This window comes from Zingiber officinale, chromosome 1A, assembly GCF_018446385.1.
Source record: "Zingiber officinale cultivar Zhangliang chromosome 1A, Zo_v1.1, whole genome shotgun sequence".
In the NCBI taxonomy this organism is placed as follows: domain Eukaryota; kingdom Viridiplantae; phylum Streptophyta; class Magnoliopsida; order Zingiberales; family Zingiberaceae; genus Zingiber; species Zingiber officinale.
The window spans coordinates 174,775,412-174,847,500 of NC_055987.1; the positions used below are offsets into that span (position 1 = coordinate 174,775,412).

The 72,089-nt window shown below is 37.2% G+C and overlaps 4 protein-coding genes across 5 annotated transcripts in view; all 4 read left to right on the top strand.

The window, feature by feature from the left end:
• LOC122038464 overlaps positions 1 to 2,175 on the top strand; it is a 2,232-nt gene extending 57 nt beyond the window's left edge. Inside the window, exons 1-5 of one of the 2 annotated variants that reach the window (XM_042598226.1) lie at positions 1 to 203; positions 304 to 426; positions 743 to 1,006; positions 1,103 to 1,267; positions 1,797 to 2,175. The exon at positions 1 to 203 is cut by the window's left edge and continues 57 nt beyond it. In XM_042598226.1, the coding sequence (XP_042454160.1) occupies positions 75 to 203; positions 304 to 426; positions 743 to 1,006; positions 1,103 to 1,267; positions 1,797 to 2,054 (939 nt within the window). In that variant the 5' untranslated portion in view covers positions 1 to 74 and the 3' untranslated portion in view covers positions 2,055 to 2,175. The remainder of the gene's footprint in view (positions 204 to 303; positions 427 to 742; positions 1,007 to 1,102; positions 1,268 to 1,796) is intronic. The other variant, XM_042598227.1, reaches the window with a different exon arrangement.
• Positions 2,176 to 11,557: 9,382 nt separating this feature from the next.
• LOC122012554 (nucleolar protein 56-like) lies at positions 11,558 to 16,193 on the top strand. Its single transcript, XM_042569131.1, has 8 exons — positions 11,558 to 11,750; positions 11,830 to 12,044; positions 12,136 to 12,293; positions 14,691 to 14,878; positions 14,932 to 15,184; positions 15,253 to 15,401; positions 15,488 to 15,637; positions 15,818 to 16,193. The coding sequence occupies exons 1-8, from the start codon at positions 11,558 to 11,560 to the stop codon at positions 15,901 to 15,903; spliced, it is 1,392 nt and encodes a 463-aa protein (XP_042425065.1). The 3' UTR covers positions 15,904 to 16,193.
• Positions 16,194 to 30,191: 13,998 nt separating this feature from the next.
• On the top strand, positions 30,192 to 30,765 carry LOC122012560. Its single transcript, XM_042569142.1, has one exon. The coding sequence runs from the start codon at positions 30,252 to 30,254 to the stop codon at positions 30,639 to 30,641; it is 390 nt and encodes a 129-aa protein (XP_042425076.1). The 5' UTR covers positions 30,192 to 30,251; the 3' UTR covers positions 30,642 to 30,765.
• Positions 30,766 to 53,591: 22,826 nt separating this feature from the next.
• Positions 53,592 to 55,534, top strand: LOC122012568 (pentatricopeptide repeat-containing protein At4g21065-like). Its single transcript, XM_042569152.1, has one exon. The coding sequence runs from the start codon at positions 53,633 to 53,635 to the stop codon at positions 55,121 to 55,123; it is 1,491 nt and encodes a 496-aa protein (XP_042425086.1). The 5' UTR covers positions 53,592 to 53,632; the 3' UTR covers positions 55,124 to 55,534.
• The last annotated feature ends 16,555 nt before the right edge of the window (positions 55,535 to 72,089 follow it).

A 72,089-nucleotide genomic window follows, 5' to 3' on the forward strand; every position in this document is an offset into this window, starting at 1 on the left:
TCCACTAGCCGTTGCACTCGCATCACGCCGCTCTCTCCATCTCCGTCTCTTCTCCTATCGTCGTCTGGCTCCTGATGGAGGCCTCCGCAGCTCCGGCGACCAGCCCTTCGTCCGACGAGCGCCTGTGGGCAGGCCTCCGAGATCGCGTCGACTCCATCCTCCAGAATCGGGATCCCAAGATCCAGCTTTCGATTTCGTCTTGCGTATGCCATTTCATCTTTCTCACGCTCGATTCATTTCCTTTCGATTGAATCTTTGGAGCTGAGAGGCGATTAAAGTGTTTTTTTTTTCCTTCTCGGGCAGTGTAAGATGGAATCGGAGTGCGGCAAGAGGTTAAGGGAAGGATCCGAGCTTCTGATGAGAGGATTCGATTCGGTGTCTTCCAGTTTGACGCATCTTTCCAGCACCCTGAACTCCACCCGGCAGGTAAATTATTTAATTAATTGCTTTTGCCGATGAGTCATTTAGCAGTAATAAGGGTCCGTGAAATTTTTCTGTCAGATGCACACATCCATGTTAGACATTAGATTTCAAATATTGCTAACTTTCACCTTAAATTCCCAACGATTTAGTGAAGTTTCCTTTCCGAGCATTTATAACTAAACATCATAATCTTATATTGCTAGTATTGTCCGGTTTCCCCTAATTTTATTATTTGCCCTTAATAGTAGATCTATCAACACACTTCCACTCAAACATAAACTCTTGCAATTGCTGACTGCTTAATTTTTCTGCTTGACAGAGAGTGATTGATCTAACTAAGTATTCAGCACCAGATGTCCTACACGAAGAAAGTAATAATGCAGATGAAGAAGTGCCAAAACCCAAGAGACATTGTGTTTCTGAGGAGACCCGAAACAAGGATGAAGTTGGTTCCTGTGATGAACATGATTCACCTGTAACTAAAACTTCTACAGAAAGTGACAAGGTGGCAGATTCGAGTAAGGGAGATGAAAAGATTGCTGTTGCTGCATCACCAAGTGAAGTGCTGAAAAAAAATAAAACTGTCAGTGGAAAACTATTTTCGTTTAGCTTGTCTTCATGTGGCCATGTTTTTTTTTCCACAAAGGTTCAAATGCTTTTTGATTGTGCAAATTTGCAGCTTGCCGTTATGATGGCTACCAAAGCATCATACCTGTCAAGGGAACTCAAAAGCATAAAATCAGAGTTCGGTTTCATGCAGGAAAGATGCAATCTACTTGAAGAAGAGAATAGGAGGCTTCATGATGTTATTGATAAAGGTGATAGAGCAGAAGAAGATGACTTGGTACTTTTTCTGTATAACCTTTTTAGATGCCTAAATCCTTTGCTTACTTCCACACTAGATCATCTCGTGTTGCAATTTTTATAGTGCCAATGCTTAGGATCCTAAGTTCAGGTTAAGGTTAATTGATCTCTATTGTAATGTTTTTGGATATAGTTTCCTTAAATTCTTTCATATTGGCTTGGACATTGTTGCACTAAGACAAAGCCAAGTTAGAGTTTGTATTATTTAGCAACAAAAACCATGCCCATTTGTTGTACCTCTTGTTCCTATGTTTACGGATAGGATTTAGCTACTAGAAAGCATAAGTAAAAATTTACTCCATTTGTGAAAAGAAAATATTTTCTCTGATAATACATGATCCATAAGTTTTCATTACGATTTCCTCCTCGATCACACTGCTCTTTTTTAAAAATTGTCTATAATTTGCTTTAAGATCTAACTTTGATGTGGTAGTTTTACTCATCTTTTTTTGTCCATTCCAGAATGGAAAAAAAAACTGATTAATTCTGCATTGCAAATTATTCTGTAGGTGAGACTTCAACTGGAAGCTCTGTTGGCTGAGAAGTCCAGATTAGCAAACGAAAATGCCTGTCTAATGAGAGAGAACCAGTGCCTTCATGAGCTTGTGGAGTATCACCAATTAACATATGATCTATCAGCATCATATGAACAAGCTATCAATGGGATGTGTCTAGATTTTGGTTACTTGGATGATGAGCATGACTGTGATGAAAGTGAAGTTCTGGCTACACCATCAACCAGCAAATTAGGACTAACTTCACCATAATTATTACCATACTGCGTGGAAATTGTTATTTCCATCACAATTATGTCATGATGGTTGCTTATCTTCAAATGCCTGTCGTCGATAGAACATGAAATTATGTTAACGCAAATGCTTGATACCAGATTTTCTCTGTTGATATTTTTTATTTGGCTGCAGAAACTAAACCATATAATCCAATGCTGACGATTTAGAATACTCAGTTAAAGAATAGAGAATTCAGGCACGACTATATATATACAGGCCATTGTTAGTAAATTTAGAAGTGCGAGGAGCTCCTTGCCCAACAATCAAGATCTCAAATTTTTCATCTCATCAAAGGAAAATATCTTATAGTGCGTTGTAGTTGAGAATCAAATCATGAATGCTTGGTTAATCTGTTAAACGCTTTGTCACTGTACCATTGTTCAGGAGTAGCATAATTGATTTACACAAACAATTAAAATGTCATCTAAGATTTGGAAATATTTTTATTGCTTTGATATGAGGAACAAAATTAAGGATTATTGAAGTTTACTTCCCCAACTATTTAGAATCATTTGCCTAGTTGATTTACTGGGAATAAAAATATTTTATTCATTAATAATCTAGAATGAGTTGATTACTCAGAACTTTAGATCACTCGCCTAAGTCAAGTGTACTTCAATCCAAACTTTAGATCACTTATAAGCTCTTATCTTCCAATCGAGAGGGCTATGTGTCTCTTGAATGTCCTCACATTACCAAGAGGCCTTGTCTCTAGAATTTTCTATGCGTATAAAGCATGTTATTGGTACTTCTTCATTTGTCTAATATCAATTGACCTCGATTTATCAGTACTTTCACACTTATTCTCTTGGGCTTCTTGTATAATGGTGGCAAAAAGGTGACTACGCTCACCCCAGCGGCCCCGTCAATCCGTCCCAAGGCCAATACAGAGGAGATAAATCACAGGTGGCTACTAGCCTTTGGATTTCTTGAATAATAAGTCACCTAATGGTGACACTTTGATGTTTGCATGTAGCTTTTTCTATGCTAGTTGTAATTTGGATAATTGTAGATCATCATATAACTGTTTTGGATATACTAGTCGATTGATGTACGATAGTTAACTTCCTTGACTATCTCTAATTTTGAGCGAATGAAGCGTCTTCAGTTGATTTCTTTAGTTGATTTATCTCCAATTGACTATTTTTATTTAGCCAATTGACATAATCTTTCCAATTATTTCACTTTGAGTTGACATTTTTTCTTCATTCTTGAAGGTCCAAGTCTCAACTTCCCTTGGTGGCAGGTGTTAAGAAGCTCATTACTTCCGGGACTTCTTTCTGATACAAGGTCCAAGTCACTTTTCTTGTTGACCTATTGGAATTTCTTTTACGCCCGATCTTCGACTTATTGGAACTTCCTTTACCTAACTTCTAATCCTTTATGTTGAATTTTGTTTTAAATTCAAAGCATTTTTTGTAGTGTTTTTAGTCCCACATTGCTAAGTGGAGAAGCTTGGAAGGACTTATATAGGAAGTCCTTCCATCCTTGCTTAGCAATGATAAGAGGACCTACACGCATGCGCGGGCCAAGCCCAAATCGAGTGGATTTGGGGGGTTCGAGCCGGAAATCCATAAACCGGACATCACGTGCGCGATTAACGCGCGCAGGGGGGTGCAAATCCCCAGCCCGTGGGCCTTGCGCTCACGGGCGGCCCGGTCTATTTTTGCTGGTTTGGTTCAGTCTGAACCAAACCAGTTTGGTTCAGTCTGAACCAAACCAGTTTGGTTTCCGGTTCTCGTTCGGTCTGAACCAAAACCAAACCAGAGTTTGGTTCCGCGCGTGAGGAAGGGACGCGGACGCGACACTGAGGCGCGTTTCCTTGCTAGCGAAGCAGTGCTTCGTACCTTCTCAGAGTGAATAAAAGGGGACTTGCAGCACCTCTATTCTTCACTCAAGCCTCGAGCTTTCTCCCTTCTCTGTGTGATTCTTTCTGCTTTCTTCTCGTCTTTCTTGTCCTGAGGCTTGGTCTTACGGCGATCTGAGGTTGGGTCCGAGTGTCGCGTCCGTTTTGGAGTGCACCTACGGACGAGACGAGCGGTTGTCGGATCTTGGGGGAATTTTGCCGGAGAGCCTTTGCACTGTGAGGCGGCAATAAATTCTCTAAGGACAGTTGGCGTGCCGACGCTTCAACCGGATAACTATACTCTAAACCTTACTCTTTTATTTATCTGTCTATTGCATGCTTATTTTTGTGCAAAAATAATACTGCTTGATATTGCTTTATTATTTTACAACATTCTTAGAGAATTTATTGACTGTATCAATAGACATAATGAATGATAGGGTATTAGGATCTGATGAGGCTAGTGCTAGACCCGAGAAATTTTACGGGCAAAACTTCAGACGTTGGCAACAACGGATGAAATTTTGGCTTACTACGCTAGGGCTATTCTCCGTTATAGAAACAGACCCTCCTTCACCTAATGAAGAGGAACCTGCCCGTAGTGTTGCCTTAGAGAGGTTTAAGCAAAGGGATTATCTCTGCCATGGGAGAATCCTGTCTGCCCTCTTAGACGCACTATTTGATGTGTACTGCTCAACCTCTTCAGCTAAAGAGCTGTGGAAATCTTTGGATAAAAAATATAACTCCGAAGATTCTGGTTTAGAAAAGTATACTGTGGCAAAATTCCTGAACTTCAAAATGGTTGAAGGCAAATCTGTGGTTGAGCAGACACATGAATTCCAAGTTCAAATTCATGGTCTTGCTGAAGGAGATATGCCATTACCTGAAAAATTTCAGGTCTTGTCTATCATCGAAAAATTGCCTTCGAGTTGGGAAGATTTTGGCATGACTCTTAAACATCGGAGAGGTAAAATCTCTCTAGAAGATTTGATGATTGCCTTAAATATCGAAGAAGAACATCGGAAGCAACATAAAAATGATGATACAAGAATTCCTATGGATTTTATTCCAAAGGCAAATGTAGTAGTCTCATCTGACAAGAAGAAATTCAAAAATCAGAAAATGAAGAACAAGATGAAACCCAACCCAAAGGTTCAAAAGAAAACTGGAACCAAACCTAAGCCTTGCTGGGCATGTGGACAGGTTGGACATTATGCCAAATTCTGCCCAAAGCGAAAAGACAAGAACCAAAGCAATACGTCCAACACCAAGGTACAAGTAAATGTCGTGACTGCTAGTGACGACACCAGCGATAGGTTTGTTACCTTCAAACCCGAACTAAACTTGATCTATCAACCCAATGAATGGTTAGTTAATACAGGTGCTAATGTACACTGTTGTGCTGATCACTCTGCCTTCCTTACTTATCAGGTAATTGAAGGCACTTCCGTGACCATGGGGAACCATTCTGCAGCCAGGGTGTTTGGGATAGGACAAGTTGACCTGAGGTTCACCTCTGGAAAAGTCCTGTCACTGCATGAGGTGCATCATGTTCCAGCGGTCCGTCGGAATTTGATTAGCGGATCAAAGTTAGTCCGTGCTGGTTATGAGTTGAACTTCAAATGTAATAAAGTTGTAATATTACATTTAGGAACCTTTATTGGAAAAGGTTACCTTAATGAAGGTTTATTTAAACTCAATGTAGAAAATGTTACTTTAAATAAAACTTCTGATATTGGTTGTTCATATAACATTGAGTCTTATGATCTGTGGCATGACAGATTAGGACATGTCAATTTTAATACCGTAAAAAGGATGATGAATCTTGACATGATCCCTAAGCATGCTATAAATGATAAGAAAAAATGTGAAATTTATGTGCAATATAAACAACCCCGTAGACCCTTCAAATCAGTTGATAGAAATTCTGATATTTTAGAATTGATTCATATTGACTGTTGTGAGTTTAACGGTGTAATAACGAGAGACCATAAAAGGTATTTCATTACCTTCATTGATGATCACTCTCGTTATTGTTATGTTTATTTGCTAAAAACCAAGGATGAAGCTTTAGATAAATTTATGGTTTTTAAATCTGAAGCTGAGAATCAAACCGATAAAACTATTAAGAGGTTAAGGTCTGATAGGGGTGGAGAATTTACCTCGAACCTGTTTCAAAATTTTTGTCAAGATACAGGTATAATCCATGAGGTAACTGCTCCATATAGTTCTCAATCCAACGGTATAGCAGAACGAAAAAATCGAACCCTTGAAGATATGATTAATTCCATGTTAGGCAGTTCTGGGTTACCCAACTTTATGTGGGAGGAGGCTCTATACACTGCATGCCATGTGCTAAATAGAGTCCCAATGAAGTCAAGGGATAAAACCCCATATGAACTTTGGAAAGGCCGAAGGACAAGTTTGAAATACCTTAAAGTGTGGGGGTGCCTGGCAAAGATACTAGTACCTGAACACAGAAGGAAAAAACTTGGTCCAAAGACCGTAGATGATATCTTCTTGGGATATGCTCAAAATAGTATTGCATATAGGTTCCTGGTTATTAAATCAGAAATTCCTGGAATAGATGCAAATACTATTGTAGAACTTCGCGATGCTACATTTTTTGAGGATATATTTCCTATGAAGATGAGAACACCTCAATCTAGTATTCCTACTAGAAATGAGCCTTCTTTCGTAGAGGTCCCATTATCCGTAGTGGGTACACCTTCCTCAAGTCACTCTAGACTAGATGAATCTAGTGAGTATATAGAACCGAGAAGGAGCAAGAGCCAACGTGTGTCTACGGATTTAGGCCAGGACTTTATCACCTATAATATAGAAGGTGATCCTGTGACATATAAAGATGCCATGGCTTCTCCTGAAGCTAAATACTGGAAAGAGGCTATTAAAAGTGAAATGGACTCTATTATCTCTAATGCCACTTGGGAGTTGGTAGATTTACCTCCTGGGTGTACCACTATAGGATGTAAATGGGTGTTTAAGAGAAAACTAAAACTTGATGGGTCAGTAGATAAATTTAAAGCCCGCCTAGTTGCTAAGGGATTCAAACAAAAAGAAGGGATTGACTATTTTGACACTTATTCTCCTGTTACCAGAATTACTACAATCCGAGTGTTAATCGCATTAGCATCCATATATCATCTTGAGGTCCATCAAATGGATGTCAAAACGGCATTCCTAAATAGAGATCTAGAAGAAGAGATATATATAGATCAGCCTGAGGGATATGTAGTCTCTGGAAATGAGAATAAAGTCTGTAGGTTAGTCAAATCTCTTTATGGTTTGAAGCAAGCCCCAAAGCAGTGGTACGAAAAATTTGATAGAGCTATGCTATCGTTTGGCTTTGAAGTAAATGACTCTAATAAATGTGTGTATGCTAAAATGAAAGGTGATAATTATATTATCCTATGTTTATATGTAGATGATATTCTACTATTTGGAACTAACCTTTCTATTATTAATGAGACTAAGGCCCTCTTAAGTGGTAAGTTTGATATGAAGGATATGGGTTATGCTGATATGATTTTAGGGCTGAAGTTGACTCGTTCAACTGATGGAATAACAATTTCTCAATCACTCTATGTTGAGAGAGTATTAGAGAAATATGGTTATAGCCAAGTTAAATCTGTTGTCACACCATATGACCCTTCAAAAACTCTCCACAAGAATAATAGTGGTGTGGCAGTGTCTCAATTAAGATACTCACAAATAATAGATAGTCTAATATATTTAGCTAATTGTTCTAGACCTGATATTTCTTTTGCTATAACGAAATTGAGCAGGTTTACCAGCTGTCCGGACAGAATGCATTGGGATGCATTAGACAGAGTACTCAGATACCTAAAAGGTACTATATCCTTGGGCTTGTGGTATGGGAGATTCCCTGCAGTCCTGAAGGGATATAATGATGCTAGTTGGATAGCAGACATTGCTGAGTGTAAAGGCGTTACTGGTTATGTCTTTACACTTGGAGGCGGTGCAGTTGCTTGGAGGTCTGTTAAACAGACGATTATATCCCGTTCTACATCTGAGGCAGAATTGTGTGTTTTAGATACCACAGTAACTGAAGCTGATTGGCTTAAGGGTCTTTTTTCTGAAATTTCCTTGATGGTAAAGCCAATACCTTCTATTTCAGTACACTGTGATAATCAAACAACAATAGCTCAGATTAGAAACTCCAAGTATAACCAGAAATAGAAGAGACATGTACGAATAAGATTGAAGTCTATTCGTGAGCTAGTGTCTCTTGGAGTGGTGTCATTGGACTTCGTAAGTTCAAAAGACAATATTGCTGATCCACTCACAAAAGGACTTGATTCCGAGAAAATCAAGAGATCCAGTAAGGGAATGGGACTGAGGCCTATCCTGGTTTCATCTATAACGGTAACTCAACCTATCTGATTGGAGATCCCAAGAAGTAGATTCAATGTGGTATAAACAAGTTATAAGGGTGAACCGTAAGCATCAAATTGATTGAGATGTAATCTCATAGTCTCTTCCCTGGATAGATGCTTGACTGCTAGTAAGGATGAGCTTGGAGGTTCTTAATGAGTTCAAGGTCTTATTGACAGGATGCTCGCAGTACATCCTTGGAGAACTCACCTATGTAAGTGTAACTGTGTGGACGCAGTGTGGGGGGTCTAGGCAACTCCCCTTAGCACTTATGAAACAAGATTCGGTGGCATGGCCGTAATGCACCAACCCAGAAGGATTCAACCGTCGCCCGTGATGAGTTGTTACCATTTGACTTCACATATAAAAAGGTTTAAGTTCAAGACCTAGTTCACTTCAAACCTATGTGAATAAGATTGGTGTACTTAGGTGAAAATTCAAACCGGAAGGTATTTTCACTAAAAGCTCATTGCAACCTAGCCTCAGGACATATTTTTTTTTGTTTTTTGTTTATAACCGAAATGATTTGAATTTGTGGGGGATTGTTGAATTTTGTTTTAAATTCAAAGCATTTTTTGTAGTGTTTTTAGTCCCATATTGCTAAGTGGAGAAGCTTGGAAGGGCTTATATAGGAAGTCCTTCCATCCTTGCTTAGCAATGATAAGAGGACCTACACGCATGCGCGGGCCAAGCCCAAATCGAGTGGATTTGGGGGGTTCGAGCCGGAAATCCATAAACCGGGCGTCACGTGCGCGTTAAATTAACGCGCGCAGGGGGGGTGCAAATCCCCAGCCCGTGGGCCTTGCGCTCACGGGCGGCCCGGTATGTTTTTGTTGGTTTGGTTCAGTCTGAACCAAACAAGTTTGGTTTCCGGTTCTCGTTCTGGTTCCACGCGTGAGGAAGGGACGCGGACTTCGGTTTTGTTCCGCGCGTGAGGAAGGGATGCGGACGCGACACTGAGGCGCGTTTCCTCGCTAGCGAAGCAGTGCTTCGTACCTTCTCAGAGTGAATAAAAGGGGACTTGCAGCACCTCTATTCTTCACTCAAGCCTCGAGCTTTCTCCCTTCTCTGTGCGATTCTTTCTGCTTTCTTCTCGTCTTTCTTGTCCTGAGGCTTGGTCTTACGGCGATCTGAGGTTGGGTCTGAGTGTCACGTCCGTTTTGGAGTGCACCTACGGACGAGACGAACGGTTGTCGGATCTTGGGGGAATTTTGCCGGAGAGTCTTTGCACTGTGAGGCGGCAATAAATTCTCTAAGGACAGTCGGCGTGCCGACGCTTCAACCGGATAACTATATTCTAAACCCTACTCCTTTATTTATCTGTCTATTACATGTTTATTTTTGTGCAAAAATAATACTGCTTGATATTGCTTTATTATTTTACAACACTTTACTTGTTAGAACTTTCTTTACCTAGTGTCCAGTCCTTAATTTATTAGGACTTTTTATGCCTATATCCATTTAGACTTTTCTTTGCTAAGAACTTTTTGAACTTTCTTTGTTGTACCCACAACTCATGTCCAATTTACTTATACCTAATACTTGACATCTACATGAGATGCACAACAATGTTTAATTTTAACATTGATCAAACATCAAAATCACATGCACATATATTAGGACATGATTGCACCAACATTACATTACTTAACACACTAAAAACACAAACAAATCAGACGTCAAAATGATATGATTATACACGACTACTTAGGGCATGATTATACTAACATCTATTTGATTTCATTTCTTTTTTTTTTTTCTAACTTTGAATCCTGAAGGGTCATCAAACACTTTAGGCCAAAGATACTTGACAATTAATCGAAATAACAATTAGTTGGCTAAATCATATCCAATTTCTTGCTATTTGTCAAATCTGTTGACCAAAAATGCTTGATAATGCTAGTTAGAGGTTTCAAATGTGTGCCAAATAAATGGGTTGTGCCCACAACTAGACTCGTTGCATGCTTGCAACTTGGCTTGGTTGTTGTGAGTCGACAACCTTATTTGAACACAATGTGAGTGGATTGTGGTTCACTCAAGGCGAGTTAGTTGGTGGCTATGAGTTATTGGGTTTGGGCACATGGAAAAAGAAGATTGGGATGGAACATAAGACTTTCAAAATTGATAAGATAAAAGGAAAAAAATTCTTCTCCATTGGAATGGATTTAAAAAAAAAATCCATAAATGAATTTAAAATCCATCTTTTTTTAAAATAAGGTCAAATAATAGGAACAAGTGACTCATTCTTATACAATGATTCTTTCATCTCTCATTTATCCATCATTTTAAATTAATAGGATATTAGTCCTAAAAGTACTAGATAACTAGCCATCCAAAGGGACACGCAGACAGTATGAGAGGAATTACTCTAAAATTGTGCTTCAATTTTCTATTAAGACATGCATGGGTTGAAGTATCCGTGTGAGGAAAAAGTCCACGAATTTATCTTCACAATAGAACACTCAGTTTAATATTGGAATGATTGTGACATTTTTAAATTTATTGAAAATTTTTTATAAGACTAAGTAGTATATAGTTAACAAATGGATACTAAGTTATTTAAAAATAATAATAAATTATGTGAGGTTGTACTTTAAAAAATTTACTCTCTCTCTCTAATGGATCCTAAATATGTCTTTTCATGCCCCCACGGGTTTAGTTGGAGTGGTTAGTACATAGAAACTTACCACTTGAGAGCATGAGTTTAAACCTTGGAATAGTCAGGACGCAATTCCTTGGTTCTTGTGTATCTCTTCCCACTGCACATTAGCTTCTTCAGTTATCATGATTTATCTCCTTTGTGTTGGTCTTGGGATAAACTGACGGAGGCGTTGAGACGAACGAATCATCTTTTGCCACCTAAATATGCCTTTTCACTCAAATACAAGTTCAAATCAACCGACTCAATCCATCATCTTCAAAAACCCTAATCCCACCGTCTCCTAAAAACTCGAACACCTGCTAAAGTCTCCACTTTCCACTCGCTGACGCCTTCTCCTCGTCGCTCCTTGAGGAGTTCGGATCCTTTGTCCTCAAATTTCTCTGTCTCCGTGTCTCCTTGCCGATCGGATGGACCAGATTATATCTTAAGGATGCCTACACATCATGAGGATACTATACACATCTTAAGGATATCAAGATACTTTGAGATGTAATCTGATCCGTCCGATCGGTAGGGGACACGGGACAGAGAAATTTGATGACAGCTCGTTCCTGCATGGCGCTCCACCTCCTCTTCGAGTCAGCCTCCGGCTACTCGCTATTCCACGCTTACGGTCTCGACGAGATCGGCCAGAACACCGAGGCCGTCCTCGATCTCACTCGCTTCAGCAAGGTCATCAAGCTCACCTCTTTTCATCCTTTCTCCTCCGCGCTCGACGCCCTCAACCAGTGCAACGCCATATCTGAAGGCTTCAAACACTGTCCTCTTCGACTTTTGATTCTTATGATGTGTGCTAGTGATTTTTCGTGGGTTTCGTGTGAATATAGGGATTATGACCGAGGAGTTGAGGAATTTCTTGGAGATGAATCTTCCCAAAGTGAAAGACGGCAAGAAGGCAAAGTTCAGCCTTGGTGTCGCGGAGCCCAAGGTTGGGTCGCAAGTATTCGAGGTGACTAAGATTCCTTGCCAGAGCAACGAATTTGTGCTTGAGCTCCTTCGCGGTGTGCGATTGCACTTTGATAGGTTTATCAAAGACTTAAAGGTCAAAATTTGACTATGATTTTGACATGTGTTCCTGTTGCAGTTGGATGAGTGGTTGAATCTGATCTGATATTTATTTTTACTTGTTCTAGCCTTCCGACTTAGAAAAGGCTCAGCTTGGCCTGGGGCATAGTTATAGCAGAGCCAAGGTAAAATTCAATGTTAATCGGGTCGATAACATGGTCATCCAGGCCATTTTCCTCCTTGATACCTTGGATAAGGATATTAACTCATTCTCAATGAGAGTCAGGTTTGTTTATTTATCCCTTTCGATCTTGGTGACATTGAATCTTTAGTAGTCGTAGATTTACATCAATATCTAACACAATGAACCTTTGATATTTTAGTAACAATGTTTTTATGAGGTTGGGGTGGTGCGTATGCTGGGATCTAAATATGAAACATTATAAATGTGCTTGTTTCTTTTGGTGATGGACATATTATTTTTTTTACTCCTATTAACCCTAAGTTAGGCCATGATTCCAATTAAAGTTGGATTACTAGAATGGTAACCAACTAGGAAGAACAGTCAGCAATTTCAGTTTTATTATCTCATGTTGAGATTTTAAGGCAAATGCTTGTGTAATTTTGATTTGCCTAGTCTAGGGACTAGGGTACCCAAAATGCTACTCCTGGCAGGCCTTAGTATATATTGCCATTTGTTTAATCACTTAACTTAACCATGTGAACTTTCTGAAGATGAAAGCCAGGCGTGATCAGTGTGGGAATTGAGCATGTTTGAACCATACAGATTTTGTTTTATCTTCAGAAATAAATCTTTACAACTTATTTTTGAACAAAATGTGTTTGTTTCCATCCTTATTATTGTTGAATATTGTCTCACTTTTGCAATTTTTCTCTTCAGTGAACTGCATCTTTGTCAGTATTACTGATTGTTTTTTTTTTCGTTTTTTAACAAAAAGTATTTGTTGTTTCTCCATGCCTGGTTTTTCATACATATGATCTTTAAGGGTATATGTATTTCATCCTAAACTTCAAATATTGCTTTTTTGATTCCAAAATTGAGGTTACTTGGCTTCTATCATTATTAATGATTCTAATGGTTGTGTAATAAAAACCATAAACTTGGTATTTGCTCTCGTGGCATGATTTGACCTAGTATTATTTATTATTTTGAAATCCCATATATATGGATGGACTTTCATCATCTTTATTTTTCATTCTATTCAATTAAATTATTTTATTACTTTCTAATTTGGTAACAAAGTGACTGAATAATTGGGTTTTTTTTCTTGGATCTACCATTTAAGGGGGAGGCATTGGATTTGATTTGGTATAACATTCTAAAGTGTATGCAAATGGTTTAGGCAACACTCTACATAGCCAACATGCTGTATACAATATGCATCTATATATGTGAGCTGTATTAAAGTATAGTAAAAATTTGTTTATATTGATGATAAGTATAACAAAATTTACAGACATATTATATATCTGATTGATTTAAAACTAAACAGACCACATTATAAACAAAGACAAAAGAAGAATCACTTAACATGTCACATGCTAATTCATGATTTCTAAAAGCTGATAACAAACAAACATTCTTATAATATGATCTATTCAGACTAATCCATGTGGTTGACTTGCTTTGATTTGGAGTTAAAATCATATGTGAATCATATATTTGAGCTACATTTTAAAATATGCAATCCAATTTTGAGTTTTCACATTACATAAGCTACAAAATCACATTTAGAGAATCATATATATAAAAGGCAATCTCTCATTTGCAAAACTCCTATGGTGAACTAACTGACCCATTTTTTATAACACTGATATAGATATATTTTCAATATACTTCATGCAGGAACACCTTATCTTGCAGATCTTTCATGTTGTTGTGACATCCACTTCAAGTGATCTCCATGTAGCCTTCACAAAGTTCCTACTTCCTAACTGCTACAATGAACCTCTTGCAAGTGTGACCTTGATATACCCTAAGGCTCTGTTTGGTAGGGATGATAGAATTAGAATTGGGTTATTAGGATAGGATTGGGGGTAGGATTATTAATCACTCCTCATGCCTAGGGATTGTGAATCCCACTCTTAATCAACCGTAATCCTACCCCTAATCAATCCTACCAAACGGCATATTAATAACTTTTTGAAAACATAATCCTAATCCTATCACCCCTACCAAACGCAACCTAAGTTCACAATTTTCCCATAATTTTTTCACGTGTCTCAAAATCTTTATTCTAATCAACTGGATGCTACCTCATGAACTCTCTCGCTGATAAAGATGCTCTTCCCAACCCACTACACTCATTTGGTATGTATCTTCTTGACAAGACCTCCAGTGTGATCTTCCCCGCTGTTTTTGAGAGGGAATGCTGAAATATATAGTTTAGTCCAAATTGTTTTTTTTTTCTAATTGATTAGTTATTTTGCTGATGTTTTTGGTATGTGCTTATAAATTATAGATGTACTTTTCTCCATCTGTATAGCCGTATTATTTTGTTACTTTAATTATCAAAACTTCTTTATCCCATTTCTCTCCTTGGTCATTCTTTGAGTTTAAACATAGAGGCACAAACCTTCAAGGAACTTTTCAGCAGTTGGCTGCCTAATGTTCCTATCTACGTGAGTTTACAAATTTGCTTTTAATTCCACATTGTTGCAGAGAGTGGTACTCGTGGCATTTTCCAGAGCTAGCCAAGATCGTCAATGACAATTATCTGTATGCCAAAATTGCAAAGTTTGCGGAGAATAAATCTGACCTGTCTGAGAATCATATTCCTGAATTGTCAGAATTAGTTGGAGATGAGGAGAAAGCCAAAGAAATTGTAGAAGCAGCTAAAGCATCCATGGGTAATAGTCTTTTTATTTACTCACATGATATTTTTATGGCTTAACTTTTTCAGGACAAGATCTGTCTCCAATTGACTTGATTAATGTTCAGCAATTTGCTCAGAGGGTTATTAATCTTTCTGAATATCGGAAGAAGCTCTATGAGTATCTTGTTACAAAAATGAATGATATTGCTCCTAATCTGGCTTCTCTTATCGGTGAAGTAGTTGGGGCTCGTTTGATATCTCATGCAGGGAGTCTTTCCAATCTGGCCAAGTGCCCTTCATCTACACTCCAGATACTTGGCACAGAGAAAGCCCTTTTCAGGTTCACATTGTCTTCTATTACCCTCGATGTGAATGCTTTATTTATTTATTTCTCCTTTCTTACCACAGGGCCCTTAAAACTCAAGGAAATACTCCAAAATATGGACTTATCTTTCATTCTTCCTTTATTGGCCGAGCATCTGCTCGGAACAAGGGTCGTATAGCACGTTATCTTGCAAACAGGTGCTCTATCGTATCCCGTATTGACTGCTTCTCTGGTAAGTCTTTTTTCAGAGTGCAAATTATTGCCTCCTTCAGTTAGATTTGGGTATACATTAGGCTTATCATAAGCATTCCCTTCTAGAGGGGAATACTTCTGTATTTGGACAGAAGCTTCGTGAGCAGGTTGAGGAGAGACTTGATTTCTATGACAAAGGTGTTGCACCTCGGAAGAATGTTGATGTGATGAAAGATGCCATAGAGAGTGTACTGAATGTCGCCGAGAAGGATGCTGGTGAGTAGTAACCTTCATTAATTCATTGCAATTTTCTGCACCCTATCAACCATTTGCTCAATTTTGTAAAAGGAGTATTTACTCTGTAAAATAATTGTTTTTATACATTGAAAAAAAATGAGGCATAGTTTTTATTTTTATTTTTGTATGCATCTGATAATTTCAATCTTGACTTTGAAGGTTTTAGAACCATTCCATTTTTAGTATATACCTTAGACGTCGTTTGCTTTAGAAGAAGAAAAAGCAGAAGTTGGAGGCACAACTAGAGAATGCTGTCCTGGATGAGTTGAATGGTCATGACATAGAACAGAATGGAAACACTAAGAAAAAGAAAAAAAAGAAATGACGAGCTAGCTAAGGATGCTGAGGTGCAGAATGGGACAGAAGGAAAGAAGAAGAAGAAAAAGAACAAATTACAAGATTAGAACATATTGAACGCCTATGAACTCCTCATGTTTAATTATCGCCTCGTGCATTCTTTATCACCAATATCATTTTAGAAAGGACTCCTCTATTCGACTCTACAAGATTCGTCAATCTTGGGTCGTTCATACTGAGCTGCTCAACATAGTGTTCAGGTGCCAATGCAATTTCAATTTTTGATTCATGGTGTTTTCATGTATCGGTTGCATCGATTGCGTTGTGAGTATAATTACATATTAATTTATCAATTGTTTGGTCATGACATGCAATAAGAACAAAATAGGCAATTGAGGTAGCTTAATTGGTGTGTTTGGAGATCTACTCTAGATTGTCACATGGACGTGCTTATGTAGTTATAATACCTTAATTTACCAATCATTTGATCTATGAACCATAGTGGAAAAGAACAAAATAAACAATTGATGAGAACTTAATTGGTCTGTTAGAATAACCTCTGCTAGTTTGTCATATGGAGTTTGCTATTCAATTTGTGGCAAAGTGAATTGTAAGATCAGAGCCCAAACACGTCTAAGTGCTAAGTGAATTGTTGGAGTTTCTTTTAAGAGACTGTAAACTGAACACTTAAGGCCTATGAAGGGGACCAAGTGTAAAGTTATTAATGTAGTTGTAGTACCAACTGATGGCGACTATCAAGGCAATTTTGAGGTGTTGTAGGATCTCATCTAGTATCATTGACTTTGACAGAGTATTCTGGTTCGTTAATTTTTTTTTTAGAATATTAATCCTATTAGATATCACTTTGGCTAGACTTAGTTAAATTCTTGGTTGTTATTTTTTCCTATGTTATCTCTAGTTTTAGACTGTCAAGTTGGTTGCACTAGATTCTCATGGGTAGTTGTTGCTTCTTGATCAGGCTATATTTCTTCCTTCGACATTGTTAGGGAATAGATGTATTACACCTGCAAATGAATTCTTAAATTACTCTGGCTAATGTCTAGTAAGGTTACAAAAAAAAAAATAGTAGTGGAATAAAAAGTATACATAACATTTCAAAAAAAAGGATAGCCCGGTGCACGAAGTTCCTACTATGCAGGGTCCTGGGGAAGGATTCGTTGTACACAACCTTACCCTGTTTTTTACAAGAGGCTGTTTTCAGGATTCAAACATGCTAATGGGACTCAATTCCCAACCACTAGAACCTCACTACGATTATCTAATCATTAAGTCTCTTAAATTGAGATCTATTTTTGCCCAAGGGTACTGATCTCCCAACTCTCATAGCTCACCATCGTAACTTAATGCAGCTTGACTTTGTTACCATGTCTCATCTTTTGGATGCACTAGAACTCTCGGCTTGCTCCATTTGTTATCCTCAACATTCCATCTCTATAGCACCTTCTCTATAGTTATTGTCAACGTTGTGCCTCGATGCTCCTTGTCATGCTTACCACTTGATTTTATATACTATCCCTTCTTCGGTCTCTATGGAGTATTTTGAGCCATTGAGCTACAAACTTGGTCGCGCGCAATGTCATGCTCCATGAGTTGCTTTAACACTACCTAAGCGCTTCTCATCCCATTGTCCCTCAGCTGCCTCATGGAACTTCTTCGATATCCATAGACCTCCAAGTCACTTAGCTTGTTGCCTTGGCCGTAAGTCATTATCAATTGTCCAACCATCAATCGATTATGTCATTCTAGCTGATTTTAGTTGATAAGATCCTGTCAATAGTATAAATATTTCGAATATATATTAATTTAGTCGCCTATCCAATTGCTTAACCTACTATCAATTTACCGATCCAAGGTCTACTGGTCCTATCATTTATCAAATGTCCAATCGGTCTCAATCCACTTGGACTTCTGCCATTGATTATTGAACTTATCTGTCAATGTTTGGTTATCCTCGATCTATTTGAACTTCCATCTACAATGTCAATAAGCTTACATCTACACATTTGATGCACATCATGAGTAACACAGTATAAATCTAACTTTAAACCTTTTTCAAGCCCATCAAAATGATATAGTCGGACTCAATCACTTGGAATATGATTGGACTAATAGGATTGATATCTTGCATCCTAAGTTTATGCACTTTATTTTGAGAAGTCATTGGCTAAAGGGGGCTATATCACAACCAACTTAGTTGCTATCATAATGTCATTGGCTATGGCAAAACAATGTGCCCTACCAATAATCACTGCATAGTTCCTCAAGAAATTTTCAGACAGGAAATGTGGGTATCTTGGGGGGCTTGATGGAAAAATTAAAAACAGTTATGAGGAAGTTAGAGATAAAATTGTCTACTTGCTATCCGATATCGAAGAATCTTGCAATAAACTCAAATAGTTGTTCATTAGCTTTTGCCTTAAGGTTAAAAATAGTTATTTGTATTGCGAACCACCCAATGACTACCGACAAAGTAATGTGAACCACCCGAGAGCAACCTAAAGGAACCACTAATGTGTGATCGATCTCCTTGAGGGCCGTGTTCGAAATATCACCCTAGGCGGCCGCCTAGGCATTGTGCGGCGGCAAACCACGTCGAAAATTAGCCAGGTGGGTGACCTAGGCGGCTGGGCCGCCTAGGCGATCCTCGACGGTCCTCACTGGGCTTCGGCAGCCCTCGCGGGCTTAGGCAGGTTCGGCGGGCCTCGATATTTTTGGCATATTTTTAGGCTTTTAATACTAAATCCTAATTTGCACAAGGCTCTTTGACTTCTCTCATCGCCGACTCTTCGTCTTCTCTCATTGCGGCTTCGGCTTCGTCGCTTCTGGAAAGTTTTTATTTTTGTTTCTCTTAAGTTTTTGTTATTTTTTTTTTGTTTCTCTTCATGATTCGTCAATGCGGCAACTCTCCGACGGCGCCAAACGTGTCGCACGGTGTCCAGCGCAAGCGGCGGTGGCGAACGTGCCCAGCGAAGTCCGGCGTTGCTTCCAGGGTGCTGGGAGCGTCGCAATGCTTCCGGCGGCGCCGGAAGCTTTCCACGATGCTACTGACGCCGCTGGAAGCAACATCGGACTTCGTTGGATGCGCCAGAGACATTTCCGGCGGTGCCGGGTGCCTCCCGCGAGGCGTTTGGTGGCGTATGCACCGTCGCTTTTTCCGTTTTTACTATGTATAATTTTTTTAGGATTTAATAAAATAAAATAATTTCTAACTGGGATAATTTTAATAATAGGGTTCATAAAGCCTAATTAAATTATCTCAATTATATATATTTAAAATTTAAATTTTTTAATTTTTTTAAAAATTATTATTAATTTATATAAAACAAATTTAAATATATAAAAATTATATATAAAATTCTAATAAACATAATTAATTTATATAATCAGATTTAAATATATAAATAATATATTTAAAATTAAATTTTTTAATAAATATTATTAATTTAGATAACAGATTTAAAAATTATATTTAAAAATTTAAAATTTCTAATAAATATTATCATTTATCAGATTTAAAAATATAAAAATTATATTTAAAATTTAAAAAATTCTAATACATATTAATATTATTAATGTATATAAATCAGGTTTTTAAATTTTATATATTATTAATTTATATTAATCAGATTTATAAATATTAAAATTTAAAAAATTCTAATAAATATTATTAATTTATATTAATCAGATTTATAAATATTAAAATTTAAAAAATTCTAAGAAATATTATTAATTTACATAAATCAGTTTTAAAAATATAAAAATTAAATTAAAATTTTAAAATTCCAATAAATATTATTAATTTATATAAAACAGATTTAAAAATATAAAAAAAATATTTAAAATATATATTTTTTAAATAAATATCTAATAAATTTTATTAATTAGATTAAGATATATAAAAAAAATTTCTCAGACGTGTTAATGTTATATTTTGCATCGTATTATATAATTTAATTTTATTATCATATTATGTTGTTATATATAATTTTTTCAGGTTATCTGTTATTATAATGGCAAGGAATCCATCTTCGACAACGTCTGTCACTCAACCCGAATCCGGGATTCTTAGAAGAAAGTCAAATGACATCGGATGAGAGTTTGGGATATTGATTGATCTTAAGAACCTCGATAAAATTAAATGTAAGTTATGTGGAAAAGTAATGTTGGGGGAGTGTATAGGATCAAGGAGCACATTGAAAATATACTTGAAAATATATCTAGTTATCGAAAAGCATCTCAAGAAGACAAAAATAAGTGCAAACAAACTATTTTAGAAGAGAAAAACAGAAAGAAGAACAAAATAATAGAAGAACAAAGTTGTAGAGTAGAGGTGACTATTTCTCTAGATGAAGAAGAAGGTTTTGAAATTGAAGGGATGGATGGAATTAAAAAACTTCTTCTACTTGGCCCCATGGATAGATATGCATCAGTAATTGTTCCATAAAATGTAACTTCAAGTGGGAGTAAAGTGCTTCGTCAAAAAAATATAAAAGCTTTTTTCAAAGAGAGAACTCAACAAGTTCAACAATATGTTGGGAGATGAGTTTATGAAAATGGAATCTCATTCAATGCTGTTGATAATGATAGCTTCAAGCAACTAATGGAGGCAGTGGGTTAATTTGGACCAGGATTCAAGCCTCCAACTCAATATCAACTTAGGGAGTCACTGTTGAAAGCCGAAGTTAAAAGAACAAAATAATTACTGAAGAAACATAGAAGAAGAATGCGCAAAGAATGAGTGCTCGATCATGATAGATGCATGGAGTGATAGAAAAAGAAGAAGTATCTTAAATTTGTGTGTTAATTGCAAGGAGGATACTACATTTTTAGAGTCTAAGGAGTCTTTAGACGAGGCGCATACATCTGAACTTATTTTTGAGTATGCTGACAAGTGTGTTGAACAAGTAGGAGCTCGGAATATTGTTCAAATTGTAACAGACAATGCCACCAACAATATGGCTGCAGCTAAATTGATGAGAGAAAAGCGATCTGAGATTTTTTAGAGGTCATGTGCAACTCATACGGTTAATCTCATGCTTGAAAGTATTGACAAACTTTCACGATATAAAAAGGTTATTGAGCAAGCCAAGTGTTTTACCATTTTCATCTATACTCACATAAAACTTTATCATTGATGAGAAGTTTCACGAAAAAGAGATATATAGTCCGACTAGGAGTTACCAGGTTTGCATCAAATTTCCTAACATTGCAAAGTTTGATTGAAAAAAAGCTAGTTTAAGGGCTATGTTTTTAAGTGATATGTGGAAGAAATATAAATGGTCAAAAACAAACAAAGAAAAATTGGCTTACTCTATAGTGATGAACATGAGTTTTTGGAATGGTGTGACACTTTGTTTGAAAATATCTGCTCATTTGGTAAGAGTTCTTTGATTGGTAGATGGAGATAGAAAGCCATCGATGGGGTTTCTATATGGGGAGCTTCTTCAAGCTAAAGAAGATATCAAGGTGACTCTGAACAACGTGGAATCAAATTATCAACTTATCATAGTCATTATTGAGTCAAAAATGAAAGATAGACTTGATGCACCATTGCATACCGCTGCCTTTTTGTTGAATCCCTATTTTTACTATAAAGATAGTTCTATTGCTCTTTACGAGGAGGTCGCGATGGGGATTTTTGAATGCATGAAAATTTTGCATGTCAATGAGTTAAATCTACAAGATACAATTATTAACAAGGAATTTGTAAAATACAGAGATAAGACTGGGTTATTTGGAAAGACATTGGTTACAAAAGCATGTGAAAAAATGATGATACATTTGATCCATGTGCATGGTGGAGTACATACGGCTCCTCCGTGTTGGCCTTGGGACGGGTTGGCGAGGGCGCTGGGGCGAGCGTATTCGCCTTTTGCCACAATGGTGGAGTACATACGGTGCTCACACACCCAACTTACTAAGAGTGACATTGAGGATACTTTCATTAACTACAAGTTCATCTGGGTGTGAAAGAAATTGGAGTACATTTAAAGGAGTAAGTTTAAACTTTCAGTCTTTAATTAAAGTAGCTATAATTGTTAATGTTTATATTTATGTACTAACTATAATATTTACTTTCTCTCCCTTGTTTTTTTTAGATTCATACAAAAAAAAAAAAGAAATAAGTTGGATGCCAACAGGTTGAACAATCTAGTATTTATTCAATTTAATGCTAGATTGTTGAACAAACAAAAAAGAGAAAAAGAAAGGAATGTCGATGCCCTTCTTGTAAAAGATGCTTCAAATGCACAAGGTTGGATTATGGATGGTGATGAAGATGATGAAGTTGAACTAGGTTCTGGGCTCACTTGGCAAATGGTTGATGAAGCAAGTGAAACAGATGAAAATTTACAACCTTGAAGAAGCTCTAGAGTGAGAAAATTTCATGAAGATGATTTTACATCTGAAGAAGAAGAGGAGGATCACAATAATGATATTAAGTTTGTGTCCGATGAAGAACAAGTTATTGAAAATTATGGAGAAGAAGAAGTAGAATAAATATGAGTCTATTAGATATTATTAGTTGTGTAATTTTGAACTCATTTTGTTAAGGCGTGACTTATGTTATTCAACAATTATATTTCATTATTTTGCTTAGTGGTTCACAATGATGTAATCTTTAGGAGTGTAAATGAGCCAAGCCGCTCGTGAGCTATTCGAAGCTTGATTCGATAAAAGTTCATTTGAGCTCGTTAAGATAAACAAACCAAGCTCAAGCTTCACAATATTCGGCTCGTTAGCTCGTGAACATGTTCGTTAAGCTCATAAATCAACTTTTAAATAAAAATAATAATAGTTTTGATATTGAATTTATAGATTTTACACTCTACTTATGAAAAACATAGACAAATATATTAAATTTATTTATTAGAATAAGATTATAAATTTTAATAAGAATATTATATTTTTTATAAAATATATAATTTAGTTTTTAATGAATATTTAAATTTATAATTTATAATTTATATTTATTAAGCTCGTTTAGGCTCGATAAAAGCTCGAATAAGCTCGTGAGACATGAATATATTCGTTAAATAAAGCTCGAGCTCGACTCGATTATAAACGAGTCAAACTCAAACATCCAAGAGTTCGGCTCGGCTCGGCTCCATTACACCCCTAGTAATCTTGAATTGAACTCTTGCTATCATTTCCTAATGTTTTCCACCACTAAAGCTGTTTTATCTTATAACAAAGTTTTAAAATTCAAGTTGGATATATGTTTTACAGTTTATTACATGATTATGATAACTTACTGCATGTTCTACTGTTCAGCTGTTTCTTTTGCTCGTAATTATTGAGCCTATTATATTTCTTTTGCATAAAAATGTTAGTTTTCTTTTATAGTTTTTCATTTTTTGGTATGGGAAAGTATGCATTTATTTCAGCATACATAGTTAGATCTCCATTGCTATGAAACTGTTTAAGACAATATTTAGATTTGCATATAACATTCTCTACAGTCCACATAAAATAAGGGATATCGAGAAATCCGTCTAGTGGCGCCTAGTCCCCGTCTAGGCGGTTTAGGCGTTAGGCATTGGTCTGTCGCCCGACTAGCGCCTAGCGAATTTTAGAACTTTCCTTGAGGGTCATGTGAAAGTCTAGATAGGTACCCTAAGTTAAGGTGCATAGGATTGACCCAGTATGAATGAGACCTTGTTGAGGTGCTCATGCATTGCTTAAGGTGAACGAGGCCTAGTGAGATGCTTGGGGTTTGCTTATTGTGGAGTTGAGATACTTAGCTTAAAGGGGATCGACTTTCCTTGTCCCTATTTAATGTAAACACAAATAGAACTTTTCTAGCAAAGAATGTTACATGTTAGTTGCACCCCAAAATTAAGCCATAGAATAAGTAATTCTTACCACTTGTGCAACTTATTTATAGGCGATAGGGAAAGATACGGGTGAGTAAAATTTCTATTCAAATGACCAAATGGAACTTTTTCATTTTGGTTTATTCAAAAGTTTATTTTTTTTAATAAAAACATATAGATCATTTTGTTTAAATTGGTTTGGTTTTAATTTTGGAAATCTATTAAATTAATTTGTTTATTAAATAATAATAAAATATTAAGATTTTTTTTATTAAATTGATTATTTTTTTAAAAAAAATAGTTAATTTGATTATTCATTGAATTAGTTAATTTTTTTTATCAGTTTAGTTGGTAAAAAAATATTTAAATAGTTTGATTTTTTATAAATTTAATTTGGTTGGTTCTTTGGGAAAAGATACATTGAATATATATATTTTTTATAATTCAAGTATTGAGATCTTTTAAATCGATTAATTTTAGAGATGATTAATTTGGTTGAAAATTTTCATCGACTATTAAAATAAATTTAAAAAGTACAGATGAGTCTTGGTAGACTATACAACATTAGGAGTGGTTGACATATAATATGTTTTGAGAGATTTGAACACTCATTGTATAAAAATCTGTCATCCTATTTCAAATCATCGCATGGTGCCTGGCTTCAATACTTTACTATTATTGGTTAAATGATGGAAATGAAAACGAGTATGAGTTTGATAATAAGGTGGAATAAAAATGGAAATGAAATCCACCTAATTATATGAGTTTGATTGATTCCTATAAAGTCCCTTCGGATGGGTCTAGTGGCTAGCGTATGAGGTGTTGCCATCATGAGGTCTGGAGTTCGAATCTCAGCAAAGTCGAGATAAATGTCTCCCTTATGTGCTAGTCACTATTCCAAAGGCTAGTAGTCGCCCGTGATTTACCTCCTCCGTGTTGGCCCTGGGACGAGTTAGCGGGGGCGCTGGAGGCGAGCGTATTTGCCTTTTGCCACCTTGATTGATTCCCATAAATCTAAAAATTATTCCTAAATTATTAGGGATTACAATGGGTCGAGTTCGGGTCGGATTATATATCCTCCGTCTCCATACCCATCGGGTATAGGATCTTCGATGGATATACTCATACACATTAAATGATCAGATATCTTCTATAGTTATAATTTTTCTTCTTTCTATCCAACTATTATCCTTCAATAAAAATATATTAAAATTAACAACCTATTAAATATATATATATATATATATATATATATATATATATATATATATATAATTAAAAAATAGATTAAACATCTATATAGTCTCCTCCTAATATCAACAAAAATAGTAAGGGGGCATTTGGTTCTTTCCTAGGAATAGGAATCGGAATGAGAATCATTGTATTGTGGAATGGGAATGGGTATGAGCATGGATATCACTCTTAAAAGTAATGTTTGGTTAGTTGCATATCTTCTATCGGAATAAATAAAAATTTCCTTTTTTACCCTTAAAGGAAAATAAGAGAAAAAATTAGATGTGAGAGAAAGATGAATGTGAGAGAAAAATATGATGAAAGAGAATGATGAGAAAGAATGAAGAGAGAGAAAGTATAATGAGAGAAAATGAGAAAAGAGAGTGTGATGGGAGAGATCATGATGAGAGAAGATGAGAGAGAAAATATGATGTGAGAGAAAATATAATGAGAAAAAATAAGGAGAGAGAGTGTGATGAGAGAGATTGAGGAGAGAGAAAGTATGGTGAGAGAGAAAGTATGATGAGAAAAAAGAAAACAGTGAGTATGATGGGAGAGATTGAGGAGAGAGAAAGTATGATAAGAGAAAGTATGTTGAGGAAAAAAGGAGGGAGTGTAACGAGAGATATTGAGGAGAGAGAAAGTATGATGAGAGAGAAAGTGTGATGAGAAAAAAGAGAAAAGAGAGTGTGATGGGAGAGATTGAGGAGAGAGAAAGTGTAATGAGAAAAAAGAAGGAAGAGAGTGCGATGGAAGATATTAAGGAGAGAGAAAGTATGATGAGCGAGAAAGTATGTGATAAAATGATGAAAGAGAAAATATGATGAGAGAGAACAAAGAGAGAAGTGATATGAAAGAAAAAATAAATAAATATATTTTGATATTTGATATTAATGGAGAAAATTTTAGTTTTAAGTCAAGGGTATTTTTGGAATAAGGGAATATTTTGATTGATGAAAATAGAATAATAACTCATTGAAGGGGAGGTATATGGGAATGAGTTATTACCCAATTTTAAGGATTCATTTCCTTATTTGTATTCGTATTCCTATAATCCAAAAATTAACAATGGTAATCAATGATTCCTATTCCCATTCTCCACTTCTATTACCCTAAACCAAACGCCCCCTAAGTTGATTTTGGAAAAAGAACATTTTCTTTAATGTATGTATATATATATTATTTAATCGGGTATTCGGGTCGGGTATCAAGTATTGATAGTCCTCCATATCCTCCTCTATTCGGATTGGATATCGGATCCTCTCATCAAGTTCGGATGAAATTACCATCCCTATAAATCATCATTCCCAAACTCATAATCCAAACACTATTTTTACTCTCATTCCATTATCTTATTTTCAAATCCATCAACCAAATACCCCTTTCTTCCCACAGGATTTTCCATTTATTCTTGGTCACATATATGGGAATGTTAAAAGGCTTTGACTACAGTTTTCATCTAGGTCAAGCCACCTATGTTAACATAGAATGACGTATTTTAGGTGATGTTCATCCTGACCTAATGTGATAGTAGGAGTCTATGCCAGGTGCAGGGGATCGTGGCCCATGGCCTCTAAGCATGGAGTCGTGGCTCGGCGGCCTAGCATTATCTACAAGCAAGTTTGATCCATCATTTTTATATAAATAACAACATTGAATATAAATATTAAGTTTTTAGTAATATTTAAAAATGTTAATTTTGATAATTATTTTAATTTTAAAGATTTTTATTAATTATTTAATAATTTAAAAACTAAATATTTTGTAAAAAATTCAAGACTAGTTGGTGGAGCAATAAATATTTTATCAATTTCTCAGATATTTAAGGATTAAATCATGATTTCAATAAATATAGATAAATTTTTTTTAATAAATGGTTGATCGAAAAATGTTGGAGTGATGGATCATCATATGAGTATTTTTTTTATTTATCCGAATAGTCTGTAGGAAATTTTAATAAGACAGGATAAGTCATCTTAGAATTAAAATATCAGGTATGAACTATAAAAAAATGGTAGTGCCCTACTTCTACTTGGTTATATCGAACACGAGTTAGAATGATATGGTCAAAACTTAAATCCAATATAACTTCTAGCATATCACCATGGACTCGGATCCAAACTTGACCTATCACATTGAATTAGCCGGTGCTAGCTAGAGAGTCCCAATTCTCTTCGACTTTATTTTCCCCAGAGAGTACAAATTAAGAAAGTCGAAAGGTTGACCAAACCCTTTTGCCAATCGCCACGCCGTCGAATTAAACCTAACCTAATGCCAGCAGGAACGCGCCTACAATCCTAACAACTATGAAGCTTCAGATTATTTGGTATATATATATATATATATATATAAAACAATTAAGATCAGCATCTTAATAGATTTCAACGATCAACGTTCAACCCAATCATGTTCAGATGGCAGAGGCCATGTGGGCGATCGTCATGCAGTCGGTGCGGTGCGTGCCTTTATCATTTTAATAACCGCGACAGTTCAGCAGCCACAGTAGTGTCGTAGTTATATTTGTCTGCAAATATTCCACTGCTGATTGCAATTTATTGATCGATGTCTCTTGAGAGAGCATTGGTACGTAATTGAAGGCGTAGATCCTCCGTGTCAATTGCTAGTTGGCACACATTGAGCACATGTCAATATTGGGCACTTGCATGTACTGGCCGCATAGGAAAGGACTACGACAGTTCAATCCAGAGTTGGAACTTGGAATGGACAAGGTTTGTTGCTTCAAGTCAATGATTGGTTACAACTAGTGCATTTGTTTGATAAATTAAAGATGAACTGTTTTTGTTAATCAATTCAAGATCCATGTTTTCATAATCAATTCCAGGATGTTTATTTTTTTAAAAAAAAAAATACTTTTAGATACCGGTCCTATTTTACGAGTAGATCGTCGTAAATCAATTTCTCGAGTGAATGAGAAATTAATATCTAATGAAGGATTTGTCCGATATAATCGGATGGAAATTTGATTCGTATACGAGTTGGATTTATGGATGAACACTAACTCGAGTATATGGAACCATTGAAGGGTATGATTATAATTAATTTTATTGATTAATTAAAAGATTAATCATTATGATATTAATCGTATTAATCAATTAAATTAATTAATCATAATGAAAAGGTTTAAGTGAAAAGGTTTAAGGGAAAAGACACATTTCATATCCTTTCACTTATTAGAAGTAACCCTTCATCTCTATAAAACAAACCTCATTCTTCCACTCAACATATTCAATTCTCAAGTTGTGAATTCTCTTCTCTCTCTCCTCTCTTAAGAGTTTTAAGGTTTCGAAGTTTGATAGAACTCAAAATTTAGAGTGCTTATGTTTCGGGACGCAAGTCGTTATATCTTGGGAGGTGACAATTGCCAATAAATCGTAAGCACTTGGGCGGGGCAATATCGTCTTAAAGAAAGAAGACTTAGCCTTCACCTCAACCTTAATACTCTTATCCTTAGGGATAAGTTTACCCAAAGGGGTTGTGTCGATATCCGAAGGGATAACTCGACGACTGACTAGATTAGGTCGGTAACGACGATACCAAGAAGGGTATGTCTCTTACCCGAAGGGGTATTTCAATAACTAAAAGGGGATGTCGAGAGTATAAATGGGGACAAAGTCCAAATCGCCATACCGAGCTCCATCGGTTAGAGTCATCGACTCATCGTTGAGATGACTAATCAAACCTAATTGTTGGATCTCATCATCAAAGATCAATATACATATATTTTTCTTAGAGAAAAATATCCAAGGGAGACTGACATGTAATGCCTTTTGGCACTAAGGTAAGCTCCTGAGAAGAGAATTGGGTGCACTTATACTTAAGGTACGGGTAAGACTAGACATAGGAGTAGAAAAATAGTCAATTGAAAAAGTCTTTTAGTGACGGGTGTTAGGATTAAAAGAATTCGCATGACTTTACAATAGTATTTATTGTCTATTTTAGGTGTAAATCTTATAGATTTATTTTGGAGCTCTCTATATATCTAAAAGAGCTCATACCATATAGATATCTTTTATTTTTTTAATTCATGAATTTTTCTATGTATTTTTAATCTTTATGGGGCTCCTCTTAATTTCATTTAAGGTCATCTCATCCGAGGTCTAGACTCAATTTTTATGGATTTATTTTTGAGTTCTATTTAAAAGATTTTATTTTAATAGAGATATCTTTTATCTTTTAAACACATGATTTTTATTCATATACATATTTTTAATGTGAGATTTTCATTATATTTTCAATAATTGATATATAAGTTGACTATTCAGATGACTTACCGAACATGAACATATAAAATATTATTCGGATGTCACTTGATTAGTTGTCGATTGACAATTTAATCAATTATTCTATGTTTAGATTCATCAATTGATGCTTCAGATCAATTGAAAACACTGAATAAAGATAAAATATTTTTATTTGAGGGTTAATAGACTAAAGTTAAGTTAATCGATTGGATATCTAGGTCAGCCAATCGATGGGAAGCTGAAATCGAGAAGAGCATGATTGATTTAGCAATAACAATAACAATTTACAACATTTGAATATCAATATTTCTAGGTTACAGTGTCGTGATAGAATATTTAGATTGTTATTCGGATACTCATGATTTAATTCTATGTTACGATATATTTATAAAAATTTATTCTCTAAATGAAGATCCTTCTAAGTTGATAGGACCAGTAATCCTTACAAAACAGAAGTTAGAGAAAGACTTCATTCTATAATAAAATTATACGCGCAAGATTTATTTATTTTTACTTTATTTTTTTTAAACATGTCAGCGATACGTCATCGGCCCATGTTTACTGTTCCCCACGCTAAAGAAGTACGCTATCGAGCAACCACCCAACTTCATCAAGCCTCCACTCCAACTTTTCCGATTCTGATCGCATTTTTTAGAATTATCTACGAGTTTGAACGTGATATTATTTATTTATATACGTCAAGGTAAGTTAATGAAGTAAGATAATAAAAAAAGAAACATGAATTTTAAATTAACTAACGAGGATAAGTCAACATGGGCTTAATAATTATATGGACGATAAAATATTAATGGAATTAACATCTGTAACTGAGCTGGCTTCAATCCTTTATATAATGAATCACGGAAATTAAACCACTCTACCAAACAGCGACCACACTCTCGTTAATTCATCTCCACATTGCAAATTCCATCTCCTACGACACGCTCAGAATTGTACTGCCTGCTCATGGCCGAGGCGCATCAGCTACATTTCAAGTTAGATCATTGCAGGTCTCCGCCCAGAAGAGTCCTGTCGCGGTGCCCGAGAATTGGCCGGTCGCCGAGGTCCCTCAAGGCTGCCACCGAAGCCCTCGGCCGAGCTAACGATAACGCGGGGAGCGCCGCTGCCGCTGGCGTCCCCGTCAAGATCATGCTGACCAAAAAGCAACTGCGGCAGCTCGTGGCGGCGTTGAATCAGGAGCCGGCGGCGGTGGCATCGATGCCCGCCAATGTGGAGCTGCTGCTGGATGTTTTGCGGCGGCGGCAGCACGCGAAGAGGACCGAGGAAATTCAGCCGCGGTGCGGAGGGTGGCGGCCGGTGTTACAGAGCATTCCTGAAGAAGCCGTCCAAGATTAATGAGCTAAAGAAGATTTAGTCCCTCGATCTGTTTATTTAGTTATTTTTGTGTCATTTAAAAGTAATTAACTATACTAGAACAGGAACGATTTTAATTACTTCTTTAAGTGGCTTACTTTGTCTGAATTCTACAACGAAATTAAATTAATCTACGAAGAAGAATTAAAGATGATAAATATTGTCTGTAAGTAAAAATTGTTACTTTTGGTTGCTTAAGCTTTACATATATACTAGTTATTTGTATTATGTATGTGCTTATGAACTTCATAAGCATTTGCGTTTTGCTCACCAATTCCTCAATAAAATGATGTCAACTCTCAATATGTTCAGATTTTGCAAGAAAGATAAGATTCTTGATTATTGCAAATCTAAAGGGAATTTAATTAGTTAACCAAATGAGAATTTCATTGAGAGTAAGGTTTTGATAGAACATTGTGATATTATTCTGAGCATGATTTTCCTTATTCTTTGACCACTATACTAATGGCTAGTAGTTATTCGTAATTTACTTCTTCTGTATTGATCTAGAAATGGATTAGTGAGGATGTTGAGGATGTTGAGGATGAGCGAATTATTTTTTATTACATTACAATATCATTCTAATAAATAGTATAGTATGATATAGAGGACTTTAAAAGTGATTGTATTGTCACTAACCTTTTTATACAGATGTATAAGTTCATTTTTGTTGTATTAAAAATCAGATTGTTTTATCAAAATAAAGATTTCAACTGTGAGATTCACATATCGTGGATTTTCAAAACCTTCAAGTTAATTCATATGCCTATCCTCTATCAAGTTTTTGTTAAGGAAACTCAACTTAAAATCCATTTGTATCTTGTAATCATGATATAGCTATGGAAAGCAAGCTTTGATAGGAATCTATCATAGCTCTCGGTATAAAGGAACCATAGTCAATACACCTTGTCTTTGATGATACTTTTTCACCATAGCCCTAACTTAATTTATGTGTTTAATTTGTGTATTTTCATTCATGTTGATCTTGATACTCTTCTTGAAGATTCATTTGCACCCAACGGATTTTAGCTCTTCAAGTAGGTCAATCAAAGTGTACATATTTTGGATATACATGGAGTCTATCTTATGTGGTAAAAGGCGACTCGTTCACCCTAAACACCCCTCACTATATGCCCCACAACAAGATGAAGAGAGTAAATCATGATGACTAAGAGACCTTTTTAGATGGAAGATATTTTATTTCCCAAGGAATCATTCCTCAAAGATTTAATCTCTGCTCTCATGTGATAATCACTTCCTCATAGGCCCTAATTTTGTTGTCTTCCAAGAAGAGCATATCGTGATGTGTAGAGCCTTGAGGTCCAGGTCTCTTTAGCTCCCTATAAACCTTCCTAGACTTTTGTGGTCCTTGTTGAAGGAAGTTTTTTGTAGATAAGAATTCTACATCTTTATGAATTCATCAACAATAGAAAACTTGCAGATCTAGTTTCATCAAAAATATACCGCAACAATTTTAATATGGTGAAATGACAATGGCCAAAAATAAATATGACCTGAATGTAGTAGAGTAGCCATCATTTGTAAGCTATCATCCACGAATCTGGAAATTCTGCCTAAGAAGAAGAACAAGGAGGCTGGCTGGTCTTCCGAAGGAATATAATTAGGATGACGACACCGTAGTCTCCTCACCAATGGATAGCATGGAGATATGTCAGAATACCTAATCCAAAGGAGACATTCTTATTTATAATGACCCATTTTGTTATTAACCCATCAATGATAACATGAGGGTTAACGGGTTCTACACATGTAACCCCACATCTAATAGCTCAAACTCGCCATAACAATTAATTATATCACATAATGAGTTTGGTAATGGCATACGTCCGCGTGTCTACAAGTAGTATGTAAGTCCTAAATAGAGATAAAATTCAACAATTTCCTACTTAGGCTAAATGTGATATCTATACAACATGAGCAATCCTTAGTTGATGTCAACGACAATGTCAAATTTTACAGGAATACCCCTGTAAAATAATTTAGTTTATATCATTGGTACAGAAAAAAAGAGGTCATAGTTATAATAATATGATTGTAACAAACTCTAATAGTAATCATAATACTAATGTCATTAATGATATAGATCAAAATATAAATGTGTAATATGAAAAGTACATGAAATATGATTTATACATATTAATTTTCAACTGATTCTTCTGATGACCCAAAAGGGTCATGATCATATTTTGATAAGTGATAACTAGTATTTTTGACACATTATTTTGACTCTCATATTTGACATTTTTATCCTCTTGTATGATTAATTATTGATTTATATTATGTTTTACGAGAGTAAATCTATTTAGAACTTTGATACAATTTTTTCTATATTTGTTAGAATTATATGTGCATCTTCTTTTTGTAGGGAAGCGATCTAGGTCTTTGATGGACATCTTGAGTCATCTAAATCATCCATCTAGATTTGGAGCATCTAGGCCATTGATCATGATCAATCCATCCAAGGGTTGAGAGAGCATTCAAGCAAAAGAGAGTGATCTCATCCATTGATTGAGATCTAAGTCATCCAAGGTTCATCCAAGAACTAGATCTATCTCTAATGCAGATCCAAGTCCAAGCAAGGTCATTCCAATCTGGATCCAAGAAGAGAAGTGTTCAATCTCGGATCCAAAAGCCTACTCCTCAAGTTCAATCACAAAAGTCCAATTTCAGTCTCTAATGGATACATGCACATCTCCTAATGAATTTGGATCCACCTCTTCATCAACCCCAAAATCATATCTGATGAACTTTTGTGAGAAGGGGAAAAAAAAGAAGTGGTGGAGTAAGAAGACGAAGTAAAGAATCAGGAGTGTTATTTTGAATTAGGTTTTATGTACATCCCTTAACATATATACTAAAGATATATATTAATACACATGGCAACTTGAGTGAATAAAATAAAAGAATGACAACTAATGTAACTTATTCTAAACTCCATTATCATCCCCCTCAAACTCAAGGATCTATGAGGAACATTGAGTTTGAAACATAAAGAGAGAAATCTAAAAGATGGCAGGCTTTTAGTTAACGTATCCATAAGATGATCAGATCAGCGAGTGTACAGAACAAATAGAGTGTGAGTTGTAACATGTTCTCTAACAAAATAATAATCAATTTCAACATGCTTGGTTCTAACATACAAGATCGGATTGGAAGAAAGATAGATAGTGCTCATATTATCTCACAGAATGCATGGTACAAAATCCAAAGGAACAAGAAGCTCAAGATGCAAATATTCCAACTAGGAAATTTCAGCAGCTCCATTAGCAACAACATGATACTTTGATTTAGTACTAGAATATAACATAACCTTTTGCTTCAAAGAAGCCCACAAAACAATATTACCTCAGACGATTGAACCTATGTTTTGATAGTGGCAAAGGGTTCAAATTTAAGATTACTTGTTGTCTAACAAGTGTGAATGATCTTGTAGGAATGTCTTAAGTGTACTTAGGCAAAAGTCCTAGTGGATTCTAGGCAGGCGGAAAAATCCTAGGAGAGGTAACCCTAGATCCTAGGGGGTGGTAACCCTAAATTATGGGAAGTCCTAACTGCAGTTAGGCAAGGTGAAGTCTTGTCGGGTCAAGCACTTTAGACAAAATCCTAGAGTCAGGGACTCTAGGTGGAAATCTTGGTAGCCGCGGACCAGGTGGAAGTTTAGACGGGTCATAGAGTGGACATTTAGCATGAAGACCTGAAGTTTCGAACGTTGAGGAAAAGTTCAGACGGTCTGGAGGACCGACCTGACAAAAGGTAAACTCTCCTGAAAGGAATGGGTGAGGGCGCATTCCCCGAAGAGATAACAGTAGGCGTCAATTCGACTTAGGGTTTTCGAGAAATTTGAAAGTCAAAATCGGATAGTCCGAAGGTTGTCAAAAGTTATTTGTTTATACTGCTTTATTGCTTGCTATTTGTCTAACTCTATTTTGCAGGAAGACTAATATTTTTACAGGGTCAGATGGTGCCTTGTTCGGTCAACCGAACATCCGGATCGATCGACCGAACCCTTAAACACAAGCATCAGATTTCCAGCAAGTTGATCGGGTTCGACCAAGTTATCGGTCGATCGAACCTTGGGTTTAGCTGACCGAGCGATGGATAAGCTCTGACTTAGTTGGACCGGGTTGATCGGACTAGATGAACCAATGAGGAAAGTGGAGTCGATAAACCGAACAAAGACTCTTATCCGAGCAAAAGCATCTGAACAAAAAGCTAGGTAGGTTCAGCATGTTTGGTCGACCGAACACCTGGATTGGTTAACCGATCAATGTCGAGTCAAAGACTGATCTCGAGATCTGTAATGCCCGCCTTTACTCATACCCTTAAGCTGCAGGACAAACGTTACTCTTTCCTCGTACATCTTAAATTTTTGGCCTTCTTACCTGTTACATACTGCATAGTCCATAGATCTATTCTAACTTGTTACGACATGACTTGCAACCACGTAGGGCCCTGACAGGTATTGTACTCCCAACTGACACAGGGCACGGCCGTGTGAGGGTCGCACGGCCATGACCCTTGGTGGAGGGTGGAAGGGGCACGGTCGTGTGAACCCACACGACCGTGTCACTTCAGCCGAGAGAAGGAGGCACGGCCGTGTGGAATCACACTGCCGTGTAGCATTGGCCGAGAGGAGGAGGTGCCTGGCCGTGTGATTCTACATGGCCGTGTCACCTCGGCCGAGAGGAAGAAAGGCACGACCGTGTGATTTCACATGACCATGTTACATTTGTCCGAGAGGAGGAAGGGACCGAAGGGCACGACCGTGTGCTTCCACACGACCGTGTCACCTTGGCCGAGGGGAGACAACGCAAGGCCGTGCGAACCCACACGACCATGCCACGGGTCGTGCGGGGGATCCCCTTTTTCCGTCGAAAAAGTTGGTTCTCCTCTTTTTCACTTTCACTTGTCTTTCAAAATTCTACCAAGCCGTCAAATTCATTCTACACCCGTAGTGCCAGTACCTTAGGTAAAGCAGAGAGAAGAAACAAAACCAAAGTTTTACATGGTCCCCAAAATAACAAATTCTCTGATCTCTTTCCATTGTTCCGCCACACACACACCCCCAAGCACTGCTCCTGCTACCTCCTCCGACTCGAGCTTTCTTTTACCTTTATCTGCAGTATAAGGAAATGCAATATATAAGCGGATGCTTAGTAAGTATTATCTACTCACAAAACGATACATTAAAAGAAGACATACTTTTTAAACTGCTTGAAGAGAAATCCAACATTGTAAACATACTTTTTCCAGTAGTTCACACTAAAACCGTACTGCGGAAATATGCGCATGACATGTATTTTCAAACCAGTTTATCATGCAAACCATCAACACGAAAACCATGCAAGTAACGAACTAAAACAGTCATCTTGGCATATTATTGAGTTTATCACTACTGCACTACATAACTCAATTCTCAACTTACGAAACTTCTACTAAGACGAACCATGAAGTTTAAAACTTTATATTACATATTAGTGAAAATAGTAATCACTTGCTTGGGCCTGCATTGTACCATTTTACGTGCATCCTTAATAAGATCTGAGGTAGTTAATCCTGAACTCATTAAGGTACTACTAGGCGGTCTAGGAGCCTAGGGGTGATCTAGGAGCCCACCCAAGGACCTTGTGTCCAGTACATGTCTTTCTAAAGTAAAATACTTCCTTTTAACTAATAATTTCTTGTACTTGCACTTGTTTGACATTTAACCAAACACCTTATGTGTGCTTAATTATCCCGTACTTATAGGGAAGCACTTTAGGCACTTGATTATACTTCTTAGTTCCAAAACTTAATGGGAAGAAAACTAAAATGATCTAAGCATGCTTTTAATCCCAAAACTTTACGGGCATCTTACATATCATAGCATCTATCTCGTTTATCATGCAACACGTTTAAAGCATATCGTAACATGTATTAACGAAGCTACTCATACTATAGGTGAGAGATACTTACATTCTTTCGCTATATCTTACGATTATAAGGTGCAAAGAAGACCCCAAAATCCTCCCTCGTATGCCTTAATCTCCGAGTCGCCCTCCTTTTGTGTACTACCTCCTTGGGAGAACCCTCCCCTTAGATTCTCTCCTTGGGAAAGCTTCAAGACTTGGAGCCCTAGGTTTCCTTGGCCGAAACTTGAACGAAGGGAGAAAAGGATTCAGCTAGAGAGGAAAAAGGAGGCGGAAGATTAGGTTTTGATCTCATCCAACTCCTTTTATACTAAGTGGAAGTTGGAGCATCTCTTCGCACATTATCCACATATAAGGAATTGTTTCATATTGCTCATGTGATGTTTTACCATCACCTAATGGCTACTTAAACAACTCTTAAGCAAGAGGTCTCGGGTTCAAATCTTAGCCCGAGCCATTTATGCATATATTTTTATTTCTTTTCTCTTCTTCTATTTCTTTTTTTGCGCTTTGTAAAAATAAAGGAAATTTACGGGTGTTACAATTTCCCTATACCTTATAAAAAGCTCATCCTCGAACTTAGAACAAGTGTGGATACTTCCGTCTCATATCATCCTCGCGTTCCCAAGTTGCCTCTTCATAATGTTGACCTTGCCACAACACTTTCACTAACGGTATATTTTTGTTCCTCAGCTTCTTAACTTCTCGATCTATTATCTGAATAGGTCGACTTTCATAACTGAAGTTCTCTTGAACTTATACCGTCTGTGGCTCAATCGCTTGATTCGCATCAGGAACATGCTTCTTCAGCATTGAGACATGGAATACATTATGAATGACTGACATTTCCTGAGGTAGTTCCAACTCATACGCTACCTTGCCAACCCTTTTGGAGATCCGGTATGTCCCCACATAACGTGGGCTCAACTTCTCCTTCTTCCCAAACCTCATTACTCCTTTCATAGGAGCTACTTTGAGGAACACTAAATCTCCCACGTCAAATTCTAGCGGTCTTCAGCGCACATCCGCATAGCTCTTCTGCCGGTTCTAAGCAGTTTCTATTCTCTGGCGAATGTTCTGAATGGCTTTGGTGGTGTCCTCGATATGGTCTGTCTAGAATCCTATTTCCTTCCTTTCGCCACCTTCATACCAACAGATAGGAGACCTATATCTCCTCCCATATAGAGCCTCATAGGGTGTTAGTCTCCCTGTGTTTAAGATATAGAATGTCCACTAATTAAATGAATTACTGACAACTCACTTAATTAATATCTAGCTCCAAGAGTAGTATCACTCAACCTTATCGTCATGTCGGACTAAGTCCACCTGCAAGGTTTACATGACAATCCTTATGAGCTTCTCTTGGGGGCATCATCAACTTAGATTACTAGAACACAATTTCCTTCTATAATCAACAACAACCACTATAAATAATATCATTTCCCAACTTATCAGGCCTATTGATTTATCGAACTAAATCGCACCCTTTGATAAGTCAAAGAAATAAATATTAGATATATGTACTTGTTATTGTTGGTGCGGGTAGCACTAACGGTCTAACCCAGGTTTTGATGAATGACAAATAGGTTAAGTTAGTTTTGTTGTTGTCTGACACTTTGATCAAGTGTGCAGGAAAAGTCCAGACAGGTCGACGGGCTGACCAGATGTCTGGCACGAAGTCCAGCTAGGTCGACGGGCTGACCGGACGGCTGGCGGGTCGACGGGCTGGCCGGACGCTTGGCGAGAAGTCCACTAGGTCGACGGGCTGGCCGGATAGTGGCGAGAAGTCCAAGCGGGTCGACCGTGCGCAGGCGAAGTCCAGACGGTCGACGGGCTGACCGGACGTAGTAAGTGAGGTAAGTCACGGAAGGAGTGACTGCGAGGACGCGTTCCCGGGAAGGGGACATTAGGCGTCGATCCGGCTTAGATCCATTTCGGATATCTAAGTCGAGATCGTGACTAGATTCCGGTCTCGGAAAGACGGAATCTAAGTCATACTTTGCTTATCTATAAAACTGTGCTAACATTCTTTGCTGCAGGGTACATTTGCCTCGGACTAACCTTTTCTTGCAGGAGAAGGACTTTCTGGAGAAGAGGGGTCCGGGCGCCCGGAGGGGATCCGGGCGCCCGGGAGGCAAGTTTTATCCCCAGGACGACGTTGACACTTGGAGCATTCTGGTTGGGAGTGTTACGTCACATTCCAGGCGCCCGGAAGGGATCCAGGCGCCCGGAGCAGCATATAAAAGAAGCCCCAGGCAGGAGCTTCAAGATATCAGTCTTCTGAGAACTCTGAGTCCAATCACTCTGCTGCTCTGCGCTCCAACAACGTTCACAAAGCTCCGACGACTCACTCCGGCTCTCTTTTTAATTCATTGTTTGTCGGTTAGCTTTGTTTTCTTTCTTTTCATTAGCAATATTTGTACGTAAATTGTAATTATCCGAATTGCTAGTGAATTGCCCAACGAAGGTACTCAAGGAGTACGGGCCTTCGAGTAGGAGTCGTCACAGGCTCCGAACGAAGTAAAAATCAACCGTGTTCATTTCTTTACTTCCTTACTTTTCCGCTGCGTTTTAACTCGAGATTTTCGAATCGATATTCACCCCCCCTCTATCGAATCCAACGGTCTTACAAGTGGTATCAGAGCAGGTACCGCTCTGATTTGGTGCAACCACCAATCAGGCAAAGGGGGGACTTTTTGAAAGAAAAATTAGATATCGTTCGTTTTTAAAATAAAACCTTACGCCTTTCGTTTTTTCCCTCCAAAACTGGTTTTGAAAAATACATCGTCATCTTTTCACTATTATTTAGTATCGACAAAATATTACATTTTCAAAAATTTGAGGTAATATTTTTTATTAATATTTTAATAATATTTTATTATTTAAAAAAAAAATTAGTAGTGAAATATTTTTTTTTCCAGCACTGCTAATCCAAGACCAAGTCTTGGGATTTTGTCTTTGTTTCATTGTGTGCAAGAACAATGTCTTTTCAAGAAGGATGGAACCCCAATGAACCACCACCGTACGATGAAGATTTCAACTACTGGAGGCGAAGAATGGAATGCTTCTTAGGAAGCGTAGATATCGATTATATGCTAATATTGAAAAAACCTTCTCAGAACTCGGAGCTGAATAAAAACGTAAGTAAAATTATTTATAATATTTTACCTAACAATATTATATGCAGACTAGAAAAATACAAGAATGCATATGAGCTATGGACCCAGTTGATCAAGTTTCACGAGACGCCAATGGAGCTAGAAGATCAAGTTAAAGTCGAATCCGGACTCGAGTCAGATCCAACGGAGAAGCCTGCTGAATTAGGGGTTGCGCTCAAGGTTAGTAATAATTACCAAAACACCCTTGCTAGTAGTAGTTTAAAATATGTGCATGTTAATTTGGATATGTCTGAAAGGATATGTGAAAATAGTATACATGACAATACTTGCGAAAATACCCCTAGGATATTTTCTGATAAAATAAATATAATTAATTTAGAAAATACAGAAAATCTAAAAAAAATCAATAAATCTAAAAATTCGAATTTAAACCTAAACAAATTTGAAAATTCGAACAAAAAGGATGACAAGGTCAATATTAATCTAGACATAATTAATAAATTATTTAATAATCTAGACAATATCAATCTGAAAAATTCTATCCAAACCCAAGATAATTTAATTAACAAAAAATTAAATTTTAATGATAAGACTTATTTAATAAATTCCACTAATTATATCAACTTAAAAGGTAAAGAAAATATAAGGATAAAATCAAACACTTTGATAAAATCAAAACGGAAGTTAACAAACTTAAAATTAAATGTTAAAGATAACATATTAAACAAAAATAATCTAGAAAATTTAAAATTAACAATTAATAAAAAGTTAAAAGATAAACCTTTAAAGAAAGATAATTCAATTAACCCAATAAAATTGAAAGAAAATTTAAATGTTAAATATACTCTTTTAAAGAAAGATAATTTGATCAATTTAATTAATTCAAAATTAAAAACTTAAATTTAAATTACAAATTAAACATTAAAACTTAACTAAAACCAACTCTAATTATACAAGAAATCTTGAAAAGAAAAATCAATAATTTAAGGGGAGGCTTCATAATAGTTGGCACTTCCAAAAATAACTTACCCGACAGGGTAACCCAAATAAACTAACCCGGCAGGGTAATTAGGATTAGTTAAAAAGGGACCCAGTTTAACTTAAATCATGGTACGGGTAAAGTTTTTGGATGATAGTACGTTAGGGAAGCTTGGGCATCGCATGTCTAGAAAGATATGACTTCGATCTGGTGCATTTGGCCAAGTGGAACTGACCGAAGCTACCCTTAAACAGAACCTAACTAGTTAGACCAAGGTTTAGTACTAAGCTCCATGGATAGGACTATTCGGAAAACCTCGAAAGGTTGGTTACTTCTAATGACGTCCAAGTGACTCGCCAAGCTTAGAAGTTTATCCGAAGAATGCCTATTTGTTGATACCAAAGCTAAACCTGAATCTAACACAAGTTAAATCAAACTCTATAATTAAATCTAATTCATCTCACAAAATTGTAGGATTCCCTGATTGAAAATATAGATCAGGTGAGATGACTAAGGACCTAAAAGAAATTAATTAAATAATATATTAAATTAAATTAAAATTAAATCAATTAAATTAAAATAACATTTTCTTTAATTTAAAATTTTATTTTAAAAATTAAATTTAATTTTCTTTTACTTACAAATTTATTTTAAAAATTAAACTTAAATTATCTTAATCTAAAAATTATTTTAAAAATTTTTAAAACTGATTTTAAAAATTATTTTAAAAATTCATTTAAAAATTTTAAAACTTATTTTTAAAAAAAAATTATTTTAAAAATTCTTTTGAAAACTTTTAAAACTTATTTTGAAAATTATGTTAAAAATTCTTTTAAAAACTTTTAAAACTGATTTTAAAAATTCTTTTAAAAACTTTTAAAACTTATTTTAAAAAAAAAAAATTATTTTAAAAATTCTTTTGAAAACTTTTAAAACTTATTTTGAAAATTATGTTAAAAATTATTTTAAAAATTTTTAAAACTGATTTTAAAAATTCTTTTAAAAACTTTTAAAACTTATTTTTTTTTTTTAAAAAAAAAAACTTTAAAAAAAATTCTGTTAAAATTATTTTAAAACATTTTAAAAATTATTTTAAAAACTCTTTTAAAAATCATTTTAAAAACATTAAAAAATTCTTTTAAAAGTTCTTTTAAAACATTTTAAAAATTATTTTAAAAACTCTTTTAAAAACTTTAAAAAATTCTTTTAAAAATTATTTTAAAAACTTTAAAAAATTCTTTTAAAAATTATTTTAAAAAACTCTTTTAAAAATCATTTTAAAAACTTTTAAAAAATCTTTTAAAAACTTTAAAAAATTCATTTAAAAATTATTTTAAAAAACTCTTTTAAAAATCATTTTAAAAACTTTTAAAAATTCTTTTAAAAATTCTGTTAAAACATTTTAAAAATTATTTTAAAAAACTCTTTTAAAAATAATTTTAAAAACTTTTAAAAATTCTTTTAAAAAATTCTTTTAAAACATTTTAAAAATTATTTTAAAAACTCTTTTAAAAATCATTTTAAAAAACTTTTAAAAATTCTTTTAAAACATTTTAAAAATTATTTTAAAAACTCTTTTAAAAATCATTTTAAAAAAAACTTTTAAAAATTCTTTTAAAACATTTTGAAAATTATTTTAAAAACTCTTTTAAAAATAATTTTAAAAACTTTTAAAAATTCTTTTAAAAAATTCTTTTAAAACATTTTAAAAATTATTTTAAAAACTCTTTTAAAAATCATTTTAAAAACTTTAAAAAATTCTTTTAAAACATTTTAAAAATTATTTTAAAAACTCTTTTAAAAATCATTTTTAAAACTTTAAAAAATTATTTTAAAACATTTTAAAAATTATTTTAAAAATCATTTTAAAAACTTTAAAAAATTATTTTAAAACATTTTAAAAATTATTTTAAAAACTCTTTTAAAAATCATTTTAAAAACTTTTAAAAATTCTTTTAAAAAACATTTTTAAAAATTATTTTAAAAACTCTTTTAAAAATCATTTTAAAAACTTTAAAAAAATTCTTTTAAAAATTATTTTAAAAACTCTTTTAAAAATCATTTTAAAAACTTTAAAAAAATTCTTTTAAAAATTATTTTAAAACATTTTTAAAAAATTATTTTAAAACTATTTTAAAAATTATGTATCATTTAAAAAAAAAAAAAATCTTTTTTCACTATGATAAAATTCTTTTAACTTAAAAAAAAAATAGTAATAATAATAAATTATTTCTATAGACTATTTTCACTTTAAAAATTATTATTTTGACTTTAAACTCATTTTCAATCTTAAACATCATTTTAACCTTAAAATTATTTTTTAATTTAACTTAACTGAAAATTAGATCTTAAATTAAAACTCATTAAAACTTAATTTAACCTAACTGAAAATTAAAACTTAAATTAAAACTTAAAAATTTAACTTAAACTTAAAACTTAAACCTAAATTAATCACTGATATTAATTTTAATCTAAAATCAAAATTGAATTGAACGTATATTAATTTTCATTAAATAATTATAAAAATCATTCTAAAATCCTGTTAGAATTCCCTTAAAAATAATAATAATTATAATTCTTTTAAATTCATTTAAAACTTAGACACCTAACTTAAAAACTTAAATTCCGTTAACTTTAACTTTAAACTTAATTATGTAATTAATAAGTAGAACTTAACTATTTAAGTTTTACTTTATTTGAGAACTAAGCTTGATTTGATTAGAACCTAGGTTTAACCTTAGTAAAAATATTAAAATTACTCTAAGTCATTTCTTTTCTTTTTTTTCAACCTTTAAAATATTAATTATTTTTATTAAAACATAATTAAATTTTGACATAAATTGAACCTTACTTAACCTTGTTTAATAACGAGTTTAACTTCAAACTACTACCTACTTTAACCTAAGTTAATCCAACTTTAAAGGAAGTAAATGAAAAAATCGAATTATAACTAATACTTTTATTAACCAATTCAATTAATTAATAAAAAGGTTAACTCATTTTAAATAAATATTAAATTATTAAATCATGTAAAAATTAATCAATAAATTATTGATAATGGTTAACTGTTATTGAATTAATAAATTCTTTTCGTATTTAACCTTAAGCTTAAAAGTCTGAATCTAAAATTAATTATTGATTAATCAAACTCAAATAAACAATTATGGGGGATAATAAAATAAGGAAGATTAATAAATTAAGGAAGAGTAATAAATAAGAAGGATTAATATATTAAAGGAGTATCAAATTCAGGGGGAGGTTTATTTATCTCCTTAAGTGTTAGTTTTTAATCTTCTCTTTAAAATCTCTCTAGAAAATTCTACCTCAATTTAAAAAAAAAAAAATTACTTTGAATATTTTTAGCAAATACTTTCAAAATTTTATGTCAGGGGGACGGATTAATTAAAATTTTCCCTTTATCTAAAAATATTTTAAAATTTGTTCTTGAAAATTGTTTTCTTAAAAAAAAAATTCTTAAACCTATTTTTTTAAAAAAAACTAAGCTGTTTTACTTTTTATTGAAAATTGATTAGATTTAACTTAGTTTTTGAAAATTGAATTTAAAACTCTAGTTCTTAAAATTTGATTTTACTTAAATTTGACATTTTGATTTGAAAGTTAACTTTTACAAAAATTAGTTTTAAAAATTGCTTTGTTATTGAAAATTGTGGAAATTAGATTTCTTTCAAAACTTAAGTTTACAAACTAAGCTTCTCAAAATCATTTTCCTAATTTTGAAATTTTGAATCTTTTACAAACTTAGTGAATTTCAATCAGTTTTGAAAACTTAGTTTTGGAATTTTGATGTTGAAAACTTATGTTTGAAAACTATAGTTTTTAACTTTGACCTTAAAAACTATACCTGAAAAATTAGCTATCTTTCAAACTTAGTTTTGGAATTTTGATCAGTTATGGTTCAAAACTTAGTTTTTTTCAAAGATTTAAGAAATAAAAGCAAACTTTGTCTGAAGCCTATGTCTATGCTTACTTACTCCATGCTTATTTTTGATGAATGCCAAAGGGGGAGAAGGGTTAGGTGGTTAAGTTAGCTAAACCAATTTGAAAACACAAACTAACTTTAAAACCACACAAATGCATGTTGCTTCTTGCATATGTTTTCACTAACTTAAACCAAGTTGTCATTCCATCAAAAAGGGGGAGATTGTTGGTGCGGGTAGCACTAACGGTCTAACCCAGGTTTTGATGAATGACAAATAGGTTAAGTTAGTTTTGTTGTTGTCTGACACTTTGATCAAGTGTGCAGGAAAAGTCCAGACAGGTCGACGGGCTGACCAGATGTCTGGCACGAAGTCCAGCTAGGTCGACGGGCTGACCGGATAGCTGGCGAGAAGTCCAAGCGGGTCGACGGGCTGACCGGACGCTTGGCGAGAAGTCCAGCTAGGTCGACGGGCTGACCGGATAGCTGGCGAGAAGTCCAAGCGGGTCGACGGGCTGACCGGACGCTTGGCGAGAAGTCCAGACGGGTCGACGGGCTGACCGGACGTCTGGCAGGTAAGTGAGGTAAGTCACTGGAAGGGAGTGACGCGTTCCCGGGAAGGGGACATTAGGCGTCGATCCGGCTTAGATCCATTTCGGATATCTAAGTCGAGATCGTGACTAGATTCCGGTCTCGGAAAGACGGAATCTAAGTCATACTTTGCTTATCGATAAAACTGTGCTAACATTCTTTGCTGCAGGGTACATTTGCCTCGGACTAACCTTTTCTTGCAGGAGAAGGACTTTCCGGAGAAGAGGGTCCGGGCGGTCCGGGCGCCCGGAGGGGATCCGGGCGCCCGGAGGCAAGTTTTATCCCCAGGACGACGTTGACACTTGGAGAATGCTGGTTGGGAGTGTTACGTCACATTCCAGGCGCCCGGAAGGGATCCAGGCGCCCGGAGCAGCATATAAAAGAAGCCCCAGGCAGGAGCTTCAAGATATCAGTCTTCTGAGAACTCTGAGTCCAATCACTCTGCTGCTCTGCGCTCCAACAACGTTCACAAAGCTCCGACGACCCACTCCGGCTCTCTTTTTAATTCATTGTTTGTCGGTTAGCTTTGTTTTCTTTCTTTTCATTAGCAATATTTGTACGTAAATTGTAATTATCCGAATTGCTAGTGAATTGCCCAACGAAGGTACTCAAGGAGTACGGGCCTTCGAGTAGGAGTCGTCACAGGCTCCGAACGAAGTAAAAAATCAACCGTGTTCATTTCTTTACTTCCTTACTTTTCCGCTGCGTTTTAACTCGAGATTTTCGAATCAATATTCACCCCCCCTCTATCGAATCCAACGGTCTTACAGTTATTATATCAGGATTAAGAGCACACACTTCCATAATAACAAAGATCTTGTTCTTTTATGCAGTCAGTATAAAAAGAACTTACCTTAAATGGTCCTGCTCAATATACTCAGATTGTATTAGTGTAATTTTATAGTTAAGATAAACTAATACCAAATTATACTACGACTATTCCAATGGTTTGTTCCTTACCATCTTAGTCGTGAGCTACTATTTATAATTTATAAGGAATTGATAACATGATCTTCTGTGTGTGACACCACACACCATGTTATCTATAATATAAATTAATTGAACAACTACACTTAGCATATAAATGTAGACATTTGACTAATGTGATTCTTTATTTCAAAATAAATGTTTACAAAAAACTAGGCTTTTAGTATACACTCTAACAATCATTTGCCTCCGATCATGAAGTTTGCTCTTCCGTCCAATATCGTGGTCGAAGCTTCTTCCCTTTCTTATCTTTTGGGACTTCGAACGGTTCCTTGATCACCATCATGGTGTCTCAATCCGTGTTGAAGAAGATTTCCATCTTCATCATCCAATAGGTAATGTCCCATAGGCTTCTTCCTTCAAACTTTGGAGGTGCTATCAAGTCGATCATATTTTGCTTCCTTGGTAACCAGTCCAATGGAGAGCGTCCTCGCTCTGATACCACTTGTTGGGGATCTTGTACAGTCAACTAGAAGGGGGGTTGGATAAATGGTGCCCCCAAATCGATAGCTTCCTACTCTTGTTAGTTTGTGCAGCATAATAATACAAAACAAACAACCTAAAGACTAAGAAAAGAAATGCAAACCGCTAACAAGCTCATTTACGTGGTTCAGAGATAACTTGCTCTTACTCCATGGTTGTTCGTAAAGTGAACGATCCCTCAATCCGTCGATGGATTAATCCTCAGAAACTCCAGCTAACACAATCCTCCTTGTCGGTGGAGAAACCTTGCCACAACTTGACCAAGAGCACTCAGATTGCTAGGGCATTAGTTGACTACTAATTAGGGTTAACCACCACTAATTTCGTCAGCCTTAACCAAGCTCCAAAGCCTTGGTTATATAGGCCACGGTTTGGAAAACTCCGCCTACCAGTTGACTGTCAAAACCATCAGTCGACTGCCCTCAATAGATATTCGACCGTATCAACCCAATGGCTCGATACCAGTCGATTGGTGAAAGTACCAGTCGACTGATCCACACTTGTCGAATAAACAGAAGCATTCTGTTCGCTCCCAATCGATTGCCAAGTCGACTGAACCAGTCAACTGATGAAACCACCAGTTGACTGGTACTCGAGTACAATCTCTCAACACTCGAACTCTCACCCTTACGACTCACTTGACTCTTCGTTGTAGCCTTGACCTCTTGCCTTCAAGCCTATTTTCTTTGGCTCTCATACCTCTGTTAGGATATATACTAAAAGTCTAGCTTTTGGTATAAACATTTATCTAGAAATAAGAATCACATTGGTCAAATATCTACATTTATGATAAATGTAGTTGTTCAATTAATTTATATTGTAGATAACATGGTGTGTGGTGTCACACACAGAGGATCATGTTATCAGTACCTTATAAATTATAAACAGTAGCTCACGACCAAGATGGAAAGGAACAAACCATTGGAAGGTCGTAGTGTAATTAGGTATTAGTTTATCTTAACTATATAATTACACTAGTATACTTAGAGTGTAATGAGTAGAACCATTAGAGGTCGTTTCTTTTTATACTGACTTTATAAAGGAACAAGGACCTCAGTTATTATGGAAGTGTGTGCTCTTAATCCTAATATAATAACAAGTACATATATTTGATATTTATTTCTTTAATTTATCAATGGGTGAGATTTAGTTCGATAAATCAATAAGCCCGATAAGTTGGGAAATGATATCACTTATAGTGTGTGTTGTTGATTATAGAAAGAAACTGTGTTCTAGTGATCTAGGTTGAGAATGTCCCCAAGAGAAGCTCATAAGGATTGTCATGTTAAACCCTGCAGGTGGACTTAGTCTGACATGATAATAAGGTTGAGTGGTACTACTCTTGGACTAAGATATTAATTAAGTGAGTTGTCAGTAATTCATTTAATTAGTGGACATTCATTATCTTAAACACAGGGAGACTAATACACTCATAATAAGAAGGAGCCCAAAAATGTAATTTGGGAGTGGTGCGGTAGTTCAATAATAGTTCTCTAGTGGAATGAATTATTATTGATAAAATTAAGTTGTGTGTTCGGGGCGAACACGGGATGCTTAATTTTATCAGGAGACCAAAACCAATTCCTCCTCTCGGTCCCTATCGTAGCCTCTTAAGTATAGAGTACTATACCCACCTATACCCACCTTCTTACCCATCCTATAGGGGCCGACCAAGCTAGCTTGGAGACCAAGCTAGGGCCGGCCATGGCTTGGTTCATGGGTGAATTCATGTGGCCGGCCCTAGCTTGAACTCAAGCTTAGGTGGCCGACCCTGTTAAAATAAAAAGGAATTTTAATTTTAAAATATTTTTTATGTGGATAACATGATTTAAAAGAGAGTTTAAAAATTTAAATCTTTCCTTTTATAAGATTCTACAAAAGATTAAGAGAAGAGCTAAATCTCTTTCCTTATTTATAGATTAAAAGGTTGATTTTAATTTTGGTAAAAACTTTCCTTTTAATCATGTTCATGATTTAAAAGAAAGTTTAAAAAATTAAAAATTTTCTTTTATTAGTTTCTACAAAAGATTAAGAAAAGATTTAATATCTTTTCTTATTTGTAGATTGAAAGGATATTTTAATTTTTAGAGATAACTTTCCTTTTTGAAAATTATCCACATGTTTAAAAGAAAGATTTTAATTTATAAAATTTTCTTTTTATTAACCAATCACGAAGGGATAAAAATTATTGGAGAAATTTTTATAAATTTCCAGAAACAAATTAGGAAGTTTTAATTCTTGTTTTGATTAAAACTTTCCTTGATTTGGGGATTGGAGGTGGCCGACCATTGATATTAAGAAAAGAAAATTATTTTTAATTAAATAATTTTTTCTTTTTCATGGCAAAGGAATTAAGGAAGTTTTTATTAAAATTTCTTTATTTGTCAAGACCAAGGATTATAAAAGAGGGGGTAGAGGTGCCTTCATGGCTAACGACTCTGTTCTTTTTCTTCCTCTCTTTTCTTCCTAGGTGTGGCCTGCCCCTAGAGTTTCCCCTTCCCCTTCTCTCTTCTCCTTCTTGTGGCCGAGACTTCATCACCTCTTGGAGACATAGAAGTGGCCGGATCTAGCTTGGAGAAAAGGAGAGAAAGGAGGCTTGTTTCTTGCATCCCTTGGAGCTTGGTTGGTGGAAAAAGTTCTTCATCCTTTGGAAGTTTTTGCTTGGCCGAAACTTGAAGGAAGAAAGAAGAAGGTGCCTTGGTGGTTCTCATCTCGGAAGATCATTGCCCACACAATGTCCGAGGTTAGAAGAGGAATACGGTAGAAGATCAAGAGGTCATTGAAAGTTCACAAAGAAAGGTATAACTAGTAATTATTTTCCGCATCATACTAGTTTTATTTCTTTGTAAAAATACCAAATATAAGAGGCATGTGATTCTAGATTTCGAATTAATTTTCGATGTTGTGTTCTTTTGTTTTCTTTTCGAACTTGTGCTTTGATTATTCTTTTTGGTTAACCTAGAGTCATTTAAGGAAATTAAATATTAACTTTCCTTAAAAGGCTTTGTCTAGGCGGTGGTGGTTGCTCCCATATCCAAGAAGGTCATGTGCCTCGCCATGCAGTCCTGGAAGCCAAATTTGAAAATTAATATTTAATCAACTTTGTGACCTAGGTGATTTAGATTGAACGTGTTAAGTTCCGCAGGAGATCCAAATCTAAATCTAAAAGAATATATAAGTTAAACTTGGGATCAAACGTGTTAAGTTCCGCAGGCGATCCAAGTTTAATTTAAAAGAATACATGGTAGTTAGGAAAAGGTTCAGACCTTTGTACAAAATTTTGTACAGTGGAACCGTTAGGTTTTCCGAGTAGCAACCAACACCCTCGGATGCATTCAAGCCCGCGGCTCGTCGCCAATGTCATCCTTCGCGTATGCCTCGAAGTCGCTTCCCTTGGCTCTTATTCTTGCTGCCTTGTTCACAGTCCCTCCGATGCTCTATGCTTCATAGGATTTGAAGCCATCAAGCTTAGTCATATGTGTATGCTGCAAACTTGCACACTTATATACACATATCAAATACAAGAGTAAACCTAAATTAAACCCTTTGCCCAAATACCAAAACACATGATCGCACAGACCATTGAGATTGCTCCAACATCTTATACTTGATATTTTAATCCTCTCATTGCTTAAATCCTTCTTTATGTTGTATTTTATAAATTTGGATTTATTTTGAATGCCAATGTAATTTTCCCTATATTTATGACATTATATCTAAAATTTGAATGTGATTTTGTAGGAGAACAAGATGAGCCATGGACTTAGTTGCGCGGAACCAATCTTAGCCCAAAACTAGGGTTAAAGAGAGTTGGTTTAAGAGTGAAAGGGGTTCGGGTCAATTGGAAGGTGGGTTACATCTATGAGGTTGATTCACCTCCTCAAGCCATCAATGGTTCACCACCTTTTCAAGCAATCAACAGTTCACAACATGGTTCAATTGAGAGTTTAGTTCATCTTTGAGTGATTCAATTGGGGATTGGTTTAATATTTGAAGGGTTCAATTAAAGCATCAACCAATTCACTTGTGGAGAATTCGGTTCACCATTAGAGAAGCAACATAACACACTCCATCCCACAAAACTTTCCTCATCTTGAACACTATTTCCTTCCTACTCCACATCGCAATCCATCTTCTAATCCTCCACCTTCATCCATACTTGGTGGAGGGGTTCCTCCGGCCATCTCCATTACCATATGCAAGCCCTTATCCTAGTTAGGAGAGGCGCTACAATCTTCCCTTCCACAAACGAACACCACCTCCATCTTCCTCCACACTGCCAACCATCTCCACCTTCATCCCGCAAGTCATCACTAGAGCTCAACTCACTCTCTCCCGGTTGGAACTGGGAGATGCTCCATTTTTATACACCTCAAGAGAAGGAAAGTGGATTCCCTTCCTCATAAGAGAGCATCATCCATCGAGGAGAAGAGATAAGAGGGAGTTCCCATCGTCATCTACTCCACCTTTATCTATAGTAGTTTAGGGGTTCATAACTCTCGATCGTATCCATCCACCATTTGTCCTGGAACTTTGGGGTTCAAAGTTTCGTGTACAATTCCACCGAGCTCTTAGATCCGAGCACTCCTCCACAATCACCATCCATAACATTCATTCCAATTGGGGAAAGCTTCCTTATTTGTATCACTTAGTTTCATTTAGTTCTTTTTTTTGTTTGCAATGTGTTTTTCATAATGCCCCTTAAAATTTTGCTACTTTAGTTAATGCATTTTACCTTGTTTAAGTTCTATTTTGTCTTGTTTCATCAAATGCTTTTCATTATATTCTCATTAGGATTAGATTAAGGACACTTTACTTTATGTTTCCTTTAATTCCACCACAATTGTAGTTAGTTAGTTTAGAGTTTTAATTACTCACATTGTTTAGTCTTAGCATCTAACTCAACAACAAAACCCCATTTCAAATAAATTGATCATAAAATTATCACTTGTCAGCTATATTTCTTTAGATAGACGATTCGGATCATTCCTTATATTAATGTAGAGAAATTCGATAATTATGTTAATATTGCAGTATGACCTACAACGTGATTAATATCCAATCACCCAATAGTAGGATGCTTGAATATATAACCCTAAAAAGTTGATTCTTTTGGAAGTCTCTATCTATATCATTTCCAATCAGGGAGTGTTTCTTGAAGATGATGTCAATTTGTACCAAGTGGTATTCTCACATGATCAAATCTCTAGATCCCTTTTGGAGAAAAAACTCTAGTGCTAACAAGGTAGCATAGATCTACGGCATAAATCATGATTTATCATCCAAGAACCGATAAATCAGGCAAAGTTAACATCAGAAAGGTGAATTAACCAAATCGATAATGCAAAGTGAATTAACCAGATCGATAATGCTATTTTCTCAAGGATAGGTTATATAATCTACCAGAACATCCAAATTTGATCTAAGTTATCAAATAGATTAGTTGAAGATCGAGCATAAGGGAAAGCAAAACTATTCCTCAGATAAGAAGTTGGCTGTGGCGGTAGGAGGCCTTCTGCAGCAACTTCTTGTGGCAATCGGGTACGTCCTTGAAATGCTTCCATGGAAAGGTCTCGGTGAGGTAGCCCACATTGATCTAGATGGTCTTCGAGTCCTCGTCGGCCTTGATGCTGGAGATGGGGAACCAGACAAAGTGCTAAAGGTGAATGTCGAGATAATTAAAGATGATGGATGGTGTGAATCGATTTGTGAAAACTTAGAGAGATAGTTACTAAGTATGACATGCTCTATCTCACCTCTTGGGCGAGGCAGCGACGACGAGGTGACTATGGCTTCACTAGGTGTCGGGGAGAAGAGCCGTACTTTCCCTTCCAAATTGCATAGGGTAGTCCTAGAGGTGTCCCAAGGAGAGGGTTATCACCTTATGCTAAAATAATAATAACTAAGCTTGATCTTACTAGGTGAGATCGATTATATATATCCTTCTACGATATTGGAGTATATCTCCTAATATATTATCATTTATATTTAAATAAATTTTATCTTATTATTATTTTTTTAATCAAATCTCTTCTTCCTTTGATTTTTTTTAGTTGACACCAAGTATATATTCAACTTGCACTGACTAATCCTTGGGTTGATCGGTCCAGCTCCACAAAAAATTTTCACTAATTACTAGGGTAAAGCGGGAAGTGCTCACAACGAACTCATCAATTTAGAGTTCTTAGGTCAACCGTCCATTAAAAAAAAATCATCTGTCAATTCACCAAAGTATACTCAATCCTTAAACATTTAAAAAACTGAGAAGATACTCTGTCACTGCACTATTATTCCTTCTATGACTTTTTTTACGTATATATTTGTTATAGTTTTATATTATGTAATTGAAATATTTATAAATATATATTTGTATATCTTAAATATATATTTTATAAATATTTCTTTAATAGGTGATCAGATCACCTATTAAAGGATTGATACTATTATAAAAGTGGCAAACTTGCTCAATGATGCCTTATACTTATGGATGCTATAACGCATTACTAAATCCATTGAGATTCTTCCAATTGTGTCGGAGCTTAGGATGACCCATATTTTGTTGTCCAATTATGATTTGAATAATGTCGTGAGCTCGCATAACATCTAGGCTTAGTTTGGAAGTTGGGAGGGGAAAGAGAAGAAGAGAAAAGAAAGGAATGAGGGAGAAAAGAAGAGAAGGGAAATGATATATTTTTTTATTGGAGAGTGGAGGAAAGAAAAAAAAAAATCATTTTTTTATTTAAAAAAAAAAAGAAAGAAAAAATAATTTTTTCTTTAATAAAAGTTTCCCTCATTTCCTCTTATTTTTAAGTGGAAATTATTTTGATTATAAAAGGAAAATTTTTCCCATCCCTTTCTTTTTCTTAAATAAAAAACTCCTGGACACTAATTTTTTTTTTCACTTTTCCATCCAAATTTACCAAACGAAGACGCGAGCCACTTTGAGAATGAGCGGCGCCGCCCGCTTTGCCGACGCCAGAGCCCACCTAGTATCCGCCCTCGACGCCGGCGCCCGCGACCCCCGCTGTCTCAAGCGGCTCCTCGCCCGCGCCGTCGTCTCCGGCCTCCTCCCGGACCCCTTCGTCTCTTCCCGCTTCGTGGCAGCTGCCGCACCCTTCGACATCCCCCTCGCCCTCCTCGCCTTTCGCGCCGCCCTCCCCCGCCCCTCCGCCTTTGCCTTCGCCTCTCTCATCCGTGCCCACTCCTCCGCTCTGGACCCCTCCCCTGCATTCTCCCTCTTCGCCCTCATGCTCCGCTCCGACCTCTACCCCGACCGCTTCGTCCTCCTCTCCCTCCTCCGCGCCTCCATCAACACCTCCTCGTTGCCCACCTTGCTCTGCCTGCATACCGTCGCCCTTCGACACGGCCTCCTCGGAGACCTCCACGTCGCCACCTCCCTTCTCCACGCATACGCCTCCCTGGGGCTTTTGCCGGCCTCCACACAGCTGCTCGCCGAAATGCCCCACAGATCCACGGTCACCTACAGTGCTCTCATCTCCTGCTGCGCAAGGGCAGCTTGGCACCATCACGGCCTCTGCATATTCGCAGAAATGACAAAGCACGGGACTCACCCCGACGCATTCGGCGTTGTGGCCGGCCTTCAATGCTGTGCTGGCCTCGGTGCTCTGGGTCACGGCCGCAGCATGCACGCCCTGTTGCTGCGTCAGCTTATTTGTTTGACCTCTGAAGTGGGCACGAGCCTTTTGCAAATGTACACCAAGTGCGGATGCTTGGAGGCTGGCAGGAGGGTGTTCCATCAAATGGAGACTGTAAGAGATGTATCGGCGTGGACTGCGATGATTGGTGGACTGGCCATGCACGGCCGTGGTCAGGAAGCCATAGCTCTCTTGGATCATGGCATGAGGGCAGACGATGTTGCTCCGGACAGTATGGCATTCACTTGTGCACTGCATGCTTGCAGTCATTGTGGCCTAGTCGAAGCAGGGATAAAGCTTTTTAATGAGATGAAAGAAGTTTATGGAGTTGAGCCTAGAATGGAGCATTATGGAGCAATGGTGGACCTACTTGGTCGCGCAGGGAAGCTGGAAGAGGCAAAGAACATTGTCGAATCGATGCCTTTCAAGCCCAACCGGGTTGTTTTGGGTGCTCTGCTACATGCCTACACTGTTAATGGTGGATCGATGCTCGGGAAGCAACTGGAGAGGCAATTGTTAGGATTAGAATTAGAAGCAAGGAAACAGGAGGGTGGATTCTTTGTTGGGGTGTCTAATGTGTATGCTAGAGTTGGCAGGTGGAATGAGGTGAACTTGATTAGGCATAAAATGGTTAAAGAAGGGTTGAAGAAGGAGAAAGGGTTTGCCTTAGTGGAGGCTGAGGGCAGGTTGCATAAGTTTATGGTGGGAGATACAAGTCACCCACTAACAATGGAAATGTACAGAATTTTGCACGGATTGGATAGGAGTATAATGTTAGAATAATGGTTCAAGAGTGCAAGCATTCTATAGCACCATTTTCCTTTGGTGTCATATAGATTGTTCAAAATGGTCAGTTGGTATTTTAGATGTGCCAAGCGTGCAGGATTCAAGCAGCAACATTTATTCATCTTTCAATACATCAACAAAAGACTTTTGGTTCTCTGAATTGGCAAGCCACTTCCAGCAAGCATCAGTCTCTTGGTAACTTTCTAAGTAACTCACATCTTTTGGTATCATATAGTCCACTTATCACTGATTGATTCTTTTCGCTGCACTTCACTTGTTCAGCATGTTATTGTGTTTTCCTTCTCAGTTATGTGATGATTCTTTTGTACTTGGCATGTTTGGCATGCTTGAAAGAATACTTGACACTTCATGGATCCAACTACTTTGGGTGCTGCAGAATCACCAAGTTATGTCAGACTTCTAGTTGTAGTCTTTTCTAACCACTTTTGTTTGATAAGATTTACCCTTTTACATCTTCCCATTTCCCAGCATAAGAATATTATAGGATTATGATCGAGGAAATGGATTGGCATGTGTTTCCTACTAGAAGGGAAGGAGCGAATCGATAGCACACTAAAATAAAACTCTTGAAAATGCAAAGGCAATTCGATTGTTAGTTGTTCGAGGGTGCTCTTGAGTGTACAGTGAAGTTGTAATGAAAATAATAATAATAATAATAAGACATAATTACACCTTCATATAATGCGGCATGAGGTTTGAGGTTCGAATCTCGACAAAGTCGAGATAAATGTCTCCCTTATGTGCTAGTCATTATTCTAAAGGCTAGTAGCCGTCCGTGATTTACCTCCTCCGTGTTCGTCCAGGGACGGATTGGCAGGGGCGCGGGGGGCGAGCGTATTCGCCTTATACCACAATGAGATGGTAATGTGTCACCCTCGAATGCCCACTAAAGTTATTCCTTCACAAGAGGTAATGAAGTTAGCCTTTTACAATCCCAGCCTTGGAATGATTACAATATGCTCTTCTCTCAAATAGACGATGAAATGAAAAGCTTAAGTTGAAAATTTTGACCTTGATTAAACCCTTGAAAGCTTTGAAAACTTGAGAACTTATGCACAACAGAAGGATGCTTTTTCGTGCAAAGTGTTGGCTCAAAGATCCTTAAGTGCTTATAAAATAGACTCACGGACAGACACATTTAGTCTGCCTCTAGTCGATCAAAATGTCCCTCCAATTGATTGCTCAATCCTCCTGACTATTGCTTGAACAAAAATATTTTTATTCACCAAATCCTTGCACTCAGTCGACTCCTCGATCTACTAATATTCTCTAATCGAATAAATTCATCTATAGTTGAACAAATTCTGTCGATGGTCCCTCCTTCGATTGACTTATCTCTCTGTAAGCCTATGAAAAGTCTAGGACTGAGTTAAAACTATGACAGGACCAATAGTTGTTCGATCAAAGGTTTCATATCAAGCCATTTGGCAGTCTACCCCTTGCCAGTTAAACACATCATCCTTGTTGATGTTACCTATACACAAAAAAAATCTAAGATTACAAATCATTTCCGTAATCTCTCAAAACTTTCGTGTCTCCACATCTACCACCTCGTTGATGCTCTTTACTCTAGAGTCCGCCTCGTGTTAGCTTTGGGTTCATCAAATGCAACAAGCTTTTCTTGGTGCAATCATGCCCTTCTTGATGCAATCATGCCCTAACATGTGTGCATGTAGTTTTGATGTTTGGATAATATTTTGTATTAGAATCTTTGGCGGTCGGTTAGAGGGGGATGAATAACTCCTGCACAAAAACAAAACAAGAAGATCTTTCTCGGACTTATAACTTAATTAAAATAACACTTGCATATAAGAAATATAAAAAAGACTGAAAGATAGAGCACGCGGATTTACTTGGTTATAACCGGGGAGATTGTTAATCCAAAGAAGTAAAGCGCACTAGTTTCTCCTTCAGGCGAAAAAGTCTCTTTACAGCAATGACAGCACAAAATCAGAGAGCTAAATAGAAAACTAAAAGCGTGCAAGTGTTGTTTCAGAGTTTCTTTTTTTCTACCTAGCTTCTGAGAGCAGAGCTGTTTATATAGCCCTGCTCGGAGTGTCTGGAAGCGTTTTAGGTGTCTAAAATGAGATAAAATTCTATGCCCAACGCAACGTTCAAGCGTCATGTCGAAATGGCTAAGAATCTGGTTCCGAGCGCCCGGAAGGGTTCCGAGTGCCTCGAAGGTTGAAAGTCAACATTTTGTTGACTTTCTCTCCGGGCCTCCAACTTCGGCTCCATTTGCTTTAGATCGAGTCTTCTACTCCGGTTCCGCTCGCTTGGGTGATTTCGGCCATCCGGAATAGGGCTCACCGGAACCCAACTTCCAGCCTTCTCGAGTAAACTTTCGCTCCGGCTTCTCATCCCTTGAAATCGTTGCTTGCTTCCTTCTCGTCCTCCAGCGTACTCTTCCACAGCTTTTTGTCCCTCGGACAGCTGCGTCTTTTGCTCCTCGATCAATCTTCCGCTCCGGCTTCTCATCTCTCGGAAACACCACACGTTCCCTTCTCGTCCGTCGGTGTACTTTTGAGCAGCACCTTGTCCCTCAAACGCATCAAGCCCGTCGGCGCTCTCCCGTGCCGTCTTTCTCGCTAGCTGCGTCTTTCGCTTGACTTTCTGTGCTCCTAAGTTCCTGTACATTTAGACATAGGGTTAAACACAACAAGACCTAACTTAACTTGTTTGATTACATCAAAACTACCTTGGGGTACCAACAATCTCCCCCTTTTTGATGTGAGCAATCCAAGTTAAGTTAGAGTAACCCAACATAAAGTAAAAGAAATAAATTTTGCAATAAAGTGCAAAATTTAAAAAAAGTTAAGCTACCTCCTCCTAGATTTAATCTTCCTTTCTCCCACTTTGATCACGTAAAAAATGAGGTACCTCAAAAAAATCTAAAGGTAACTTTTCAAAAATAAGAAAGTTTTTAGTTAAAAAAAGAACTCTGATTTTCAAACATTTTGAAAAACTTATCAAGTTTTTGAAAACTTTGAAAATAATTTTGATATCACTTAAAAAAATTTATAGTAATTTTAAAAACTTTAAGTTTTGTAAAAAAAAATTCTAAGTAAAAAAATGTTTGAGTAACTATTTAAAGCATTAATTACAATTAAATACTTTATCAGTTAGACAATTAAACATTTTATTTCATTAATTGACTTCCAGGTTGTGGTGAGGCACTAGGCCTTCTTGGTTATTGGAGCAATAACCACTTTCAAGACAAAGCCTCTTAAGGAAATTAAACATTTAATCTACTCTCTGAAAGCCCTAAATCCAATTAAATTTTAATTTAGACAAGATTTTGGAACCCAATATAGGTTCTAGCTTACTGGATTAATTAAAAATCTTTTAGGTATGTATTTCTTTGAAATTTTCTTAATTTGTCCCTTGTGGTGTTTAACATACCAGTTCAAATTATTATATCTTTTGTTGTTTTGATTAAACGAACATGCACGATTTGTCAAGTATGCTATTTCTGTTTGTAAATTATTATTTTCTAATTTTATTTTATCAAATTCTTCTAATGGACAAGATTTGGGTTGAATTAATTTTAACTCTTGGTTTTTCTTTTTCTAGCTTACAGCAATCCTTTGACAATAATTTAACAAACTTGAATAATTTATCGGGAGGTAGAGATCATACTTGACTTACCTTGTCGATCCCATCATTCGTAGCTCCCCTTGAACTGCTGCTTTCATTCGATGTAGCTCCCCCTTCATCGATGCTCTTGATGCTCATTTCGGACGAGCTTGCTTCGTGTTTGTTTTCTTGATGGCTTGCCATTAACGCAAGTCCGGAGAAAGCTTCAATCTCTTATTCGGACGATGTTTCGTCCCACGTAGCCTTTAGCGTCTTGTACTTGTTAGATTGGACATGCTTCTTGTTCTTGCCCTTGTCTTTGTTCTTCAATTTAGGGCAGTTGTCTTTTATGTGTCATTCTTCATCACAGTGATAACATCTGATTCTTCTTCGTTTTCTACCCTGCAGATTATTAGATTTTTCATATCTAAGTAATTTTTTAAATCGCCTTATCATCATTGTTGTTTCGTCGTCATCGAGAGAGGATTCTAAATCTTGTTCGTCCATTTTTACCTTAAAGGCAACGTTGTGCTTCGGCTCCTTCTTTGAATCTTCACATCTCGTTTCATGGATTTCAAAAGTTGAAAATAACTCTTCTAAGGTAACAGATTCTAAATTCTTAGAAATATAGTAGACATCTATTAATGATGCCTATTTGTATTTCTAGGGAATGCATTAAGAACGTATCTTAGCGAATCTCGGTTGCTTATCTTTTCTTTGAGATTCGAAAGTCTGTTGATGAACTCCTTAATCCTCGAGTGAAGATGTGCTATAGTTTCGTCTTCTTCTAATCGGAGGTTGTTGATCTGGTTGCGAAGTCAGTCCCGTCTCGTAAGTTTTGCCTCCGAGGTTCCTTCGTGAAGTTCCAGGAATTTTTTCTAGAGTTCCTTGGCGGACTCGTAAGCTCCGATCCAGTTGACTTCTTTTGGCGGTAGGATGCTCAGCAGATGAAACTTTACTTTGTTGTTTGTCACAAAGTCGGCTTGTTCCTTCTTCGTTCATTGATACTTTTCTTTGCCCTCGGGTGCTTCAAAACCAAATTCCATTATTAACAATAAATCGAAGTCTGTTTTGAAAAATACCTTCATTTTCTTTTTCCAACTTGCGAACTCCCTCTCGAATTTTGGTAGGTAGATGCTTGGTCCGGTTATCTCGTATGCTTCGTTCGACAGTTAATCCTCCTTAAACATCCTGGCTCTAATACCACTTGTTAGGACCCTTGGCGGCCGGTTGGAGGGGGTGAATAGCTCCTACACAAAAACAAAATAAAAAGACCTTTCTCTGACTTATAACTTGATTAAAATAATACTTGCATATAAGAAATACAAAAAGGACTGAAAGATAGAGGCACACGGGTTTACTTAATTATAACCGTGGAGGTTGTTAATCTAAGGAAGTAAAGTGCACTAATTTCTCCTTTAGGCGGAGAAGCCTCTTTACAACAATGACAATACAGAATCAAAGAGCTAAACAGAAAACTAAAAGCGTACAAGTGTTGTTTCACAGTTTTTTTCTACCTAACTTCTGAGAGTAGGGCTATTTATACAGTCTTGCTCGGGGCGCCTGGAAGCGAAGTGCTGGAATGAGATAGAATTCTATCCCCGCCGCAACGTTCAAATGCTATGTCGAAATGGCTAAGAATCGGGTTCCGGGCACTAGAAAGGTTGAAAGTCAATATTTTGTTGACTTTCTCTCCGGGCCTCCAACTTCGGCTCCGCTTGCTTCGATCCGAGTCTTCTGCTCCGGCTCCATTCGCTTGGGTGATTTCAGCCATCCGGAATAGGGCTCACTCGAACTCAACTTCCGGCCTTCTCGAGCAAACTTCCGCTCTGGCTTCTCATCCCTCTGAATCCCTGCTTGCTTCCTTCTCGTCCACCAGCGTACTCTTCCACAGTTTTTCGTCCCTCAGACAGCTATGTCTTTTGCTCCTCGAGCAATCTTCCGCTCCGACTTCTCGTCCCTTGAAAACACCGCACGCTCTCTTCTCGTCCGCCGATGTACTCTTTCGCAGCACCTCGTCCCCCAGATGCACCGAACCCGCTGACTCTCTCCCATGTCGTCCTTCTTGCTAGCTGTGCCTTTCGCTCAACTTTTTGTGATCCTAAGTTCTTGTACACTTAGACACAAAGTTAAACACAACAGGACCTAACTTAACTTGTTTGATCACATCAAAACTACCTTGAGATACTAATATTTTGTCTCACATGAATGTCAAATGTGCATATGCAAGTAAACTTGACATAAGTTGCAGATTCAACAACAAAAGTCCAAGAAGGTTCTTGGCAAGGAAAAGTCCAAGAAATTGAGAAACAACGATGGACTGAAAAGCAACGCAACGACTTCATGGCTAACGGTAAGGTTGAGTTCCACCTTCTGAGTGTTCTGTTTGCCCAAGATGTTGACAGAATCGACAATTATGAGAATGCAAAAGAACTTTGGAAAAAATTCTTAAACTTTACGAAGAACCAAAAATAGTCGAATCCAACTCCTTGATGAACTCAAGAGTCGTTATCAGAAGTAGAAAATGAGGGAATTATCGAAATTGCTCTCATAGCCAAGTACCTACTTGCAGAAGAAAGTTCTTTAGAAATGAGCATTGAGAGCATCAATGAAGGGGGAGTAACGTCGGAGGAAAGTAGCTCTACAGGGGGAATATCATAAGTCGACAAGGTAAATCGGGTATGGTCTCTACCTCCTGACCTATTGTTTAATTTGATAAAAATGTTGTCGAAATATTCTTGTAAATCAGAAATAAAAAATAAAAAAAAATTAATAATAGAGAATAATGAGTTAAAAGAAACTCTAACAAAAGTTTGTCGATTAGAGGATTTCGACAAATTAAAAACAAAAATTGAAATGTTAAAGGAGCATGCAAAAACTTTAAAAAATTTTGCATTTTCAAAATTCTTTGCTTCGAATTTTAGAAATTATTATAGACTAAAATAGAAATTTAAATATCATAATGGCCAAATTAAAAAATTATCAAAAACCTAAAAATTTTCTAGTTAATCTGTTAGAAAAGAATCTATTTTTCCAAGATCATGCTTGTATTTTTTGCAATTATTTTTTTTTTAAAACTACAAATTCCTTTTAAATTTAATTATTATTCGAAATTAATTTGATCCTCATTTTTTTGAGAAAGAGGAATTCAATATTCATCTATAGAAAAATCTCAATATTTGAATTTTATTTTCAAGAGTTATCTCTGTAGCACCGTTGCGGCCGGCTAGGAGGGGGTTGTTGGATAGCCCTGAAAAATAAAAACAAACACCCCTTCCTCGAACTCTTTAAGCTAACACTTGCATGAATAAAGCAAAGCAGTAAATTAAAAACATAAAGAACGAGGCACAAGATATTTACTTGGTTACAACCGATATAGTTGTTAATCCAAGGAATTTAAAAGCACTAGAATACTCCTTCAGGCGGAGAAGTCTCTTACAACGTTGACGCGCGGAAACAGAAGCTCAACTACAACTCTAAAGCACACAAGCGTTCAAATTAATTACTTTGAGTTCGTTGAAAAGCTTCTGGACCAAGATTATATTTATAGTCTTGGTCGGGGTGCCCCGAAGGGTTCCGGGCGCCCGGGGGGGGATAAACTTTATCCCCCAACGATCATATCGAGTCAAATCTCGATCCTGGTCAAAAGTCGGGTCCGGGAAGCATTTCGAGCGCCTCGAACTGCTTCGGGCGCCCGGAATGGTTTCGGGCGCCCCAGAGCAAAAGGTCAACAACAGTTGACTTTTTGTCTGGGACCTCTTCTTTGGCTTAGTCCCCTATCGGTCCGGGTCTTCTGCTCCGGATCTGCTCGCTTGGGTGATCTCTGCCATCCGGAATAGGGCTCACCCGAACCCAACTTTCGATCTTCTCGAGTAGGCTTCCCTCCGGCTTCTCGTCCCTCGGAATCGCCGCGTGCTTCCTTCTCGTCCACCAGCGTACTCATCCGCAGTCTTCGTCTCTCGGTCGCACCCCGTGCCGACCTTCTCGCTAGCTGCGTCTCTTGCTCCCCGAGCAATCTTCCACTCCGGCTTCTCATCCCTCGGAATTATCGCACGTTTCCTTCTCGTCCGTCGATGTACTCTTCCGCAGCGCCTCGTCCCTCGGACGCACCGCGTGCCGTCCTTCTCGCTAGCTGCGTCTTCCGCTCGAGTACCTGTGCTCCTAAGCTCCTGCACACTTAGACACAAGGTTAGAAACACACAGGACCTATCTTAACTTGTTGATCACACCAAAACAACCTTGGGGTTCCAACAATATCCCCCTTTTTGATGTGATCAACCCAAGTTAAGCTAGGGTAAAAAAATAGACATGAAAATTAAATAATTTATATTGCAATAACGTGCATCAAGATAAAAAAAATAAATTTCAAAAATTTTTAATTTTCTACCTTCCACCTCTCCCTAGACTTATACTTTCTTCTCCCCCTTTGATCACATAAAAAAATGGGGTACAAAAAGAATCTAAGGGTTGATACTTAGAAAAAAATTGTGAGAAATGATTTTCCTGAAAACATTTCTAAGTCAAGAAAAATTTTTAAGTTAACAATAATTTTTGAAAAATTTCTAAGTTTTCGTCATCAAAATTAAGAATTTTCTCAGCAGAAACTTTATGCATGAAAATTTTTTAGAACATGTAGAAATAATTAAAAAATTTCTATGCATTTATTTTGAATTTTATTTTTTTTAATGCTTTTATCAGAAAGTTTTAAATTTCTACTTTAATATATCATAACTTCTTAAATCACACTTTTTCATATTTAAAGCAACAGATATTAAACGTGTAAAAAATTGTATCATGTTAATTTCTATTAATAGTTTGTCGAGATACTTTAATCGACAAACTATTTCTTTTAACTTTATGGACTTTACTTCATAAAATTCTTTCGATAACATAATTTGTAATTCAAAAGAATATTCGAGGAAAATTTTCGGCAATATTTCTAACTTTCAAAATTCTTTTGTCAAAACATTTTGCAATTCGAAAAATTCTTTCGATAATATTTCGCAAAAATCTTCAGGCAATTTTTTGATTGATTGAACCAATTGTTCAGAAGGTGGAGGTCATACCTGACTTACCTCGTCAGCTGTTGATTCTCCCCCTGTTGAGTTGCTTTCTACCGAAGTCTCTCCCCCTTCATCGATGCTCATTTAGGATGAGCTTTCTGTGGCTTCGGGATAGAATTCGACTATTGAGGTTGTTGCGGCACTTATCTCGGTTTCGGACTCTTCAGATGACAGATCGGTGTAGGATTCAGCCTCAACTTGTTTTTCGTAGAGTTTCAAGAACTTTTCAAAAAGTCCTTTCGTACTTTTGTATTCTCCGACTCTGTCGAAATCTTCATTTGGTATTGCGCTTAGAATGTGAAACTCTGCCCGAGCGTTTGCCATAGACTCGTCATGTTGCTTCTCGGTCCAGAGGCGTTTGTCGATTTTTTCTCCGTTCGTGTTCTTCGGTGCTTCATAATCAAATTTCATTATTGAAAAAAATACCAGAATCAGAGTTTAGATATACCTCCATTTGTTGCTTCCATAAAGAGAACTCCCCCTTGAATGCTGGTGGGTAGTTGCTAGCTCCGGCCATCGTTTTTTTGCTTCAGATGGCGGTTAGTCCTTCTGAGGCGTCTCTGCTCTGATACCACTTGTAGGACCGTTGCGGCCGGTTAGGAGGGGGTTGTTGGATAGCCCTGAAAAATAAAAACAAACACCCCTTCCTCGAACTCTTTAAGCTAACACTTGCATGAATAAAGCAAAGCAGTAAATTAAAAACATAAAGAACGAGGCACAAGATATTTACTTGGTTACAACCGATGTAGTTGTTAATCCAAGGAATTTAAAAGCACTAGAATACTCCTTCAGGCGGAGAAGTCTCTTACAACGTTGACGCGTGGAAACAGAAGCTCAACTACAACTCTAAAGCACACAAGCGTTGAAATTAATTACTTGGAGTTCATTGAAAAGCTTCTGGGCCAAGGCTATATTTATAGCCTTGGTCGGGGTGCCCCGAAGGGTTCCAGGTGCCCTGGGGAGATAAACTTTATCCCCCAACGATCAGATCGAGTCAAATCTCGATCCTGGTCAAAAGTCGGGTTCGGGTGCTCGGAAGCATTTCGGGCGCCTCGGACTGCTCCGGGCGCCCGGAATGGTTCCAGGCGCCCCGGAGCAAAAGGTCAACAATAGTTGACTTTTTGTCTGGGACCTCTTCTCTAGTTCAGTCTCGCCTCGGTCCGGGTCTTCTGCTCCGGATCCGCTCGCTTGGGTGATCTCTGCCATCCGGAATAGGGCTCACCCGAACCCAACTTTCGATCTTCTCGAGCAGGCTTCCCTCCGGCTTCTCGTCCCTCGGAATCGCCGCGTGCTTCCTTCTCGTCCAACAGCGTACTCATCCGCAGTCTTCGTCTCTCGGTCGCACCCCGTGCCGACCTTCTCGCTAGCTGCGTCTCTTGCTCCCCGAGCAATCTTCCGCTCTGACTTCTCGTCCCTCGGAACCACCGCACGATTCCTTCTCGTCCGTCGATGTACTCTTCCGCAGCGCCTCGTCCCTCGGACGCACCGCGTGTTGTCCTTCTCGCTAGTTGCGTCTTCCGCTCGAGTATGTTGATACAGTCTGACCTGGATGTTGTTTTGCTGTTGACACTGATTTAAGTTTGTATCAGATATTTAACTCAGATTAATTACTAATCTAGGTTGACTTGGTTGACCTGATTCGGGAAAAAGTCCAAGTATGGAGACTTGGCACTGGAGAAGTCCAAGCAGGGAGCTTGGCACGAGTGGAAAGTCCTAACTGGGATGTTAGGCAGTTGGAAAGTCCTGGCGAGTGAAGCCAGGCAGTGGGAAAGTCCTAACTGGGATGTTAGGCAGTTGCAAGTCCTGGTGAGTGAAGCCAGGCAAGGGAAAATCCAGATGGATCAAGGGTGATCGGACATCTGGTGTTGAAAAGTCCAAGAAGGAAGCTTGGCATGCGAAGTCAGAGAGGGCTCGGTAGCTCGTTCTCTAGGACCAGATGAAGTCGGAGAGAGCTAGGGAGCTCGTTCCTCCGGACTAGGTCGAGAGGGCTCGGAGATCGAAGTCTGGATCGGTCGGCGGACCGATCCAAAAGCTTTCACTTCGGCGGTCGCTTCATGATCTATACCTGATCGGTCCGCCGACCGATCAGAATGTCGATGGCTGCTGAGCGTTTGCGATCGATGCGGACCGATCAAATCGATCGAGCCCATGATTTTACCGACGGTCGCGGACCGATCGAAATCAATCGAGCTCATCGAGATTTCATTGATCGATGCGGGGACCGATCAGATTAATTCTTGATCGGTCCGCATCGACCGATCGCACCTTCGAAAGCGACGCGATCGGTCGGGACCGATCGATATTCTGATCGGTCCGCACCGATCGAGATGATCAGAATCATGGATCGGTCTGCAGACACAGGATGGCTTGTTTTGCATGCGCTTTCTCTTATTGTTTCTGATTCGCAATTGCTTTTACCTATTTCGTTTCTAACCATCTGCTGTAAGCTTTTTCGAAGTTACAGGTTACAGATTACTTGATGTTGGATGAATTCAAATTGAGGATCATTAGTAGAAGGCGACGAAAAAGCTTTTGTTGTGTCTCGCTGCAGACAAACCAGTTTTGGTAGCAACGTCTCGTTTGCGATCTGCTGGCAGCCGTTTGGTCGAAATCAGCTTGACTTGTGCTGATAGGTTCAAGCTCAGAGGTACCAGTGGAAACGAGGATGCCATTGGTGGGAGCTGAGACAATCAGACAAGGAAGAAGCGTGATTGGCGACGTCGTGGACGGTTGCAGGGATTTGCTGCAGGTTTGGCAGAGATCCGTTACAGAGCAGAGAGGCATATGAAGCTGGAGAGGAGAGACTCTCGCAACAATGCTTTTTGGTGCTCTTGCTGTGAAAAACACTGTGGAGAAAAACTCTCTGGAAGATTGAAGCAGTGTGCTTGTTCTTCGCTGATTGTGGCTGTGAGCTTCTTTTTGATCATTTCACTTGAGCCACTACTGTAAGTCTTGTGCTTAATTTCTTACTGCTGTTAAAGACTTTGTGGAGAGGTTACTCCACCGAGAAGGAGTATCCTTCATGTGATCTACCGAAAGATCAAGAGGATTCGTCCACCTTACGGACACGCCGAGGAGTAGGGGCAAGTTATCCCCGAACCTCGTAAATCTACTGTTAGTCTTGTGCTTTCTTGTTTTAGTTTTCTAATTCCGCTGTGCTAACAAAGTTCTTGAAGTAATTTGTGTTTAGTGTTTTTCAAAGAGGCTATTCACCCCCCTCTAGCCATCTAAGGTCCCAACAAGTGGTATCAGAGCCTGGTGCTCTTCATTACGGCTTAACAACCCAAAGAGCTAAACAATGGCCATGAAGGAGGGACTCAGCACCAACCGTCCACCTTATTTCGATGGAGTAGATTTTCAATACTGGAAAAGCCGCATGGAGTATTACCTCAAGACTGATATCTCCATGTGGTTCTCGGTCAAGGAGGGATTCTCACCTCCAAAGGACGAAGAAGGTAAGGAACTTGACTCATCGAGATGGTCAACCGAGCAAACTCGCAAGGGACAAGCCGATGCCAAGGCGGTTGTCACTTTGCAATGTGGGATAGCCAAGGATCAACTTGTCAAGGTTGGTCCTTTCACAAGTGCGAAGGATCTATGGAACAAGCTCATCGAGCTCCAAGAAGGGACTCGAGACTCTCGGATCGCCAAGAGGGATTTGTTCTTAAACCAACTACAGAACCTTGTCATGAAGGAAAATGAAACTGTAAGTGAGATACATGGAAGGTTCAAGGAGATCATCAATGGTCTCCATTCGGTGGATGAACGAGTAGAAAACCATGACCTCGTAAGGTATGCTCTAAAAGCTTTTCCTAGGAATGCCTTGTGGTCATCCATGGTGGATGCCTACAAGGTATCCAAGGATCTTTCCATTGTTAAACTAGATGAATTTTTCTGTGAGATGGAACTTCATGAGCTTGCTAACAAAGGTCAAAAGAGAAGGGTATTGCTTTATTTGCAGGACCAAAGAGCAAGGATGGAAGAAGGAAGAAGGAAAAGAAGAAAGAAAAGGAGATTTCCTCATCCACCTCTTCTTCCGAATCCGATGATGAAAGTGGATCATCATCAAGCGAGATGGCGAACTTCGTAAGGAGGATTATGAGAAGAGGCCGAAGATACAAAGGAAAAGGTAAAACTAATGATCAAAATTTTGATAAATCTAATGTTACATGTTATGAGTGTAGCAAGAAAGGACACATTCGGAGCGAGTGTCCGAAACTAAAGAGGAAGGAGGAACGAGCCAAAAGGAAGGAGGAAAGAGCCAAGAAGAAGAAGGCTCTCAAGGCCACTTGGGATGAGTCCTCATCAAGCTCATCGGAGGAAGAAGAGAAGATGGAAAAGAGCACTCGGCAATTGGCACTCATGGCAATGGAAGAGTCAGAATCCGAGAGTGATGACTCAAGCGCTTCAACCACGGCTTCATCATCTTCGGATGATGAAGAGGTAACCTCTTCTCATATAGAAAAGTGTTATAAAACTATCACTCACTTATCTACATTGCTTAAAAAGTCAAAAACAGAAAATAAATCGTTGAAAGAAGAAGTAAAAACCTTAAGGACCCTTAGGGAAGATGAGGTCGATGACCTACATCTAGAAGTCCTTGAGGATGAGAACAAGGCCTTAAAGGGTGAGGTTGAGAAACTCAAGAAAATGCTTGAGAAATTCTCAACTAGCTCTAAGACTCTAGACATGATTCTAAATGCCCAAAGGGCAGTTTACAACAAAGCCGGGTTAGGGTATCAACCCAAGGAGTCGAGTTTCATTTCTCTAATGTCTAGAACTCAAAATAGTAGATCACATGTTTCTAGAGTTCATGGAACTAGGAAAGGTATGACCAAGGCATGGGTTCCTAGGTCTTTCATTGTAGAAGCATTAGGTCCCAAGATTTGGGTACCTAAAACCTCTATTTTTCGTGTATTGTAGGCATTGGTCGAGGGGGAGCATCTATCAACTTGGTTTGTTGATAGTGGATGCTCCAAGCACATGACTGGGAACAAATCACTGTTTACTACCATTCAAAACAAAAGTAGAGGTAATGTGTCTTTTGGTAATAATGGTAGCCTTAAGGTTGTAGGAATTGGAGACATTCATATATCCGAATGTCTTCATATCAAGAATGTCCTTCTAGTCAAGGGATGACTTTTAATCTCCTAAGTGTCGATCAGTTGTGTGATACGGGTTACACAATTGAATTTCATTCAAGTCAATGTTTGGTTAAACACATTGACACACTTGATACCGATACTAGTAGGCACAAGGGTTGACAATATTTATCAAGTATCATTTAAAAGTGCTACTAATGCTTTGATTAAGTGTTTCATGTCGAAAGAAGAAGAGCCTTGGTTATGGCATAGAAGATTGGCACATGTAAACATGAAGAACATCCGAAGTTGGCCAACCAAGGATTAGTGCGAGGCTTACCAAGCATCAAGTTCCACAAGACCAAACTATGTGATGCATGTCAAAAGGGTAAGCAAACAAAAGCTGTCCATAAAGGTAAAAGCAATGTAAGTACATCTACTGCTTTAGATTTATTGCACATGGACCTATTTGATTGCAGTAGTGTAATATCATTGAATGGAAGTAGATATTGTTTGGTAATCGTTGATGATTTTACTAGATACACATGGACTTTCTTTTTGAAACATAAGGACCAAACTATAGATATTTTTATTTCCTTTTGTAGAAGAATTGAAAATGAAAAATCGACAACAATTAAAACCATTAGAAGTGATCATGGTGGGGAATTTCAAAATCATAGGTTTTTAGAGTTTTGTCAAGAAAAGGGATATAGGCATGAGTTCTCTACTCCAAGGACCCCACAAAAAAATGGGGTTGTGGAGAGAAAGAACCGAGTTCTACAAGAGGCTGCACGAAGCATGCTCCATGAGTACTACCGAGCTACTTATGGGCTGAAGCTGTGAATACAGCTTGCTATGTGCAAAATCGAGTTTTAATACATAGGTTTTTAGGAAAGACTCCCCATGAACTTTGGTTTGGGAAACCGCCTACAATTAAACATCTTAGGGTGTTTGGTTGTAAAGTGTTTATCTTAAACACCAAGGACCATCTTGGGAAGTTCACGGCTAAGGCTGATCAAGGGATACTGGTCGGGTACTCTCTTACCAGCAAAGCCTATCGAGTCTACAATGAGAGGACTAAATTGATTGAAGAGTCCTCAGACGTAGCATTTGAAGAAATCCCTAAATCAAATGATCAATCAAGGGATGTAGGAGAAATTCAATTCGAACTTAGAAATCTAAGTTTGAATGATCAAAACATTGGAAGAGTCGAAGTTGACTCTGAAGATGATGAACAAAGGCAACAAAGAATTCAATCTGATCCTTTGCCAGATATTGAGTCCTTGCCTGTGCCTAGTGAGACCATTCATGAGGCACCATCAACACCAAGACAATCTAGGATAGCCTCTAGTCATCCCTAAGACCAAATTGTGGGAGACATTCAACAAGGGGTTAGGACTAGGTCATTCTTCAGAAATGAGTCTAATGAAGTCGCGTTGATTTCAGAGATTGAACCGAAATTAGTTGATGAGGCATTGCACGATCCTGATTGGATCATAGCTATGCAAGACGAATTAGGTCAATTTGAAAGGAGCCAAGTGTGGGACTTAGTTCCTAGACCTAAGAAGACCACCATTATTGGAACTAAATGGGTCTTCAAAAATAAGTTAAATCAAAAGGGAGAAGTTGTAAGAAACAAGGCAAGACTTGTAGCCAAGGGCTATAGTCAAGTCGAAGGTCTCGATTATGATGAGACTTATGCTCCCGTGGCACGATTAGAGTCCATTCGTTTGATGCTAGCTTTTGCTGCACATAGAGGTTTCAAACTCTATCAAATGGATGTTAAATCGCCTTCTTAAATGGCTTCATTAAAGAAGAGGTCTATGTTGAACAACCCCCGGGGTTTGTGAGTACCGAAGCTCCAAACCACGTATACAAGCTCAAGAAAGCTCTTTATGGGCTTAAACAAGCACCTCGAGCTTGGTACGAAAGGTTGTCAACATATTTACTAGAAAAGGTTTTTGTGAGAGGCCAAATAGACCCAACACTATTTCTGCGTAGAGATGGTGAAAATATTTTTGTAGCCCAAGTATATGTCGATGACATAATTTGTGGCTCAAATAACAAGGGCTATTTGAATGAATTTATCACTCACATGGAAAGTGAGTTTGAAATGAGTCTTGTGGGAGAATTGACATTCTTCCTTGGACTAGAAATCAAACAAACTAGAGATGGCATTTATGTCCATCAAGCAAAATACACTCAAGAGATGCTTAAGAAATTCAAAATGAGTGATTCTAAGGAAGTATCCACTCCTATGGCGACGAGCACTCGTCTTGACAATGATGAGAGTGGAAAATCAGTTGATCTAACGCAATATAGAAGCATGATCGGTAGTCTTCTATATCTCACAGCTAGTCGACCAGACATACTCTTTGCTGTGGGCATGTGCGCTAGGTATCAAGTCTGTGCCAAGGAATCTCACTTAATTGCAGTTAAGAGAATTCTGAGATACCTTAAAGGCACAATTAGAGTAGGTCTTTGGTACCCTCGTACTGAATCATTTGACTTGATAGGTTATACCGACTCCGATTATGCTGGGTGCAAATTGGATCGGAAAAGTACGAGTGGGGGTTGCCAATTTTTAGGTTCATGTTTAGTTAGTTGGTCAAGTCGGAAGCAACATTGTGTTGCTCTCTCCACGACCGAGGCTGAATATATTGCCATGGGAGAGAGTGTATCACAGTTATTGTGGATGATACACACCCTAGAGGATTATGGACTCTCCTATAAGGGTGTACAAGTGCTATGCGACAACATTAGCACAATCAACCTAACTAAAAATCCAGTCCATCATTCGAGGACCAAACACATTGAAGTGCGTCATCACTTCATAAGAGATCACGTAGCTAGGGGAGACATTGTGCTCACATATGTTGAGTCAAAGTCAAACCTAGCCGATATCTTCACAAAACCCCTTCCGGAGAATGAATTTAGTCATTTAAGGAGGGAGTTGGGAATGTGTTTGGCTCCTTAGGTCATTAGAACTTCACCATGATCAATAAGGACTATTAAAATGACAAGAGTAATTGGGAAACTGATTTGGGCAATTTGGGGACATCTCACACAAACGATAAGGTTTAACAAATTGTTTTTGTTTGCTAGAAATGGGGTGAGATGCTAGGAACAACCAATTTATTCAAAATGTATTATGCATCCCTTGAATAAGTAGGTTGAAGAGACATAAATTGAGTATGGGGAAGGTCATTACATAATTCATGT

Excerpts from the sequence above, each read along its gene's own strand:
- LOC122012560 (XM_042569142.1), top strand. The coding sequence starts at position 30,252 with ATGGCCGAGGCGCATCAGCTACATTTCAAGTTAGATCATTGCAGGTCT.
- LOC122012568 (XM_042569152.1), top strand. The coding sequence starts at position 53,633 with ATGAGCGGCGCCGCCCGCTTTGCCGACGCCAGAGCCCACCTAGTATCC.
- LOC122012554 (XM_042569131.1), top strand. The coding sequence starts at position 11,558 with ATGGCGCTCCACCTCCTCTTCGAGTCAGCCTCCGGCTACTCGCTATTC. Across the intron at positions 15,185-15,252 it reads ACAGAGAAAGCCCTTTTCAG|GGCCCTTAAAACTCAAGGAA; the intron begins GTTCACATTGTC and ends TTCTTACCACAG. Across the intron at positions 15,402-15,487 it reads CCGTATTGACTGCTTCTCTG|AGGGGAATACTTCTGTATTT; the intron begins GTAAGTCTTTTT and ends ATTCCCTTCTAG.